This window comes from Babylonia areolata, chromosome 2, assembly GCF_041734735.1.
Source record: "Babylonia areolata isolate BAREFJ2019XMU chromosome 2, ASM4173473v1, whole genome shotgun sequence".
NCBI lineage: Eukaryota > Metazoa > Mollusca > Gastropoda > Neogastropoda > Buccinidae > Babylonia > Babylonia areolata.
In genome coordinates this window covers 63,882,708-63,954,796 of record NC_134877.1, presented here as the reverse complement: position 1 = coordinate 63,954,796, position 72,089 = coordinate 63,882,708, and the positions used below count along the sequence as shown (strand labels likewise).

The following is a 72,089-nucleotide window of genomic DNA, read 5'->3' as shown; positions in this document are numbered from 1 at the left end:
ATAATAAAGCAACGTCATATGTTTGTAAATGTGATTTTCTCTTTTTATCTATTTTATGAGGACCGGGTGGGCAGGCGTTGGTCTCACCAATACAGATATCTTATTGCCAATCATTGTCGTAATTATTACAAGATGTAAATTAGGTCTCTTTAAAAAACGATTTTCCATTCGGAAAACTTCATACTATAACTATTAATAAATCTTGCAAAAAGAAAGGTATAAATCATAGGCTTATTGAAACGTAGACCCCCTACGTACACAGAATCGCTTCGGTCACTGGATACGCAATGATGAATCTGCAAGAACTACAGTGTATTAGAAAAGAATTATCAACAGCTCTCCACTGTCAATGCCTGCACATGTTATGGGCGTTGTCCACAATTAATGAAAAACGACAATTTCATTTGCTTCATTTGACAAATCCAATTAAGTCTGGCGACGGACATTGGGAATCAATGAAAACGTCACACTTATTTTCTGTTATTTTCTCCAGTGTGGAAAAACAAATTAAAGGGGACACTTCTTTTGAGCACCAATATTACAAATGTAAGTCAGTATCAAAAAACTGTATTTTATGTGCGCGGAAAATGGTTTGAAAAGATACTGTATTGAACAACAACTGCGAAGCCAGCACCATCCACTGGTTCCGAAAGCTGAATACAATCTGTTTGCGGTTTGAACCAGGTCGGTGGGATTGAGAGGGGTGTGTGAGCCGAGTAACACAATAACCCCATACATAGATTATATGGATTCTGAAGGGAGGGGGTCACACACTGGCTTACCACGAGAGAGAGAGAGAGAGAGAGAGAGAGAGATGACAACATGGCCACTGCTCAAGCAGTTAGATATATTAAAAGGTGGGACAAAGGCGTTTCAAATATTTGTTGTTGTTGTTGATGTCGTTCTTGGTGGTGGTGGTGGTGCTGCTGGTGGCGGCGTTTTTATTTTTATTTTTTATTTTTTATTTTTTTTAGGGGGAACGTATAGTTTCAGTTTTTCAAGACAGCATCACTGCATTCGGGCAAATCCATATACCCTACACCACATCTTCCTCGACAGATGACAGCAGTATAACCCAACGCCTTGAGTACATGTACGTACAATTATGTACCTACCAGAGTGGACTTCTTCTGCAGATTTTTGCCAGAAATAACACTTATGTTGCAATGTTGTTGTTTTTTTCAGTGTGGCAAGTGCGTGCTGCGCACGGGACCTCTGTTTATCGTCTCACCCGAATGACCAAACACTCAGTTTGATTTTCCAGTCAAACTTCAGGAGAAAGGGCGAGAGATCGGGAATCGAACCCTGACCCTCACTGACACTGTATTGTCAGATAAGCGCCTTAACCATTCTGCCACCTTTCTTCTGTGAACGCACGCTGGAACTCTTGTGTCACGCGTGCACACTTTCAATACGATATAACTAGGTTGTTTGTTGTTGTTTTTTTCCAGGAGCAACAAGAAAGCTTCACGATACAACTTTTTTTCATGATTAGCAAGAAATCCTCACGATATAATTATAACAACTGCTTTTTCGGGAGTGACAAAAAAATCTTCATGATATAACTGTTTTTTTCCCAGGTGCAACAAAAAAATCTTCACGTTTTTAAAAAATGTTTTTCGCGTTGCAATAAAAATTATTCACGATATAACATCTTTTTCTTCCAGGAGTTGCAAGAAATCTTACGTTATAACTGTTTTTACATCAGTGACAAAAATCTTTACGATATAACTATTTTGTCTTTTCAGGAGCAAGAAATCCTCACGAAATAATTATTTTTGGGGGGCTAATAAAAAATAAAAATGAAAAAGAACCCACCAAACCCAATCCTCATGATATGATTGCTTTTCCATGGAAAAAGACAGGATATAGTACCACCTATATAAATGCCAGTATTCGTATTCCTTACAGACAAATCTGGAATGAACAGTTTATAAGAGAGATATATAAACTGCAATATATATGATTCAGCATTGAGCTCGTGTAGTAGAAAACAAATGAGCAACGTAGCTGATCTCATAACTGTATCTGGAAAAAAAAAAGTGTATGCAAATAAGGCATAATCAAGAACAAAACCTAGTGTGTAGGCGTTCCTTAAAGAATCAATGTTTAGATTTAAACTGAAAAATGTGCACATCTTCCCGAAATGGAGCGTAACGATTTTATCAATTTCCTTAGTCATCTGGTTTGATTTTATCTAGTTGTATAGATTCAAAGATTTCAAAGCTTCAAAGAAATTTAATCCTTTTCCCCTTTTCGGGTGTGGAGGATACAATCACAATGCATACTAGTGGAATGACAACTGCAGTCCAACCATGTCACCGAAACACGCAAAGCACACACACACACACACACACACACACACACACACACACGTGAAACTGATATCATATGATGGATTAATTTTGTTGTAATGTGCCTATTTCAAAGAAAGGAATATTCATTGCAAGGAGGGGAAAATATAAGGATTTTCAAAATAAATGGTATCACCGCTGCGAATCGTTGCAAAGCTGTCCCAAAAGTCGGAATGGGGATTACGAAGATCGGAAATACAGGAAATTTGACCTTGAATCAAAAAGTCAATGAAAGAATTTACCTTTGGAATGACAGAGGTAGGTTTACTGGGTCGTTTCTGTTGGTTTTTTTTAAATTTTTTTATTTTTTATTTTAAATGTTTGGAATTAAGCCAAGCTGTTTTTCCAGTGCTTTTGGCTTATTGTGACCTCTTGGAAGCTGAAAAGAACATCATACTGCTTGTCTTCAAGAGAAGATCGTTAGTCTACTGATGTCGTTTCCAACGTGAACTTAAGATTCTGCAACCCCCCGCCCCCTCCTTTTTTTTTTTTTCCCCTGAAAACGCCTGCTGATTGCAGTAGGCTAAAGATTAAGGCTAGATACAGCAAGCGCTCCAGTAATATTCCTTATCGCTGAATTCCGTGAACTGGGACGCCACACTGAAGAATTGTTCACCTGATTCGTTCAGGTCTGTCGGCTGTGGTGGACTCTGGTGAATAGTTCTTCACTAATACTTACCAGTAGGCTATTGTACTTGATAATTCATTGTTCTGTATCAGGGCAGGGATAAAGGTAAATATATGAAAGTTACTGCTGCAGTTATAGGCGTCTTCGTTCTGTGTGGTATCTATGGCAACATAGGTTTACCGCAAAGACTATTAATTATTAAAATTTAAAAAAAACACTGAATAAAATCTAATGAAAAATTTCCTTTTTGATTGCACCCATCGACTCGGATATCCTTCGTTTGATTCAAGGCGTGATTTAGAAATACATTTTATTTCACTGTGGTAATTGACAGACTGTGTTAGTGGTAGAGCTGGTGGCGGTAGTTACGGAGGAGGGTATGACAAAAAATAAAACAAAAACAAAAACAAAACTGAACTTAAGAAAAGAAAAAAGAAAAACAATCAATAGGCCTAAAGGAATTGAGATAAAGCGGCAAGAGTATTTTTTTGAAAATAGGAAATTGAAAATCCTTTCGATCCCCTTTTCTATTCTGAATGCTGTGAATGCAGACGTGCACGCCTCACTCCTAAACCCGTCTGCCGAGTTCTCGACCTGAGAAACGCTGTGTGGATGTCGGTAACCTCGAAGTAACAATTAGTTCAATGCGCCCGAAAGCGTTGAACAAACAGTGCTCTTTCAGATCACCTTCACTTCAGCTTTACCGCTAGAGGCCATGCCCACTTCACGTGGTTTTCACGTGGCGCTTTGTTGTCAATGACAACTGGTAATGCATTGATGAGGTGTAACACGCTTTGAATTTCCCACCCCCTCTTCTCATGCACCCCCTACATCACACTTACATGTGTGTGTGTTTTAGCCATGGTTTTAACATTGATTGCAGCATTGATTTTATGGCAAGGCAAGGAGAAGATTATATCATGTGCCTCTTGGGGGCAGTGGAAAACTATACAAAAGCAGCTGGTACATGCACCATATAAACAAAAAGAGTGATGTAAAAAATAATTTAAAATAAAGTAAACAAACACAAAAAGCAAATACACATGAACGAGTCATATTCCCTTAGCAATAGACAAGACTATTCCCCCTGCCAATATGCAATGTTCTGTTGAAAAGAAGTAAGCATACTTGAGCCAAAGGTTTTAAAGTTTTAACAATTTCTTTTTATGTTTTATCAGAAAGCAGTAAATAGGATTTCATGGAGTTAGGACCTTCAGTATCCCGATAAACTTTTTTTTTCCCGATGTTGTCAAAAAGGGACCATTATAAAATTACTTTATCGTTATCATTTGTCGTGTTTTTATCATCATCGTTACCATCATTCTTCTTCTTATCAGTAAATGAGGGAGTAGCATGCACCAAAGATACTAGTATCTCAATTCTAGTGTCTATGCATGCACCGCTTTTGTGTTCAGTTTGCGGGTTGGACATCCCAGAATGTGTACTTGATGTTTGAGGAGTTTACGCCGATTGGCGGAATTTTCACGCTGGTTTCATGGATGGCAGGTTAAATATTTTCACCTTTTGCTGATGTAATAGTTACATGGCACCTTCTTGCAAGGGCTGTAGACGTACGTGATCGTATATAGGCTGGTCAAACATAATTGTTATTTTGACTCTCGTTGGGTTTTTGCGAGGATCGGACTTATTAATATTTTGTGCTTAAAAAAAAAAAAAAAATTCAGGGAGATATGGTGTAGCGTATATGGATCAGTCCACACACTTTGATACATCATTGAAGCAGAAATAGAAACTAGGCCGCATGCATGCGCCATGATGAGTTTGCTTGGCGTTTGAACCTCGGGGAAGAAGTCCGATCAGAGTGACGGGGAAAGTGAGGGCGGGGTGACATGGGTTGAACCCGTGGCCAGTGCAGTGCCCAGTTCGTGGATCGTCAACTTTTGTGCTCACCAGTGGTTTTCGGGGTGTGCCTTTTGGTCACATGAAGAGTCCTGCAGTGCCCAGTTCGTGGATCGTCAACGTTTGTGCTCACCAGTGGTTTTTGGGGTGTGCCTTTTGGTTACACGGAGAGTGCCTGCTCTTTCCTGTCGTCTCGGCACTGGACTTGAACGCCGAACTGCCATGCATTTCTTGCTGTTCTGATCGCGCTGCGCCGGCGGAATGGTTTTAGAGACGACAGGCAGAATCTTCACTTGTTCGTTGATGTTGTTGTTGATATGATGCTGCTGTTAACATTATCATTATTGGTGGTGGTGGTGGTGGTAGTAGCGGTCGTTGTTATGGTTGTGGTGATGGTGATGCTGTTGTCGTTGATTTAGTTGTTTCAGTTCGAAATATTGTAATCCCAAAGTATAACGTGTTTGTTGTGGTGAAAGTGGTGTTGTCGTTGTCGTTGATATTGTTGTTGTCAGTTCCAAATATTGTAAATTGTAAAGTATAACTTGTTTTCAGAGCAGATGTAAATGTTGTTCATAAACAAATGGTAATGTTTCCTGTGCAGTGTCGTCGTGTGATGGAGAATTATCTGCTGGTCAGTTTTAACTTCATCTTTTTTTTTTTTCAAAGTGTTTCAGGAAAGGTAGGTCAGAGCTAAGAACAGGGGAACGGTCGGATTGATCGGTGTGGATACAGTGAAATTGAAGTGAAAAGTCTAAAAGTCGGTTTATAAAAAGTGAGAGAAGCTGATGGACTGTTCACATCAGCTCATGTCTTATGAGAACATACAGATAAATCCTAATCAGATTTTTTTTTATACTTCGCATTTGAAATAGAACTGATTGACTGGTTTCTTGTATCCTCTGGAAATTAACATGCTGTTTATCATGCATTTGAAATAGAACTGATTGACTGGTTTCTTTTATCCTCTGGAAATCAACATGCTGTTTATCAGGACTCAGCCCCTCCAGCAACGCAACCTTCACCGCATCATGACCCATGCGCGGAACGACTTGACCGACCTTAAGGGCGTCCGCCAACAGATAGTCAAACTCAGCTCTATCATTTTTTTCATTCAATAAAATTGCCATTGCCCCTGTGTCTGTTTCTGTCTCTGTCTGCCCGCCTGTCTGTTCCTCTCTCTCTCTCTCTCTCTTTCTCTGTGTCTCTCTCTCATCCACAGTGCCTGTCCTCACGTGATTTAGATCATGGAGTTCTCGCTGTGTGCTTGGGGTTGGATCAGAGCGGTATGTGCGCCTCACTGTGTCATGACAACATGCACCGGCTTGACCAGGTTATGGTGCAACCCCTACCCACCACCCCCACCCTGCACTGCTTCTCCGTTCCTTTTACCTTTTGCAAACACACACACACACACACACACACACACACAGAGGCACGTGCGAGCGTGAACGATCACACCCAATTTCGGTGGACGGAGGACGGATGAAGAGGAGGAGGAGGACAGTGATTTTCCACAGATTTGAAAGACCTGAAGGTCCCAAGGGACGTCGTTCAAGGTGACCTAGATGTGCCCGCTCACTGATTTATTGGCCCCAGTCGGAAACACCCGTTCTGTCCGCTTTACCGCTTTCACTAATTGTTGTAATGCAAGGGCGGGTGCGCGTGGAAATGCAAATCATCTTCGCCAACTAAAAGAGAAATAACGGCGCTGGGGATGATTTAGCCATTGATCTGAAACTGTTTTGACAGGTGTCATTGGAGTGTGTGGTGATGTGACAAACCGAAACGCTGTTTTCTTTATTGCCGGCTTCCCTGCGAAAAATCAGTTTATTTATTACTTTTTTCTGTATGCTCATTTCCTTTAAGCTCCTCTGTAGAGGGTGGAGACGTTCATAAATTCACCGAGTTTTGTCTGTGTGTATGTTTGTCTGTGAGAAAGAGAGACAGACAGACAGACAGACAGAGACAAACTGCAAAACACTGCTGTCGGGATAAAACAATTCCTTTCAGGCCTTGATAACAATCATCTAAACTTCTAATCACAGTATCGACTTCTTGTTGGTTCGTCACCCGACAGAATGTTGGGCAATAGGAACAAAAAAAACAAAACAAAAAAACAACAACACAACAACAACAAAAAACAAACAAAAAGAAAACCCACAATAACTATAAAGACTGGACATGTGAAGTAGATACTTGCTTTCTAGTCACTGCGGAGAACATATAAATTCTATCATTTTCACAAACCCCTGTGCAAAAAAGAAAGTTGACCCAGGATCGTGGTATGATGGCATGCATACATCCAGCATTCATTAACATGTTTAGTATCGAGAGGTTCATCTCAGGATACACACCATGGATCCTAACACCTTTCAAATGGTGGCTGGATGAGGAAGGAGTCACTGTTATACAGCCTGACATGTAGGTATACTATATTTCCCACTTTTCCTTTTGAAGAGAATTGGTTTTGACTGGGAAAGGTCTGGGAGAGTTTGCTGAGTGTTCCATTCTCATGCCAAAGGTCTTTTACCTACGAGAGACAGAGACAGAGACAGAGAGCCGGCGAAAATAGAATTAATGTTGTGCCCACAACAGGGTTCAGACTATCCATCTACATGGTTTGAAGTTCCAGATGACCCAATCGCAAACTGTGATGTCCATCGATAGGGGTGAATGAGAGGGTTAGTTCTGTAAGGTTAAAACGGATTCAAGGTCCCCTAACCTTTTACGCTCATCGGGGCAGTGAATTCATATTAACTGTGTCCAGGGCTCAGTATCGAAACGCGAGACCCAATCCTCTCCTTCCGCAATTTTTTTTTAACCTTCCCCGACCCAACCGAAGTAAGGTACCCAATCACATGTGGGTGAAGTGAGGTAAATCGGGGCAAACTGCCTTTTCCAAGGACAGAACACCATGCTGAAACGGGGTCTCAAACCCTGATCTTTTCCTGTGTCTGCACCCCTAAAGTACATAATCTTTTTGAAGTCCGATCAGTCGTCAGTCTCGGGTCATCTTGTTCACAGCCCACACAATCTCTGGGGATTTTTATGAACGTTCTGATCAGCGCGTTAAGTTCATGCGAAAATCAGGCATCTACTTTTTTCTTCTTTTTTTTTTTTTCTTCTTCTTCCTTTTTTTTCTCCCAACAAATGTGGCGTAGCATTATATGGATCAGTCCACACGCTTTGACACATCCTTGAAACTGAAAAATTGAATAACTTCAAAACAGTATCAGTATCAGTAGCTCAAGGAGGCGTCACTGCGTTCGGTCAAATCCATATACGCTACAACACATCTGCCAAGCAGATGCCTGACCAGCAGCCTAACCCAACGCGCTTAGTCAGGCCTTGAGAAAAAAATGTAAAAAAAAAAAATAATAATAATAATAATTAAAAAAAAAACAAATAAAAAAAAATCGTTTGATAAATCAAGTTAAAGAGAGCTGAAAACCATCCCCACATTGAACTGGAAATGAAAAACTAAATGATAATTTGAATGACAATTTGGAAAGCACTTCACCCCAGACAAAGCCATCAAATGAAATAAATCGTTTCTTTCAAGAACTGACAAGTTGTCTCTAGATGAAGATGACTGAAAAAGGTCTTCAGTAAGTGGGTAACACAGTGCTGTGCTCGGTATGTGGCCTTGCATGCTCCCAGCATTCAATTATGTTTAATATCGAGAGGTTCGTCTCACGGAACACACCATGGATCTTAAAACCTTTCAAATAGTGGCTGGTTGAGAAAGGAGTCACTCCCATACAGCCTGACAAGTAGGTATACTATATTTCCCACGTTTCCTTTTGAAAGGAATTGGTTTGGACTGGGAAGGGTCCGGGATAGTTTGCTGAGTGTTCATTCTCATGCCAAAGGCGTTTTGTTTTTTTGGGTTTTTTTTCTTTCCTTTTTTTTATTATTATTATTTTTTTTAACATATATACATTCGCTTGAATCTTGTGTGGGTATGAACATGACTTTTAAGAAGCGTGACGGTAGTTTTGCCACATCATCTTCCCCGTTTCAGTGGCATTCTTTGCGCCGCCGCTTTTCCCCCAGTCTCCCCCGCCTCCCCTCAACTGCTCAAACACACACACACACACACACACACACACACACAGAGCCACATGTAGGTTCGTCTGCTACAGTCCCAGCGCCACCAATTGATATTAGGTCGCCATGAGGTCACACATCAGATGAGATCCTGCACTGCTGATCTCATTTCGGTGGTTTTCAGTAGTGCCTGTTCTGACTTAATATACACGGACACCACTTACTTAGCTCCCCACTTACAAGAATAATCATTTATTCACGGAGATGACTGAGTGAGCACTCCCTCAGTTTTGGCAGTCAAGTCTCAAATTATCTTTCTCAACGCCACCGGGGATGTAGGCTAACAGGGTTCATACGGACTTTAATCACATACACACACGCGCGCGCGCGCACGCACGCACGCACACACACACAAATAATGAATAAGTAAATAAAAAAACAACAACGAAAGGTCCAAATTATTTTAACTGACATGTCTGGAACTCTGTACGGCATTTTCCGGTATAGCCGGATAGTCCCTTGAATGATTCGCCTGCTACACAGCTCAGTACTGTGATTTCGGTCAGAAAGATCCTAGAAAGATCCTTTTGATATTCTATTCTTATCGTTGTTTTCCTTTTTAATTTTGGTGGAACGATTTGTTGCTGTGACATATAAATCGCCAACAGAAAGACGTTTTTTTGTATTGAAAACCAAAAGTAAAAACTTTGTTTTACAAACTTGAATCGTTTTTCAAATGCTTTTCACTATTTAAAAAAAAAGAAAAAAAGAAAGAAAAAAAAAGGAAAAAGAAAAGAAAGGAAGGGGGGGGGGGGGGGGGGGGGGCATCATTCATTACAATAAAAAAAAAAGGGGGGGCGGGGGGCATGAACCCTAGCTACACGTGATTGTAACTGTTGATTCTCAGAGCAACTAACAGTTCATGAACCCCCCGGCATTCAAAGATTTACGTTCTGATCAGCAAAACCTCAGGAGCAGACAGTGAGTTAGAGAAAAAAAAAATTAAAAGGAATCTTTGATTGACAGACCTTTTTCAAGCCAGAGACTGAAAGCGATCGCCTACCCCCACCACCATTTTCAAAGTGATTTTTATTTCAGTTTCAGATTCTCAAGGAGGCGTCACTGCGTTCAGACAAATCCAAATGCACATCTACTCGGCAGATGCCTGACCAGCAGCATAACTCAACGCGCTTAGTCAGGCCTTTTTCAGTGCGCGAAGTGCGTGTTGCACACAGGACCTCGCTCTGTAATCTAATCCGAAGGACTGGACGCTCAGTTCGATTTTCCAGTTATACTTGAATTGGGAGAAAGGGCGAGAGCATACCCTCACGGACTCTGCATTGACAGACTAGCGTCTTAACCATTCTGCCACCTTCCTCCTTGCAGACCCTCACGGATTCTGCATTGACAGACTAGCGTCTTAACCATTCTGCCACCTTCCTCCTTGCAGAATCTATAGAACAATTTCCTTTTTCACCCCTCATTCACTGCCCTCCTTTCCCCTTCAACAGACAGGAATTGTGAATCAGGCACTGTTTAAAATGTACCTTGATGGAGCACTGGTGTGAAAACAAGGCATTGTCTTAAAAGATCTGAGGCTTGCAGTTTTTTCCATTACACGACCAACAAAAGCATGCTGATGACTCTGTCGTGGTTGGTACATGTTGGATGTTTTCGTGTCTCCGTAAACCACTGAACACTGACATGGATTGCAGGATCTTTAACGTGCGTATTTGATCTTCTGCGTTCATATACACACGAAGGGGGATTAGGTACTAGCATGTCTGAACAAAGGTTGACCTTGGAGACCGGAAAATCCCCACCCTTTACCCACCAGGCGCCGTTACCGGGATTCTCAGTTTTAAAGTCCAACGCTTTTACCACTCGGCTATTGCGCCCGCCAATGTCTTGTTTTGTTGTTGTTGTTCTGAGAACTTGACATTTTATTCCCCGATTATGTTGTAACAAGGCATGGAACTTTTTTCATGACTTGTCTGAATAGGTCTAAACCTTGCAGTTTTGTTGTTGTTTTGGGAACTTAACATTCTATTCCCTGATTATGCTGTAACGAAGCATGGGTTGATGTGTTTTCTTCTTGTTTTTTTTTTTGTGTGTGTGTGTGTGTGTGTGTGTGTGACTTGTCTTGAAAGGTCTAAAGCTTGCAGTTTTGTTTTGTTATTGTTGTTTTGGGAACTGGACCTTTTATTCCATGATTATGTTGTAACAAGGCATGGAACGTTTTTCATGATTTGTCTTAAAAGATCTTAAGCTTGCAATTTTGTTAAGTTATTGTTTTGGGAACTTGACATTTTATTCCCTGATTGTGTTGTTTGCAGGATAATTCACACACACACACAATATTTTCATACAAAAAAACAACAAAAAACAACAACAATAATAATACTAACCCCCATGTGTGTACAACTTAAGGAAGATTTTTGTTTCATATCAATTAAGTCATTGTCAACTATTTGTTGAAATTAATCCATGAAAACCGAATAATATAAATTTGAACACAATGTACCACAATTTTTCTGGAGTCAGTTGGTGGGTTGGTGAGTGACCGGGTGTATGTATGTCAGCTTGCTTGTGTGTGTATGTATATATGTACATGAATGTGTGTGCATGTATTTGTGTGTGTACATATGTGAATCTGGGGAGGGATGCAAGTATGTAAAAACGTATGTTTGAATGTATGTTTATATTTATGTGAGCATAGTGCTTACATGTGCATATAGTTTACCAGATACGTTTTTGTGTATGTATGTAACATTGGTGTAAAGTGTTTTGTGTGAAACCATGTGGTGTGCAAAGTACCTAAAGCAGATTTCCAGATAGTGTGCTATTACAGTATCCATCATTATCATCATTGTAATTGTAATTATCAGTAATCATCAAATATAGGGGGAAAAAAGTCCCAAAATATGCTTGCTTATAATGACGGAAGTATGTCAAACAGAAATGTCTCGATTCTACAGAGGTTCCCCATGCAGGTCTCATGCTGTGAAATAATCTAAGATATATCTGATCAGTCAAAAATGTTATTTCCTTTTTTTTTCTTGAGAACTTTGAGTGAGTTTGTCAAATTCAGTAACTGTGGTTACATTTTGTCACCATTCACGTTAGTTTAAAGCAAAGAATTTCAACAGGCCAATGATATGTACAGATAACTCCTACTCTTATGTACAGTTTACAGAGCTGCTCCAATCTCACCAACGCAATGATCAGATGTTATGTAATACTGAAGAAAAGAGGGCTAGCAAGGGAGGCTATTAGCAGCAGGTACTTTTGATTTCTCTGCACTGTGGACAAGCAGTTTGGAAAGGACAGGAATCCAGACCCCTGCCAGAGTCTGCACCAGTGGGTCACAGTAAAGTATGTGGTTTTTTGTTGTTGTTTTTTTTTTAAATGACTTCAAATTCATTTATTCAAGTTCAATGTAATATCTGTCAAAACTAAAGAGTTTTTCAGAAAATTCATGTTTATGGGAAAGTGTTAAAACTTTGCTGAAAATGCTTTAACAAATTTAGGCGGTCCCAATTATACAGCATTTTTACACAGATTATGACAGCAAAGGTCTTATGAATTCCATCTTTAGGCCGTCCCAATTAATCAACAATTTTACACAGATTAGGACAGCAAAGGTCGTATGAATTCCATCATGCTTGCTTTGGTTGCTCTGACGCTGAATGTTGTCAACATTACCATCTATTTCAACTGACAAACAGGCATGCTAATCAGGGTTAGACATTCTGATAAGAGGATATACCAAGATCCGGTGTGCAGCATGCACTTTGCTTATGTAAAAGAACCCATGGCAACACAGGGTTATCCCTGGCAAAAGCCTGTAGAAAAATCACATGCAGACAGAATATTTTCTTCTTTTTTTTTTCTTTTTAATAAGGATGTGTGGCGCTGAACTGTGGTTACACAGTATCACCAGGAAGAGCAGCGCAAGTTTCCACACAGAAATCTGTTGTGACAAAAAGTGGAACTTTTTAATACAATACAAACCAATGCATCACAATACAATGCAGTACAAAACAATGCACTTGCTTCTCACCTCAACTCTGGACATGTTCTAGTCAAACTTCAGAACTGCTAAGCTGTTCTGTGTTCTGTTAAATCTGTTCAGGTAACGAACAGTTTTAACAGTTTAATTCTGAACGTGCTTTCAACCAGTATTTTCTTTAAAAAAAGGCTGGGCAATGAACAAGAAAGAATGTGACTATATTTTGTAATGCAGCAACACAGAAATCATAAAAAAATAATAATAACTGCTGTGTAAATATCACTTTAATAATTACACATGCACATGAATATGAAAATCAGTTCGATTTTCTTTTCTTAATGCCATGGATTAAGACAAAAACACATCAATACCTACTGCCATACCCCCCCAACCCCCAACCTCTCTCTCCCCAAACAAATACCTACAGTCTGTTCAAGGCATGGGACACATCTTGGCACACACAGCCCTTCAGAATTCTCAATGCTTACACATTCCATTAGTTGACCAGCACACAATTCCTATGTCACTGAAACCTTTTTTTTTTTCTTTCTTTTTTTTTTTATACTTTAAAAAAAAAGTATATTTATACTTTGATGCAGTAACAAACAATTACTGTCATAAAATAAGAAAAAAACAAACCAACAAACGTCAACATAGCATGTCAAAGAACATTTCAAATGTCACCACTTTCAAATCTTAAAGGCCATGTAGTGTCTTCAGTTCACTAATTTACAGTCACTGCATAATCAAATGACATAATATAAACATGTGTGTGCTCAGAACCAAGATCTATTATTTACAAATGAAATGCATTCTTCTTTCAAAATACTCGCCTTCAAAGATTAATAATCTCTACTGAGTTAAAATGTATTAAAAAATACATTAAAACTTCAAAATCTCTCTTGGAGCCTCCTATTCAAGAGACACAATTTCTGAACAGAAATTAAGACATCAACAGTGATGACTGAAGTTATCCCCAACTCTCTCAGTTTTCTCCCTCACTTTGTTTACTACTTCACAACTATGGCTGTACTATTGTCATCATTATCATTGTTGTTATTATCATTATCAACATTAATATTATTATTATCATCATTGATTGTTTTAGCTGTTGGTGTTGTTGCACTACTTTGTTTTTTTTTTTGTTTTTTGGTTCTTTCTTTTTTTTTCTCTCTCCATTTCTTTCTGTTCCTTGACTTCTCTCTTTTTCCACTTGTACTTATTGTTCCATTCATACACCATTCAGTCTGTTTGCTTCTATATTAATGGACAGCCTCTTTGCACTTGTTAGTTTTTACTGGATATTTTCATTTCTCTGTTGTTGTTGGGGTTTTTTTTTTGGTTTTATTTTTGCTCTAATAGAAGTTCGGTCTGTGTGCCTGTCTTGTCTCTTCTTCCCCCATCTTCCCCACCCGCCCCCCAGCCCCTTCCCCCCCAATCTCGCTCACATCTTCCTCATCACACAGGCTGATCTAAGAATGCTCTCCTTTACACTTGATTATTTGTAAGAGATAGTTTGAACTGTCAAAAGGCTAAGTTGTTGCATTGCTAGTGTTGTTGTTATGTATTTATCTGAAGTGCATGTGATGTCCAAAATAAAAGGAGAGAGACAGAAAACTTGTTTGATAAACATGTGAAGCAATTACTGTATGATGAAAATGTGGTTTTTACCAAAGCTGCAAAGGATTTACAACCAACAGACATTTTTGTCAATTCCTGTGGATCATTTCATGATTGTGTTCTTTTATTTTTTCCCCCACTGAATGAACGGTCTGCATCATTTTCTTCATAAAAAATTCATTTTTCCATTTCCAATAAGATATCTATGATTTTGCCCCTTTTATTTTTCTCTTTCTTCATTCACCTAACTCTTTCTAAAATAGTGCCCACTTTCCGGTCTCTAGTTTCTCTAGCTTTCTGCTTAAATATATTTCTAAATTCAATCTTTCATCTCTCTGTATCAGAGCTTTGATTTGTCTCAAATTTCAATGCCATATAAATACTTTATCATTATTCTTAACTTTTTAACCTAATTCTTTGAGTATTCGTAGATCAAAGAACTGATTCCCCACTCTTGTCTTCCACTACTCTTCAGTTCCTCACTGGTTTTCATTTTCCTTTGCTAGTCTGCCTTCAGCAAACATACCACTCTGACAAACTGGATGTACAGCTTGGAACAATTTCATCTGAGGTCGTATGAATCTCTGAACAATGCGTTCACATCACTCATCCACACAAGTCGTCACCAGAGACACAAGAACAACCTGTACATAATTCAAAAGACGGAACTAAACTGACTGACTGAAAACCAAGCAGAATCTTGGCATATGGGAAGTCAAACATATTTTGCTGCTCCCAACCGACTTACTGTAACATTATTACAGAAAAAAAATTAGGAAAAAAACCATTAGCAACTCCACCTGCCCACCTCCATTTTTTTTATATATTTTTTTTTATCCCTTCTCCTGAGGCCATGACAGTAAAGATCACTTTGTGTTTCTCCCCCTCCCCCCACACCCCATCCCACCCCACCCCCCTTCCCAACCCGCCCTTATTTTTCTTTTCACTCCTGAAGCCATGAAAGAAAAACACCAAATTAGTTCAGCTGTCAGCCGCTCAATTGATGAACACTTTCTCATCTTTGCGTTTCTTCTGCGGGGCGCTTCCAGGTTTCTGCTGCGCATCCGGGTGGTTGGCCAGCTCAGGGGGGCACGTGGACACGGGGCTGGTCAGCATGAGCTGTTTGAGGTCGTAGAACACCATGCTGTCCTCCTTGGTCAGGAAAGTGATGGCTGTGCCCTCCTTGCCCGCACGACCAGTTCGCCCGATACGATGCGTGTAGTCTGAAACCAGGCAACAACAGTGTCTAAGGACGGGCACAATAGCTGAGTGGTTGAAGCACTGGACTTTCAGCATGAGGGTCCCGGGTTCAAATCTTGGTAACAGCACCTGTTGAGTAAAGGGCGGAGATTTTTCTGATCTCCCAGGTCCACGTGTGCAGACCTGCTACTGCCTGAACCCCCTCTGTGGGTACATGCAAGCAGAAGATCAAATATGCGCACCAAAGATCCTGAAATCAATGTCAGCGTTCGGTGGGTTATGGAAACAAGAACATACAAAGCATGCACACCCCTGAAAACTGAGTATGGCTGCCTACATGGCAGGTTAAAAACAGTCATACACATAAAAGCCTACTTGTGTACATACGAGTGAACGTGGGAGTTGCAGCCCAAGAACGAAGAAGAAGAAGAAGAGAAACCCAACACGCTGCTCAGGCCTTGAGAAGCAGGCTAGGTTTGCGTGAAACATTGACATTAAATGAAATGAAATAATCAAACAAAATAAAGCAAAAACTAAATACATGAAAACATATAATAAAATCAAAGATACTGAAGAATGACTGAAATAAAACAAGAACAAAAATTAACTCAAGAGCGCACTCATACATGCGTATACACAATGCATACACACAAACTTGTCTAAAATCACAACATGTGGATAGTCGTTAAACTGAAGAACACAATACACACAAGTATACACGCTAAAAAACACAATGCACAAATAACAATAAGCAGACCCACAGACACCAAAGCCCAACCCTTAACTGACAAACGAACACACCAAGGTCCCATCCTACACATATACACACACATCCCCACAAATACAAACACACACACACACAATAACATATATGTCAGGTGCAGCTCACAAACACATGAAGCATCACTTGGCCGAATCATGCATACACACAAAAATCATGTGCATCAACAAGGAAATGAAATAGAAAACTAAAATATACAAAAAATATCATAGACAACAAAAGAATATTAACAGAAAACAGAAATACAACAATCACATTTATATTAAATTTCTTTTTACTATTACAGCTGAAGGGACTCTTCTCCAGGGCAATTATAGCTGTGAAGCTTACGCATCACACTCTCAAACTGCGTGAATGCCAACCACCACCAAATGAGCCAAAACAGAACAGAACACATTTTTAAAAGTGCCCCCCCCCCCCCCACTCCCTCACTGTCCACCAACCTTCAATGGTGCGCGCCATGTCGTAGTTGATGACAAGGGAGACGTCCTTGATATCGATACCACGACCAGCCACGTCAGTGGCCACCATGATGTCTTTGGCTCCGCCCTTCAGGCTGGCCAGGGCATACTCTCTCTGTTCCTGCCCCTTGCCTCCGTGCAACGTTGTTGCATTGTACTGCACACACACACACACCACATCATTTAATAATGATAACGATACAAATAGTACATTTTTAAAGCTTTCGAGCCTCTCAAACCACTTTACAATAACACATCAGTCAGACATAAAGCACACAAGGACACAGACATACAAAGACACACACTGACTTTCATGGACAAACACCCATGGAATAGATGTGGATCTGTAGATTACACTTACTCTGTGAAACTCACTGTGATCAAATGCACAAGACAGCCACATTTGTCCCATCTTTGTAATGTTGTCAAGTTACAACACACATCATAAAAACCAGATGATGGACCATCCATGAAATGGAGGAAAAAAGACCAGGTGGGTTTCAGTTTCAAGGGCAAATCCATATCCAAATGCCCCCTGACAGGAAAAGGGAACATGATGTAAATCCTATGCAAAGGGAAATAATTTTGTACTGAACTCACACATGCTAAAAAACAAACAAACAAAAATCATAAAAATTAAGGCCTTATTTACTTTGTAGCAGAAAACAGCTTATAATATACAAAATGTTGTAGTTTCAGATACAAGTACATTGAGAACATTCTAGATATGAAAATGATCTTTTTTTTTTAGTCCAATGTGTTCTTGATAATGTCTCAAGCTGTGTGTGCACAGATTCTGAAAACTGAGCAATAAGTTGTGTGTGTGTGTGTGTGTGTATGTATGTGTGTGTGTGTGTGTGTGTATACGTTTTAATCCTCTAAACACTCAACTCTGCTCAAAATATAAATTCCTCATCATAACAGTTGCCCATGTCTCAAGGCAAGTCTAAAAAAATATTCTTGGCTATTTTCATCCCCTCCAAAAATATCAGTAAAAAAACTATTCAACCGATTCACATGCTTCAAACATCAACATTGTGGCAACGGAAGGAAGACACTCATGCACTTCCACTCCTAGTGCATTATGGGAAAGCTAAAAATGAAAGTGAAAGTAAATGACAGCTATGTTCAGCAGGCCATACTGGGCGGTTCACAGATTGAACAGGGTATTTCCAGTGGAACAAACTGGACCTTCAGGGAACATAGGGATATATATATATAGAGAGAGATATATATCTACACTACAGCACTGGACATGAACAGGAGACTGACCCCCATCTTCTCCAAGGATTTGGCCAGCACATCAGCCCCCTTCTTCTGGTTGACGAAGATGATAATGGGGGGCTCCACTCCGGCATTGAGCACCTCCACCAGCTTCTTCCTGCACACACAGCAACACACATTTGTCAGAACACAGCAGCAACACACAGCTGTCAGACCACAGCATGGAACAGCTTCATAACACACAGACAGCAACACACAGCTGTCAGACCACAGCATGGAACAGCTTCATAACACACAGACAGCAACACACGGCTGTCAGACCACAGCATGGAACAGCTTCACAACACACAGACAGCAACACACAGCTGTCAGACCACAGCAACACGGCATGGAACAGCTTCACAACACACAGCTGTCAGATCACAGCAACACAGCATGGAACAGCTTCACAACATACAGCTGTCAGACCACAGCAACACAGCATGGAACAGCTTCACAACACACAGCTGTCAGACCACAGCAACACAGCATGGAACAGCTTCACAACACACAGCTGTCAGACCACAGCAACACAGCATGGAACAGCTTCACAACACACAGCTGTCAGACCACAGCAACACAGCATGGAACAGCTTCACAACACACAGCTGTCAGACCACAGCAAAACAGCATGGAACAACAGCAGGGAACAGCTTCATAATACACAGCCGTCAGACCACAGCAACACAGCATGGAACAGCTTCACAACACAGAGACAGCAACACACAGCTATCAGACCACAGCAACACACAGCTGTCAGACCACAGCAACACAGCATGAAAAAGCTTCACAACACACAGAGACAGCAACACACAGCTGTCAGACCACAGTAACACAGCGCAGAACAGCTTCACAACACACACAGAGAACAAAACACAGCTGTCAGACCTCAGCAATACAGCATGGAACAGCTTCACAACACACACACAGACAGCAACACACAGCTGTCAGACCACATCAACATACAGCAGACAGACCACAGTGCTTTTAATGTCACTGCCTACACACATACACACAAACATACACACACACACGTCAGTGTCATGAATAGAGTGGTCAGACCACAGCTTGGTACAGCTTCACACCAAACACACACAGCAAGTGTCAAATGGAGCAGTCAGACCATATCGCCACAGGATGGCACAGCTTCACAGCACACACACACACACACACACACACACATACACACACACACATTCTCAACACCATGTACACAGCAGTCAGACCACAACACACACATACCACTGCCAGCAAATCTGCCCTTTCCTATCTCTGGGACTGCCTACACCTCTACACCAGCCTCAGACCCACTCCATTTTCCAAGATCTGAACACTCTACAGTCGGTGGCTTTTGTCTCTGGACCTTACACTTGGAATTAGGTCCCCATTTTAGGTCCCCATTTCAGTTAATCAAATCTCCCTTTGCTCTTCCCTGTCAACAGTTTCTCCAGCTCTCTCTTTTCTCTTCATCATAAGCCATAAACAAATCAATAACATCCACACAATTCCTGCAGCATTCACATTATCTGTAACAAAATCCTGCACCTTAACGTTGTGGAGCCTTGTTCTATTTTGAGGGGTGAAAAATGACTGCTGTTTACTGTTAACATTTCATGCTCCTACTACCATCATTTCGATCTGCTTTGGAAATTAAAAGAGACTTCAGTTTACTGTTTAACTTCTTGTTTGCTACAGACTAGTTCACTCATTAGTGAAGGGATGTCACCTCACTGAGACAGGACTGAATTTACAGGTCAGGATGTCAGACATCATTCTTTGTATGGACTTCTTCCTTTTGGGATTGCATACAAAACCAATGACACCAGTAACAGTTCACAATGTGAACTGACAGCACACCAATTTCATGCAAAAATGACCTCATTTAACTTCAACCACAGTTTAGCCGCGAAGAGGTTAATACCTAACATTCACATCACGGGCCTAACTACATCAGCTTCCAAAAATAAACAAACAACATTCAGCGACATGCCTCTTCTCTGTCTCAGTCAGCATGTAGACGATCTGTTCCACGCGTTCCACAGGCTTGCCGATGTTGCCGATGTACACCACAGTGGGGCGTCGCAGGAATGTTCTGGCCAGTCGCTCCACCTGAGGGGGCATAGTGGCTGTGAACATCACCGTCTGAAAAAAACAAAACAGAAAAAATATAATTAATCAATCAATTAATTACAATATTCCCAAATAAACCATAATAATCATATAATTAAAATATAGTATGCAACTGTTATCAGATCACCCCATTCTCTCTGTAACAATACGTCAAAAATATACATACACATGTAATAAATCGATCAATTCATAACAATATTCCCGAATAAATCATGATTATCATTTAACTCAAAGATATGTATGTGTAACTGTTATCAGATCACCCTAATCTCTATCTTTTACAATGTGATCAGATTTACAGTCTATGTACAAACTACTGACTATGAAAATGAAGCATGCAATTCTTTTTTTTTTAAAAAACTGATGTTACTTTGTAAAGTGTGTGCTTATATTGTATTCATGTGAATTGTGCACTAGAAAAAAGAAATTAAAGGAAAAAACAAAACAAAACAAAAAAACATTTGACTATGACTGGAAACTAACAGAACTGACAATCACTGGAAACAGAGAAAAGGCAATCTATGGAGACAGATGAAAATGACAATGTTTCAAGACTGGCAATCATTGGAGACTGACAGAACTATCTTTGGAGATTGAGAAAGCTGACAACGTCTGGACATTGACAGAACTTACACCCTCTGTGTACTGATGGAAATGACAATATCTGAAGAGTGAGGGTGACTGACATACCACCAATATCACTGCAGTGAAACATCAACTCTTACAGAACTAAGTGGTTACCCATACCTCACCCTCTCCAACCTTCAAGAAAAACAAAACAACTAAACACTGCGCTTTACTGCCAGTACTTGTGTGGACTGTGGAAAACAAAACAACAAAACACTGCCCTTTACCTGCAAGTACTTGTGTTTATTGCTGAAAATAAAAACAAACAAAACATTGCCCTTTACCTGCCAGTACTAATGTTTACTGCTGAAAACAAAACAACAAAACCTTGCTACTTTACCTGCCAGTATACTGTTGAAAACAAAACAACAAAACATTGCCGGTACTTGTGTTTACTGCTGAAAACAAAACACAAAACACTGTCCTTTACCTGCCAGTATTCTGTTGAAAACAAACCAAGAAAACATTGCTACTTTACCTGCCGGTACTTGTGTTTGCTGTTGAAGTTCTGCAACATTTTGATGTCGTCCTCAGCATCATCGTTGTCCGGCTTCTGGTTGGTGACAGGCAGGTGATCCAGGATCTTGCGCACCTCAGGTTCGAACCCCATGTTGATCATGCGATCAGCCTCGTCCATGACCACATAGGTGCACTGACTCAGCACCAGGTAGCGATTCTCCAGCACATCAATCAGACGACCCGGGGTGGCAATCACTATCTGAACAAGACACACGAGAACAGGGTTACATTGTTCTCAAAGGAAAATTTATGTTCCTAAAAGGAAATTTTCTTCCTAAAATTACGTTTAATCTAACATGCTTACTGTGACCCACTGGTGCAGTCTGGCAAGGGTCTAGATTCGTGTCCTGTCCCAACTACTAGTCTGCTTTGCAGAGATATCTGAAGTGGCTGCGGCTAGAAACCTTCCTTAAATGTATTACCTCTCTTCTGTTTACATATGCAGTATCTCTTTTCTGGCTCCCTTGTGTTACCAGATAGAGCAATTATATACTTACAGTGACCTACAAGTGTAGGTTCCGGCAGAGGTCTGATTCCTGTCCTGTGTAAAATACAACTCCACCCAAGCAGAGAAATCTAAAGTAGCTGTGGCTAATGAGTAAATTACCTCCCTTCTGTTCACATATGCAGCGTCCTCTTTTGTGGCTGCCATTTTCCATTCCTGCATTCTGTGTATCCAAGAGACTAAGTGGATACATATTCTAATGATATCGCATAGTCTTGCCATTAGAACCTTATATATCTGGTATAAAAATATGTACATCTGGTATAAAACACGTAAGGGCAGACTGAGATTTTCATAAACTATGACGATTTTCCTTTCTTATCAAATACAGTTCACAGATTATCCACACAGAACATTAGAAAAGAATTAAAGATCATGAGAGCTCTAAAAGCAAACAGTGACTGTCAAGAATCTGAAAAACAGCATAAAAAAATAAGGGAAGTCACACACATACACACACAGAGTCTCACACACACACATATACTCACACACACACACACACACACTCGCGCTCGTGCGCATACACAAAACACCAAATGCTGCTTACTTCACAGCCCTGTCGTAGCTTGAAGCCCTGCTCCTCACGTGAGATGCCACCGATGACAGACACCACGCGGATACCCAGGCACTCCCCAAATTTGCGGGTCTCCTCCTCAATCTGCTGGGCCAGCTCACGGGTCGGAGCCAGGATGATGGCGTAGGGACCCTGGTCTGCATCTTCCAATCTGACCCACACCAAAGGGAACTATCATTAATAATCATGACAATGGGTATTTTTTACATCTGCATCCTCCAGTCTGACTCAAACCAAAGGGAACTATCATTACGAATAGTGTGACAATGGGTGTTTATATCTGCATCCTCTAGTATGACCCATACCAATGGGAAAAATCATTAACCCTTTCGCTGCCAGAGAAATCTACTTGCCAGGTTTAAAAAAAAAAAAAAAGGGGTATATATTTTCAAAAAATTATCTGCTCTTTGTTATACCCATAAAAGTATATATTTTCTGAAAGGTAAATGAATAAAGAATACAAAACACGTGTTTTCCAATTTTATATATTTTCAGTGACATGCGTTTGTTTTGAAATCAGTGTTTTGTTTTTTGTCACATTTTCAACTTTGTAAATTTCAAACATTAGTCAGGTAATTCTTAACAAACGGATAATACCTGTACACACAAATTATACAAGAACAACCTCAATATAAAAAAAGAGACAGATACACAATGCAGTGTGACAGCCCCAAGTGATAACATGGATGTGAGGCCACGCCCCCTTGGTCTCCACCCCCTCCCTCTTCACCCCTCTCACATGGTCACTTTATCCAGTTCTCATCAGACCGCGTTGGCTGTCTGCCAAAAAATTTGCTCACACTGTGTCTGCTAATAATTTGGTCACTATCTGTCATCTGCTACAGCTGTACAGCCAGCATCACTCACTGACAGTCGTATCTTGGCCAGTCTCTTCATTGCTCCCTTCATTTTCTATCAAATCGTCCGATAAAAGTTCACCACTGTCTTCTTTGAATTTACGCTTCAATTCGTTCTGAGCATCAGCTAAAGAAAGCAATCTTGGCTGATTTAGTGCACCACGATCGCATGTCTTGAGCACGGTGCCTGACATTTTCTTGAGCGAGCAAGGAGAGGAGCCAGGCAAACACTGCGGCAGTAACCCAACCAAAACGTTAACGAACTCAATGCATACCACGGAAAAGACAGAATATTTCGATGACACGCTTGCGCTGACGAATGATCTCGTCATATAGGCAGTCTAGGGGTTAATAATAGTGACACTGGGTGTTTACAATATCTGCATCTTCAGTCTGGCCCACATCAAAGGAAACTGTCATTAATGACAGTGACAATGGGTGTTTATAATATCTGCATCCTCCAGTCTGACACACACCAAAGGGAACTATCATTACTTATCATTACTAATAGTGTGACAATGGGTGTTTATAATATCTGCATCCTCCAGTCTGACACACACCAAAAGGAACTGTCATTAATAATAGTGACAATGGGTGTTTACAGGACAAGAATGTCAGGCCTCTGCCGGAGCCTGCACCAGTGGGTCACGGTTAAGTATGTGTAATTAAATAGGTGTTTACAATATCTGCATCCTCCAGTCTAACCCACATCAAAAGGAACTGTCATTAATAATAGTGACAATGGGTGTTCATAATATCTGCATTCTCCAGTCTGACCCACATCAAAGGGAACCATTGTCAATAATCTTAACAATGGGTATTCATAACGCGCTCTTCCTCCATGGCACAAGGGGCCAGAGTGCTAACAGTTTAACATCAATATGGAGAGAAAAGGAAATTTTCTATCTAAAATCACATTTAAGTAACATACTTACTGTGACCCACTAGTGCAGACTCCGGCAGGGGTCTGACATTCCTGTCCTGTGCAAACTACTATCTGCCTATGTGGAGAAAACAAAAGTAGCTACGGCCGATAACCTCCCAGAAGTAGGCAACCTCCCCTTTGCCCCCCTGACTAGCGCCCTCTTTTTCCGGCAGCCATTATGACTCCTGTTCCTGTGCTCTTCATTCGGCTAAGTTTGTTCGTGGGAGAAAAAAAGATTACAAAATTTAACAACATAGGGCACTATCATCAAGGATACAAGCAAATCAAATGGAATATATCAATGACAGAGCACACACACCCCACACATACACACACACGCACACACACACACACAACATTGCAAGTCAACGCCTTATAAATCTACAAAAGCACACACCACAAACAGAAAAAACAAAACACACACACACACACAATAACAAAGGAATAAAAAAACAACTTAACTTGTATGCCTCAACAGCCTAAATTCAGTGAACCCCCCCCCCCCCCCCCCGCCACCACCTCTGCCTACTCCAGGGCCCCCACCTGACAATCTTGGGCAGAGACTGGATCCAGACGAGCAGAGGAATGAGGAAGGCGGCAGTTTTACCGCTGCCAGTTTCAGCCACACCGATGATGTCACGATTCTGTAAACCAATGGGGATGGCCTGCATCTGGATGGGAGTTGGTTCCTGCACGCCAAGGAAAAATTCAATGATTATAATGGTAACAATGAATACTTACTGAGCGCTTTTTCTCAAACAGAGCTCAAAGCATTGAACATGTACAAATGACTAAAAATTTAATCAATTTATACTAAATTCAAACAGAAATTGGGGAGAGAGAGGGGAGGGTGGGTGGAGAAAAACAAAAAAAAAACCGACCAGTCATTAAAAAAAATTGTGGAACATTCAGTTACACAACTGACAACACAGGTTTCTGAGATGCGTCAGTCTCATCTCTTACCTTGTAACCAACTCTGTCGATGACCTCAAGAATATCTGACCCCAGTGCTGATTCCTTCCAGTATCGTATGGGATTAGGAATACGTCCGCCCTTGCAGGAAATGTTGAAGTCCTCACGGAAAATACGCCAGTCCCTTTCTATCATTTCGTCGTTGGATTTCTCTGTCCAGTGCCGGTCGTCCCACTTCTGTTTGGCTTCTTTCTTGGCCATGTTTTTCAGACGCTTCCTGTACACACATCCAGTGAAAATGAGTAAATTTCCACTCTCATCTTTCGCAAAAGCATGTGCTGACTCAAACTTTAAGCCAAGTGGTTAAACTTGCAAAGCCATTACATTTCTAGTCTGAAGAAAATTATTTTATCTCCATTCACATACACATTCGCCACAACATGCTGGGCTTAAAAAGGACCTTGGTCAGATTAAGATATGGACCATTACAACCTGAATTTAAGTCCTCATTTATGCAAAGCACTGAACTCAAAGCTCTCTTTGGTTTACAAATAATGAGACAGCTACCAAAGTGACTGACTGACATATAAGGATTTGTTCAAATACACAGGCAAAGCATACAAACAGTGAAAGGCAGTGCCCCAACATCTTATCAAGTCAGCAGCAGATGAATGAACCAAATGGCAGTGAATCTGATGCCCTATGACCGTAAAAAATGCTTTCACTATGATATCCTTGGTCTGACATCAACACAAAGTGTATCTGAATCATGGTAAGCTTAAATACAGGTGCAGAAGCCAACATTTAGTGTTTTTCTGGACACCACATTTTTAAAAAAAAAATCATATTTCTTTTATCTGGCTACTTTCATAACCATGTTCCAAGCGCCAGAGAGGTTCAAAGGATCAAATGTGATGAAAATATTCCAGTTGTTGTTCCTCTGGGAACTTTTGTGCAACACACCCATAATGATCATATTGCATTTGATAAACAAAGTAAACACAACTGTAATGATAATGATTATGAAACAACAACATGGTATCTTTAATAACAAAATGGTTATATGATAATGACACTCTTTTCTTCAACAGAAGAACAAACTGAATCCCTCCAAACATGTAGTAAGTAAGGCAAGCAGCCAACACTCATCACTTTCTGTCACACAGGTAATTTGCATTCAGGCTCACTTTTCCTGTTCCTTCTCTGCATCTGTGCGACGTTTTTCCAACAGATCTCCATAGAACTTGGACTGATCCTTTTTCTGGGCCTGAAAAAATTGTAACAAAAAAAGAAAAAAAAAAGAAAAAAAGATCAGAGGAACAGTGATCTGAACTGACACACTTTTCATCAGTAAAACTCAATCATTTACTGCCCTCCCCACCCCCCTTTCCATTCTGTTGAAGTTTTGTCTGTCCTTCAGATTTGTTTTCTGTTTGGCTAATTTTACAACAGGTATACCTGTGAGGAAAAAAATCCCTGTGAACAGTGTAATTAACTACAAATGTGTAATAATAACCGTTTTATTCTGATGAGAAAGAGGTCCAAGGAAACTACTTATGCACATGGTGTCAGTCTGTTTCAATACACAATAAAGTAATAATAGTACATTAGTAGCTTTGGATGGATGCTGCAAGGTGAGGACTGTCAGATCACACTGCGCTGCAAGCAGCAAGCTGATGACAATTGAAGAATTTCTTGTTACACCTTTTGATACCTTTTCCCGCTGTTATAAGATATACATGTATACAACTCCTCCACACCATGACTGTGATGCTTTACTTCTCTCCCTCACCTTAATGTCAATGCCAGCAATGTTGCCTCGTCCGAAGAACTGCACCTGGTGTCTCTCTTTGTACAGAGAGTTGTAGTCATTTGATGTGTCATCACCAGCATCCCAGTCAAACACAAACTTGCGATCATTCAGTCGCCGCACACGCTTTCTCTTCTTGATAATTCCCAAGTAGCGCTCCTGAGCAAAGACATGAAATTTGAATTAACAATCTCTTGACATTGTTATCAATCATATATCAATGATGCATGTGTTATTTAACACTGAATAGTTAATTCTTTTTTTATCTTTTTTTATACTTCTGCTCAGTGAGATAACAAATAATGACATCTTGTGATTTTTTCCCCTATTCTAACAGTTCATTTGGATCAACTTGCAGCCATTTTATAAAATAGCTTTTCACTGACCATGGTTACATATCCAATATACACCTTGAGCAATAAAAAAAATAATGAAGAAAACCTTGTAAGAAATTAAAAATTACACACATAGAGGAAACCACCAGCAGAAACCCAGGCTTTAACATACATACTGACAGACCTGAAGGAATCTGGTGTACAGTTCTTGTGTGCAGCGCACCAACGACTCTTAAAAGAGTTGAGGGCAAAGATAAGACATACATAAATGATACACAAAAACCTATGTAGAAACAAACCAAAGACACACGCACATACATACACAATAAAACAAAACAAAGAAAACTTAAAATATGTTGAAATATCCAACTGCAAAATACCTACATAAACAATTAAAAAGCATATGTATAAACAACACACAGATACAAACACACACACATCTAAATGACTAAGTGGAAAGACTTTAGAAATAAGAAAAGGAGAAAAAAACATGCATACATGAAGCAAAAACAAATTATATACACACACACACTCACACAGAGAAAAACCTGGAACAGAATTCATCACAAACCTTGATTGCTTCAGCTTCTTTTTCATTGTCTTTTTCCGTACGCTTCTCATTTTTGTCATCTTCTTTTGCCATCTCTCTTTCTCGTCGCTCCCGTCGATCACGCCTCTCTCGCTCATAATCATCCACTGTGAGGGAAATTATAATGATGATATAATTCTTCATGCTATGAATATAAGCATGATACCTTTTATCTTACTATTTGATTTGCTGCAATAAAATTTGGTCAGTACCAAAATATACAAAAATGCTGTATATACAAATAGCACATACCTAAAAGTAGCATGCACACGTATATCTATAGGTGTGCAAATGAGTTGTACAAATGACTGTGTTTATAAAATGCTTAGAGCTTGGTCTCTGACCAATGACAGGTACTATATATATAAGTATCCAAATAATTCAATAATAAAAAATTAAAAAATATCCACACACTTCCTATTTTTATGCAGATATAGAATTCTTTTTTGTTATAACTTAGTGCTGCAGTGCAGAAGATACATTCCCTTTTCTTTCAGACACGACCTTGGGCTTATCCCTGTGCCAATTTACAAACCAAGCTAGTTTGTAAAGTCTACTATCTTCAGCAAAATTACAGGTTGTATATATGCATAGATGATGGACTGAAAAAGAAAGGCGAGGTACATGTACATGTATATGTGTACAGTGTGTGTGTGTGTGTGCATGTCTGCATGCGTGTGTGTGAGAGATAATTGTGGAAAAGTCTTGATTTACTGAGCTTGCTTTGTCTTTGTTGTACATTCATATCCGCTATATTTCACTATTCATTTGTAATCTGACTCTACACCAAAGACTTTGCCTCTCCTAATTCCTTTAATTGAAATTATAATCAGAAGTGATCCTGATAAACAAGAAATAAAACTGTCTTACTCATAAAGTCTTTGCCAGCTTTCAAGAATTCATGCTGCTTCTTGCGTTCCTCTTCCATCTTCTGTCTCTGGAGATCTGCCAATTCCTGCCTCTTTTTCAGTGCTTCAGCGACCCGTTCCTCCTTTGTCAAGAATTTGGGCTGGAGGGATAAAAAAAAACAAAAAAGAAAAAACACACAGATTAGCAAGTCAAAATCAAGACATGGGATAAAAATAATACAGATGTGTAGTCAGCTATACACGGTGTTATGTTTGAAATCTTTCAAACGCTCAAGTTGCACTGATGCTTATGAGCAAGCACAACAAACAGCAGCATATACTTGCTCTTTAAACCTTAGTATCAACCTGAAAAACAAGCTGATATTAAAAGAATGTTTGCTGGTATGTGTACTTGTTGCACTTATTCAAGATAATCCAGCACAAGTGTGAACACATCTGAAGCACCACACACAAGCAAATGCTATGAACTATCTTGTAAATGCCCATCATCTAGTAAATGCTCATCTTCAATTTTGGCTTAAAAACTGTGCATAGGGTTAAAAAAAACAAAAAGCAAAAACAAAAACAAAAACAAAACATAAATACCCATCCCCCACTTTGAAAAAAAAAAGAAAAAAGAAAAGAAAATTGTCATGAACTAATAATTCAGTTACAAAGCAGCACAGATTTAGATCTACAGCTAAGATTAGATTATGTCCATGAGATGTTGATGAGTCATGAAAAAAACAAGTGAACATGACGTTATTCCATGACACAGTGTCTTGTTTCATAGCTGTTTTGTTCTCACCACCAATCCAGCCAGAACTGTATGATAAAACTAAGGAATGGATTGGGCTCTTGCAAAAGGTAAAGTATCCAGTAAACATTCATCCCTAAATTAATGCTGAAATCTGTAAAAGAAGGGCTGAGCACTTATACAGTAGTTTACAATATCTGGCAACAAAAGGGGATAGAGGCTACCCTTCCATGAGCAATGTCAATGCCCACAGCTACAGTTTCAAAGGGTGTTGAAGCTATGCAGACCAGTCCACATACACAACAATTTATCTGCTTAAAAAATATATTTAAAAAATAAAATGAAAAAAGGAGCAGACACCTGATCTATGCATAAAATCAACATGCTGATCAGGCCTTGAGAATCTACAAAATGTTAACATAACCTGAAATACAATATATAAGGAAAACATTAAATTAAACAAAACAAACAAATAAACATGCAACAACTGCAAGATGCAAGTATACAGAAGGCAAACAGTCACAGACAATGCACACCCCAGGTTCCCCTAACAATCCATGATGTTGTTGGTGCTCACCTTGCTCTGTGCCGCCTCCTCCGCTTTCTTCTTGGCCAGCAGTTCTTCCAGCGACAGAGGCACTTTCTTCTCCTCCTTCACTCTGAAACAGGGGGATGTGCCTTATAACATATGTGCTGCAGCGCCTTGCAGGCCAAAAAAAGTATGGTACTTTAACACAAATTCATCATACTCTACACACACATACACACACACACAAATGTATTTACAAGCAAACGCACATATGCACTATGCAAACACAAACAGAATATCAAACATATTAAAGAGCAAACAACTGATAAAAAAAACCCAACACACACAAACAAATAAACAAAAACTATGCACAGAAAAAAACAAAACATAAAAACCCAAGACAATAAATTCAAATGAAATGAAATCAAATCAAAAACATTTTATTAATTCACATGGAAATTCTTTTGTGTAATCACAGACTTGTTATTAATACATACATAATATGATCAGGCACACCATAAAAAATATCCCTGCCAGAGTCTGCACCAGTGGGTCATGGTTAAGTATATATGGAATTAAAAAATAGTAAATGATTGACAGTAACTGTCGATAGGCAAAAACCAGCCCACCCGCACCCCAACCACACACACACACACAAAACAATAAAAATTTGCACATCAAGATATATATATATATATATATATATATATATATATATATACAGAGATCAGGTTGGGTTCAATAGACAATAGGTCATATGACCGGAAGAACATAAAATCAATAGGTCATTTTGAAAATCAATAGGTCAAATATCACCCGTCCCGGGCTTTTTCAAACTTTAATAATGCACAAATGAAAGGAAAATGTAATACATTGGCCATTCTGGTCATTCATTGACTAGAAAAAAAAAGAAGTTAAGAATGTCATTGATTTCTGACAAGAAAATGCAATGTTCTGGTCTTCTGCGTTGACTAGAAAACATATACGACTGGCTCATTTACTGCTGTCAGGCGATTATGCCTTGCGGGAAGATGACGCAAGGACAACCCTTGGTTTTGCAGCCTTCCATGCACCGAGGGCATCTTCGGGTGCCACCTTGCCCAGCTTGACAGAGAGCAGCTTGTTTTGTGTGAGGGGGTTCAGCCTGTTTCTGAGGGCTGTCAGAATTCGATTCTGTGCGCTGAACCCCCTCTCACAATCTGCTGTCCCGGAACTGCACTCGGTTAATGCAAAAGTGGGAACGCCAATTCTTCTCGCCGAAGCTCGCGAAAGGCAGTGATAAAGATTCGTTTCGGATTTCATTTCGTCACGGATCCGTATTTTAATAAACCAGTTTATAGTCATTTCCTGTAGGAGCAGACGACAAAGCGATCGCGATCGTTAAAGAGAGAGAGAGAGAGAGAGAGAGAGAGATGGTTACTTTGGTTGACCGACTGGTCATAAAAACAATAAGTCATGTGACCTGGCAACTTGAAAAACAATAGGTCATTTCAAAATTAAATGCGTCAATGACCGATGACCGATGTCGAACCTGATCCCTGTATATATATATATATATATATATATATATATATATATATATATATATATCTGTATAAACACATCCAGCAATTAAATATATAATCATTATTAATATAAAAGATACAAACACACACACAAACATATACACTGACAGTAACACATGCCACATATCAAGCCAACAGAAAATCTAGGTAATCTAAAACAGTAAAAGTCACTCACTTTCACACTCAGTGGCACACACACCTGATCCAACCTCCTCCCACACCATCTACCTAACACTCAAGAACACGTACACATTCACAACCACATACACTCCCACATGCACACACAATAACTACACAAGTCCTGTCAGTGAGATTGTTGCATATTTTGATTGCATGCGATAATAGTTGTGGGATCAAATTCATGTAACAGGACGTTCTTACATGTGTAGCTCTAAACCTGTCACTTCTGCCTAACTTTCCACTACTAATGTCACTGCTGACACACAAACATAAAAAAAGTCTTACTGCATTTCGTTTTCATCTTTGTCCTTGGATCTGGATCTGTGCTTGCGCTTCTCCTTGCCATCACCATGCTTTGATCTGTCTGGGCTGCGGCGCCGCTCCTTACTACGGCTCCTCTTCCTGTAGTGTAAGCATCAGACTTTAATAAAACTATAATCATCTCAATGGGGAAATTACATACTTCTTCTTTAAACTAAAGTAACAATTATATATTATATACATTACAATGTTGTTGTTTTTCATCAAAATATTATCACATTGAAAAGCCATTTGATTGCAACCACACAACTGAGGCTGAAAGTAAAAATTCACTGAAAACAATTAAGTACACTCACACTGTTTCCAAGTCCTAAAAGATTTCTCTACATTCAGGATTGTTTGTATTATTATTATTATTTCTATTTTTGTTAATGTAACTTTGTAAGCATGTCACAATGTTATAAATATTAGACATATTTTTAGCCCAACTCCAGGTCAAACTTGTGTTATATTACTATGTTAGTATTACACTTATGGGCAGAGTCTTGCACTTAAAGGCAGGGAATACTTTTTCTACACACACACACACACACATAGAGAGAGAGAGAGAGAGAGCTGAGAGAGAAAGAGAGAGAGCTGAGAGAGAGAAAGAGAGAGAGCTGAGAGAGAAAGAGAGAGAGTCGAGAGAGAGAGAGAGAGAGAGAGAGAGAGACAGACAGACAGACACACAGAGAGAGACAGACAGGCACAGAGAGAGAGACATAAACAGACAGACAGACAGAGAGAGAATATTCCATTATAATCATTAATTGTAATGCATCCAGTCTGACCTTAACAAAAACTTAAAATCCAATTGCTGTTTCAATGCAATCACTTTTTTTCTTAGTCGGTGTACATTTGATTTATTCATGTATAATGTAATATTATCTAATAGATTGTTCATTCTTCATATATATGATTGTCGAATGACCTGAATCAGACACTAGGATGGACAGACTGGTTTGTATTGTACCTGTCTCCCCTGTCTCTGCTCCTTGATCTATGTTTCTTGTGTTTACTTCGTTCATCCCTACGATCATCCCTTCCGTCTCGCTCTCTCCGTTCTCTGGATCTCGATCTGTCTCTTCGGTCTCCTCTCTCCCTGGAACGTGATCGTTCTCTTCTTGAATCTTTTCGCCGAAAATCATCCACACGAATTTCACTTTTCATTACTGGACTTCTCGACCGAGATCTGTTGACTGGCCCCATACCGCCCCAATAAATTTGGACTAAAAACTTGCAAGAATCAACTTTCCCCCCTTTCTGTTGATATTTTCGTATCGTCGAACGTCGAAGCAGCGGAGTTCCTGGCTGAAGTTAGCTTTTTTGTTCTAACTGCACCCATATAGGAAAAGGAACAAATAAAGATTTGTTTTTTTTAAGAATTAAGAGTTATTTATTATTATTTTCTTCTTGCAAGCGCGCGTGTGTACCAAGTGATTTGAAGTGATGTGGAAAGATGAAGATGGCAGAATGGTTAAGACGCTCATCTGCCCGAATCCGTACGTGAGGGTCTGAATTCGAATCTGGCTCTTGCCCTTTCTCCCAAGTTCAAGACGGCCGTCCGGCAAAAGACCCCTGCCAGCGACTGTTTCCCATCAATAACAGAAGCAGTAGTCGCGTTGTTTTTCGTTTTCCATTATTATTATTTTTGTTGTTGTTGTTGTTGTTGTTTGTTTGTTTTCTTGTTTGTTGTTGTTGTTGTTGTTTTTTGGTTGTTTTTTTGTTTTTTTGGGTTGTTTTTGTTTTTTTTGTTTGTTTTGTTTTGTTTTGCATGCGCTCTCCCGGCAAGTTCCGTTGCTGGCGATGGCCATATTGGCCTCTGCGACGACGTGCATATCCTGATCCTGATCCTGACTGAAAGTAGCTGGGCGTCGATCCTCGATCGATACGAAGCTAGGTGCTTTGCGGAGATCCAGACGAAAAGTTCATCAGTGCCGCCCAGTGTACAGTGTGTCGAGTCAGTGTGTGTGTGTGTGTGTGTGTGTGTGTCCCGGTGTGTGTGTGTGTGTGTGTGTGTGTGTGTGTGCCGTGCGTTTGTGTGTGTGTGTGTGTGTGTGTGTGGATCAGTGCATCAGTACGTGCATGTATATCAGTGTCTGTCAGTGACACGAAGTGTGTGGACAGTGCCAGTGCGTCACGAGTCAAGTTTTATAGTCAGGTATGTGCGTGTCAGTATTACCTCTCCCTCGATCAGTGACACAGGCTCTGTGTGTGTGTGTGTGTGTGTGTGTGTGTGTGTGTGTGTGTGTGTTTCACTGTGTGTGTGTGTGTGTGTGTGTGTGTGTAGTAATTGCATCTGTGGACTATGTATGGCGGAAGTTTTCGTTGACCGGAAGACTTTCATCGTCTGCCACATTGCAAGATGGCGACAGAAGCTATAAGAGTGGAAGAGGCGTTTCTCGTGCATGTTTAGGAATTTGTTCCTACGTGCATTAGCTCTTCAACACAGTGCGACTGTGGATCAAACGGGATTCTGATTGGTTTAAGTGAGGTGAGGTTTTTATTTTGTGTTTTTGCAGATGTAGGAATATGCCACCTTGCAAGTGAACTTGCGAGACCCCTTTGGGCCATAGTAACATTGAATTTATTTGGAAACTTAATGATGCAAAGAGAGAAAACAACAACAATAAAAACAACATCAATCACTTAATGTTAGTGAGAGAAAGGCACATAAGTTGTAAGGTGTGCTTTTTTTGTCTCAGAAAGAGCAACAGTACTTTTTTTGTTTTGTTCAACATTTTGAAAGTGAAAGCATTTTTTTTCTGTCTGACCGTGAGCTCTTTATCTTCTTTCACCCGTTGCGCTTGATCTGTGCATTAATCAGTCGTTGTTATGTAACACATATAGACTTCCGGAGACATGCTGCCTAGCAAGATAGGCAAACTGAAGTATGTTTTTACTTGGGGCCGGCCTTGTACTTTTTGCACAAACCATTATAAGATAAAAGTAGTAAAACACATCATATAATTAAACAAGACTAAAAGCAATACCAAAACAGAGGGCTCTTCAACATAAAATAACTAAGTAAACAACACTTATTGTTCAAACATTGACACAATCTGTGTTTGAACTGTTTCTCTTAAGATAATAATACTATTAGGCAGTGTTGAAATGAAGGTGCTGTCTATTTCATATATCAACAAGAGCCCTTGTACTGGAGCACCAACATCTGTTACACAAACCCATATGGGGTTGTTCAAAGTAACCATGATTGGGCCTCCTTATGTACTATAATTAAAACAGGGGCTGGTTGTTGTTTTTTCTTATTTACAATATTTATTCTAGGGGTGTGCCATTGGCACAGTGTTTGAAAATCATCTGTAAATCTGATTAAGTTTAATTCAAAGACAGGTGTCACTGGGTAACACTTTTTCTGCTTTCACTTTATACTAAATTAAGGTGTCTGCACCATTGCTTGAGAGTGACTGAAAAAAGGAAGCTTTTTAATGTTTTGTTTGAGTTTCAGTAATTAGTTTCTCAAGAAGGTATTACTATGTTCGGATAAATAAATATATGCCACACCACATCTGCTAAGCAGATGTCTGACCAGCAGCACAACCAAACGTGCTTATTCAGGCCATGGTTGTATGCATATAATATATATTTGTGTACCTATCAGAGTGGATTTCTTCCAGATAATTTTGCCAGCGGACAACTCTTATGTTGCCATGGGTTCTTTTTCAGTTTGCCAAGTGCGCGCTGCATGTGGGACCTTAATTTATCATCTCATCCGAACAACTAGATGCTCAGTTTAATTTTCCTGTCAAACTTAGGAGAAAGAGCAAGACTGGGATTCAAACTCAGACCGTCATAGGAGTCATCATGGCACATGAGCATTTTAACCATTCTGCCACATTCCTCCTCCTTATTTCTGCTCAGACAATCTGATTGTTTTGTATCTTGTCATTATTTATACTATATGATGTCATATGTCTCATAAAGCACCCGGTACAAATTTTTGGATACAGAGTTGCATCATAAAATTAAGTATGATATTGATAACATATATTGTTATTTTATTGTTGTTGTTGTTGTAGCTGATATATTGAAATATGTTAATTTTTAACCCCATTAACCATTTCTCTGTTACTGAGTCGAACTGACACACATAACTCATAAGAAAACCTTTCAAGCATGTCTGTTAAGTTGTAGATGAACATTTTATCCAGAATTAAGCAGTGCTTAACATAATGGGTAAAGGGAACATGTCCAGGTTTTGTTTGGAAATTCTTAAACTTAGGACATTTGTCCCAGTTCATGGAAAATCAGTAGTACATTTGCTAGTGAGTGCCACTGGCAAAAAAATCATTGGGATGCTAAGATACTAATTTGATTGAAAAACATTTTGGTTATTTTCAAGAGATATCTGTCTAGTTTTCAAGTGTCCAATGTTCATATGAATCCCTGCATGTTACAAAAGAAAGTTTAAAACTAGTGCCTGAGTTGTGCTGAAATTACCACCCACTGAGTGTGAAAGGCGACAGTTTATATATATATATATATATATATAATATAATATATATATATATTATATATATATGTATATAAAAAAAATTGCACATATATATATATATATCCAATTTTACTTCCAAACTGGCTAACTGGTGATAAATATATATTTTTTTAATTTGTGTCATTTCACCTCAGTTTGTTTCCTGAAATTGAAATTGAGAGTTTGGTCAAGCAACTCTGTATTGAAGTTTGAATTATTGAATGAGTATGCAGAGAAATGCATATATTGGGAAGGAAACAGAAGCCTGTTTGTTCTGTGTCATTACGTTATTTCCCAGCTAGTCCTGGCTTTTACTGGGGGTTGTCAAATGTTAAATTCTGGTTGATTAACATGATTGTGGCACTAATGGCAGTGATATGAGTAATGGCAGCACAATTAATGTACAACTTGGTCAACAACACAGATGATAGCCCAATTACAGCTTGCAGTATTGCGTTAATAAGAATGCAAATGACTTGCTACAAAAACAAATTATTATATAACACCACATGGTGTATAAACTATTAGTATTAAGTGCATTATTAAGAGCATGCATTGGAATCGCTTGTTTGTCTGTTGTAGACCACCATCAGGCGCATTGCAGCTGTATGATCTGCTTAGCCAATCATGCTCAAGTATCGCCCACTGTCTTATTTAACTTTTTTTTAGTTATTTATTTTTGACCATACAAATGAATGAACCTTTATTTACATTAATCCACAAACAAGGGTGAGGATGTAAAAGATATTGAATATAAAGCATAAAATCAGTAATCATGATGTGAAATACAGAAAATTTCTTGATCCATAATGGTAAATAGTATTAATTTTTCCATTACATTCATTTCAGGAATAGCATATTTCGTTATTTGTATGCACACATGCATGCACGCATGCATACAGTTCATATCATGTATCATTAACTACATGAATCAGTCTAGTCCTCCATGGGCTTGATCAACTACTGCACTGTTCTACAGGTAAACTGGCATTCATGTATTATTATCTGTTAGACCTCAGCCTAAGAGCAACTGACAGTTTTTCTTTTCTTAATTCAAAAAAGGGTTTTCTTCTGAGCATAGGCCTATGTCACAGTCAAAACATTGATCTGTATACAATGTTGTGCTGTGGTGAGAGAGAGAGAGAGAGAGAGAGAGAGAACTCTGAAATCGTTCAGGTCCCAACCCTGATGACATTGGGGTACAACAATACAGAACAACAATAATAATAATCATTATGAAAACAAAATTCAAAACCAAAACAGTCTTTGAAAATCAATTGTTAAATTAACTTCAACTTGACCAACCGTTTAAGTAGTGTGCTTTGAAGAAATCACAATGCATCTGTGAAAGAATAATAATCTAATTTTCTCTATGAACAATAATGGACACTTTTTTCTTTTTCGCTTAAGGTTATTTGCTGTAGCAATATACTTTGCAAGTTTGTGTACTGATGTTTTCTGATTAATGTAAAATTATCTTTTAAAGGTAACATTTTTTTCACAAATATTATACAACAAAACAAAAATTGCAACTCGTTCTCCATAAAACACAGACACACACACATTGGACAAGCAGAGAGTGTGAAGGACCAGTTTGATTTTGAAACCACATTTTATTCATAAGCATTTAATCCGAGTGTTCTCAACCTAAATCTGGCAAGATCTATTCTGTGCCTGTGTTGGTCACAGCTGTAATCTATTTTTTCTGTTTCGAAGATACTTTATACACTAAAAAGTAAAATCAACCATATTTCTCATTGCTTTCCATTTTACAGTGCAAAATTTGTTTATATATGAAGCAGTAGGTCTGTCTCTAAGAGAGAGAGAAGAGAGAGAGACGGAGACAGAGACACAGAAATGAGAGAGACAGACAGACAGTCAGAGAGAAAATAAGAAAGGAGAAATATATATGGGAGAGAGAGACAGACAGACAGTCAGAGAAACATGAGAGAAACAGAGACAGACAAACAGAGACAGACACTGAGACAGAGAGAAAATGATAAGTCAGGAGAGATGAAAAGGATCATAATCATGGACCTACCCAGTGATTTATGACAACTCAGAAGGTTTGATATCCACCAGTATATAGTGAGTGCTACAGCTGTCAGGCTTTAATTTTGCGCATCAGAACCTCTCTATAGTCCTGTCATGTATTTCATCACCCAAACTATAAACATCACATTCCCCATCATGACTGGTAACAGGTTGTTCCTGAAGATAACACATTCAAGCACACCAAATCAATACAGAGTCTGAACATAGATCATATCAATGCAAGTGCAGATCATATCAATGCAAGTGCTGTGGCCAAAGCAATACAGTGGTTTCGGACTCTTTTCCATTTCACTTAGTCGAAATATGCTCATAACAAATGGCATAATAATCAGAATTCTCTCTCAAAATCTTCAGTCAAAATCTGCTTAAACTTCAATTGTCAAAAAGAAAGAAAAAACAAACAAACACAGATCACACAGCACAACCTCACTCCTCTTCCTTTGATTTTCCTGTGTTTCATGAAATTTGTTTCCCAATCATTGAAGCAGGCTTTTCATAAAGTAAAATAAAAATATAGGGATATCTTGTTTATCGTCTCATCCCCCAAAACAACAACAAAAATAAAATAAAAAATAAATAAAAGCACCCACTCCACCATTCAAGGTCTGAAATAGATGGGTAAATGCCAGTTCTTACATTCAAAGATATGACCTCCTGGCTTTGGACTTTCACTTCTTTGTCTGGAGCCATATACACCTGGCCATGACAACCCAATATTCCCTGACTCTACCAAATGCAAAAATTAGCAGAAATGAGACTCCTCAATTGTCATAATGTCCAAAAGAGAACCAAAACAACAATGAAAAGTCAAGCTCTGAATGATCATGGTCAGCACCAGCTTTCCCCCTCCACTTTTCTCACACGCACACACATGCGCACACACGCACGCACACACACACACACACACACACACACACACACACACATACACACACACACACATTCATTCTCTCTGTCTCTGTCTCTCTCTCTCTCTCTCTTTAGTTTAACTCTAAGCCACTTCTCTTCTAAACTTTCCACAAATATTCAGACAAAAAACCACCCTGAGAATTCTGCACAATCTGAAACAAATCCATATTGATCATGCTGAAAAAATGACAAGTGAGTCTTAACTAATCACCATCAAGCTCAGTCTGACTTGTAAATTATTCTCTGGTTTCTTTTCCCCCCTCTGAAATTGAGCCTTGGAAAAGATTTGCAAAGAAAACAAATTTATTCCTTCATCCAGATAGGATCTGGCTGCTCCATATTAAACTGAACTTTAAAGTTTAACACTGAGATTTGAACTCCTTGCCAACACAGGCAATGGCTGTTTCAGTGCTTACTCAGGTCTGCTTTATAATATATAAATCATTATGGTCCTTGAACAGGCTTAGTTTATTTCTGAAGCTTTAAAAGTCTGTGAATAATGATTGTTACTTAACATACTGTGCTTATTTTTGAGAACTGTGTCAGTATTTTCTGATTCAATAATGTACGCAGAAAATCATCTCTTGCAGAGGCTGTAGTCTGTAGTAAATTTATTCATATGTTTACTGTCTCAGTGTCTGTCATCTTTAATGTATGCAGAAAATGATCTCTTGCAGAGGCTGTAGACTGTAGTAAATATGTTCAGTGTCAATGTCTGTCAACTTTATCACTGTCTTTTCCTCAAGCTTGACTCCTAGATTCGAGTAAGCTGAAAAGACAGGTGAAGTTGATAGCCAGTGACTGTATCTGTTATGCTTCAGATTGTTTTCTTTTCATCACACACACACCAAAAAGCACATGAATCATTTTTATGTTGGACATTATTTACTTTTTATTACACACACACACACACTCACACTCACACACATGCATGCATGCATGCTCTGCATGTATGATTCATTTTCTTCTTCTCATTCTTCGTTTGTGGGCTGCAGCTCCCATGTTCACTTGTATGTATAGGAGTGGGCTTTTTCATGTATAACCGTTTTTACCCCACCATGTAGGCAACCATACTCAGTTTTTAGGGGTGTGCATGCTGGGTATGTTCTTGTTTCCACAACCCTCAGAACGCTGACATGGATTACAGGATCTTTAACATGTGTATTTGATTTTCTGCTTGAATATATACACACAAAGGGGGTTCAGGTACACGTAGGTCTGCACATACATTGACCTGGGAGACAAAAAAAAGTCTCCACCCATTACCCACCAGGAACTGTTACTGAGAGTCGAACTGGGGACCCTCAGATTGAAAGTTCAGCACTTTAATCACTCGGTTATTGTGCTGAATAATTTTGAAATAGTGACAAAATGTGTTGTATGAAACATTTGTTTAAATGCTTCATACTGTTTGTATAACTCTGCAGGTATTGGATGTTTAGTCTTTACATGTGTTCATATATGTATATTTAGCAGTTTACATTGAACAGCATTTTATTTATAAGCATCCATTGTTGTTACAGATGCGTGGGAGAGTGTGTGCGCGTTGGGAAGAATACAGCAGTGGGCCATGGTGATGATGAGGAGGCTGAAACTGAAACGAACACATCTGTTGTTGCTTGGTGTTTTTCTCTTTCTGACATGGAATCTGCTAACACATCGCACTCTGGTCAATCGTAATGCTGAAAAGGTGTGTATGGATATGAATGTCATACTATATTATATGAGATTGAGAGAGAGAGAGAGAGAGAGAGAGAGAGTAAAATTTTGTTATCTTGGATTTGGACAGTTTAGAAATGTTTAGATAGCTCATGCCTTGGGAATAGATCATTTCATCCCAAATATTGATATTCACAGGCAAAGCCACTGTCTCAGCTAAAAGAGAAAGAAGACTTCAGATGCATCAAGGGTTAATGGGTAGTGTATCTGGACTGTCTGACCCCACCTCTGAGGCCCCAACTTACTTATCCTGTCACCTATGAAGAAAGCTTTGATGTTGTTTTGACAGTCTTCTAAAAGAAAATTGACATACCAGTTTGTATCTAAGATGATGTGTATTTTTGTTAGTGTTTTTTTGTTTTTTTTTTATCTCTCTTTTTGAATTTTCTGCATGCATGTTTACAGAGAGAGAGTGTGTGTGTGTGTGTGTGTGTGTGTGTATGTGTGTGATGTTGTGATCATGTGGATGATATTTGGATGTTCGCTATGTGGTTGGGATGTTACTGTGTGCAATTTGCACATTAGAGTGGAGGTGGGGAGAGAGTTGTTTATGAAATCTCACTTGGGATTACGATTTTAATGGATTGTTTTCTTTTTATTATATCATACTCGGGTGACATGCCTTGAGCATTGTTGAATTTTAATGAAAAGGTGTAATGGAAATAAACATTATTATTACTGTTATTATTGTTATGCCTCAGGAGCTTGAAGCAGAGAGGGAGGTAGAAGCGCGAATCAGCCAGCTTCAGTCCCAGATCTCGCAGCAAATGAGAGAAAATCAACAACTGCTGAACCAGTTGCAGGAGCTCAAACAGGTGGCAGGTAGTGTTGACAGTTTAAGCACTTAATGGTTTAGTTGTTAGTTTTTGTTGTTGTTGTTTTTCTGTTCTGACGATTCAACAAATGTGGAGTAGTAATATCGCTATATAGTAAAAGGCTTGCCTGTAATGCAATACAAGCATTTCAGCAGTAATGACAAACTGCTGCTGCCTTCACATCTGCTTCTGCTTACAGTACTACCACTGTAAGTCTTGAATTAATGTTCTTAATGCCTAGCTACAGAGCTTGTTGATTTTTCTTACTAAACCTTCACTGTTTGTGGTTGTGTGTGTTACCAAGTTCATGCATCTTGAGTTGCGATCTTTCTTTTATATTGATTAGAAGAAAAAAACACCTCTTGCAAAAAACATTTATGATAATAATAATGTACATTTATATAGCGCCCTTTCTCTCTAAGAGCTCAGGGTGCTTTACATGAAAGAAAAATATTACAAGTTACATAAAACATTCATGACCACTCTTTCTCAAAACCCCTCCCCCCTCCCGCCTCCACACACTCTCCCCCTCCCACTCTACATAATCCAAAGTGAGCTGACATGGATGGTGTTGGAGAACAAGGAAGCTGAGAGTGCTTATAGATAGGTTTTAAAAAGATGAGTTTTTAGTGATGAGCAAAAAGCAGAAATCAGATGCACGGAGATGAGGAGGTTGTTCCAGATGTGAGGAGCAGCAAAGAAGAAAGAACGTTCACCATAGGTTCTTGTATTGACACGAAGTTTCAAAAGGTAACAGTCAGAGGAAGAGTGGAGATTTCTTGCTGGAGTGTAAACACTGATAAGGTCAGAAAGATATGTAGGTCCTGCGGAGTGGAACGCAGAATAGCAGAGACACGCAACTTTGTATTTAATTCTTGCTTCAGTGGGGAGCCAATGTAGAGTGCGGAGGTGAGGAGAAATGTGATCAGCATGTGGGACTCTGAGGGTCAGACGGGCAGCATTGTTTTGAAGTTTTTGAATTCGCTAAGAATAATATGTGGACAGCCTATGAGAAGAGAATTACAGTAGTCAATTCGTGACAGCACAAAAGCAGAAATAAGAGTTTTAAGTAGTTTCAACAGAAAGGTACTGACGGATAGAGTTGATGCGACGAAGTTCACAATTGACTATGCATATCAGATTTACTACCTGAGCATGCATGCTGAACTTTGAGTCAAGAATGACTCCAAGGTTCCTCACTGATTTAGATAACTGAACTGTGGCATGACCAACCACAATAGAGGCAGAAAAAGAAGTAGATGTAGACATTCTTGCAGAGGAAATAATCATATCTTCAGTTTTGTCATCATTTACATATTATCTTCTTCTTTTTTCGTGACATTTGAGGAATTTTTTGATGGAGACAACCAAGAGGGAAAACAAAACAAAAAAAACAACAACAAAAAACACACAGACACATATAATAAAAAGAATAAAGAAAAAAAAGAAAAGAAAAGAAAGCAACATCAGTATCCTTGAAAAATACAAACAAGCAAACAAACATACAAGACCAATAGACAATTAGAGGACAAGCATGTGTCGATGGAACTAACCAGTCAACATAAAAAAAGAAAACAACAAACAAACAAAACAAAACAACCTGGCAAGACAAGCAGACTCGCAGAAAAGGCACCTTTTCTAGAGAAAAAAGATCTATCAGCTTAAAAATGAAATAATATAATATGTGTGTGTGTGTGTGTGTGTATGTAAAGTGGTATACAGATTTTCTATATATATTATTTCTCTTTTAAGAATTTTTTTTTAAATTCCAATTTTCAGTTTGTTTAATTTTATTTTATTTGCCGAGTTGATAAACGTCACCATGATTACAATCACAGCATTCTTGCTTGTGATTATTACCACATGTCGTTACAGTTGCAGTTTTCCAGATGAAGACTACTGTCTGTGGCTGTCTTCTGTCCACAGATGCTGAAGGAGGAAAGGAGGGAGGGGGTGAAGGAGTGAAGTCACAGAAGGAAGACCGGAGGACGACCTCAGCTCCCAAAGATGTCGTGTTGCCCATCCTCATGATTGCCTGTGATCGGACCACTGTCAGTCGCAGTCTTGACATTCTCCTCAAGTATGTGTCCATGTCTCCTTTTCTCTCCCTTTGTTTCTCTTTTTCCCCACTTTGTCTTTTCTGCCTTTGTTTTATGTTGGTCTGACTTTCTATCTCACTCTTGACATCCAGAAGCTGGCCATGGAGGTGAAAAATTCACATAATGGTTTCATATTGTAGTGGTATTTTGCCAGATGATTTTGAATTATCAGTTCAGGACAGACATTGAAGTATAGGTTTTCTGTGTGCAGTTCTTATTTCAATCATTTGCCTTTTATGTATCATTCTCTTTACTATTTTTTCTTTTTCTTTTTTGGGGGGCGGTGGTGGTGGGGGAGTCTAATTATTTTATTTCATTTTTATGTTAATGTCTTAAACAGACATAAGCCAAGCTCTCAAGGCCTGATCAATGTTTTGGGTAAATGGTCAGGCATCATGTCTTTTTTTTTGTTTTTTTGTTTTTGTTTTTACAGCAGATTTGGTGTAGTGTATATATGGATCTGCCAACATGCGCTGACACATCCTTGAAACTGAATCTGTTTGTTGCTTTGTGTTTGTCAACAAATTGTTCATACACTGTGGTGTTGTGATAATATGTGCAGGTACCGGCCGTCAGCCAAGCAGTTCCCCATCATTGTCAGTCAGGACTGTGGGCATGAACCCACTTCTGCTGTCATTCAGTCCTACATCACTACCAAGAATGTCTCCCACCTCTCACATATCAAGGTACTTGTTGGCTTGTGTTTGCTTTTCTCTATGTGTGTGTGTGTGTGTATGCGTGCGCGTGCGCATGTTACTTTCTGTCACAGCAGATTTCTTTTTGTGAAATTGAGGCTTCTTTACCCAGGAGAGTGTGTTGCTGCAGTGCAGCACCTTTTGTATGTGTGTGTGTTGTGTTAATTTTTTGTTGTGACAGATTTCTCTGCCTTTCTCTCTTTACCCAGGAGACTGTGTGCCAGAGAGCAGCACTTTATTTTTTTCTTTCTTGTACCTGCAAGTGTGTGTGTGTGTGTGTGTGTGTGTGTGTGTGTATGTGTGTGTGGTGTGTGTGTGTGTGTGGTGTATTAATTTTTGTCATGATAGATTTCTCTGCATGAAACTGACATCCTTTCACAGGAAATTGTGTTGTCACAGTGCAGCACCACCTTTGAAAGAGTGTGTTTTTACTTTTTTACCTGTTTTAATCTATTATGTGTGCTTATCATGCTTTTGGTTTCAGGTGATTCTTTGCTTGATTTGTGTTTGTGCAGTACTTTGCTATGAATTTGTATCTTACAATCTAAAGTAAATTATGTAAGGATGAAACAACTTTATCTTCTTTTTCTTAATCTTCCTCTTCTTTCAATTCTGACTGATTTAACTTTGATGGTTTTGCTCAGCACCCAGATCTGAGTGATATCAAACTGCCATGGCCACAAAAGAAATTCATGGGTTACTACAAAATCGCTCGTCACTACAAGTGGGCCCTCAACCAAATTTTTCATGTCTTCAATTACTCCACTGTTATCATCGTGGAAGGTGAGCAGGAAATGTTTCAGTGAAAAGGAAGTGCGTAAAATGTGTGTGAGTAAGTTGGTGAGTGAGCAAGCATGCAAGAGAGGAAGCCAATACATACATACATTTTGTTTTATTTGTGGGGGTGGGGGTGGGGGATAGGAAATCAAAAAATGATTACAATATGGAATCTGTGACATGTTTGTACTGACTTCTTGCAGTTGACTGGGCTATAGACAACATCATTTATCTGTTTGTGTATTTTATTACTGCTGCAGCTTAAAGGAGTAGATGAACAGTTTGAATATATAGTTAAGACTTCAGAACTGGGGCCAGGTTATGTGCCATGAATCACGAAAAATCAAACTGTTTGAATCTTATCATTTATTGTGGATGATAGTATGTGAAAAACAAATGTTACACAGAAAAAAAAGGTAGTTCATTGGGGTTAAAGATGTGAAAATGGGGTTGAAAGAGATGAAAATGTTAGCATTTCATATTCAACATTGAAACAAATAATACTACAATAAGCATCTTATCTTTATTGATAAGCGTCATTTTTCAAGGATTATAATTAATAACACTGTTTAAAAGTATTATTGAAAAAAATTAAGAGAAAAAATGAGAAACAGACTCATCAGGGCAAAATGAAATGTGAGAAATAGATGTGTGATTTTTAAAAATAAGATACTGCAAAAAGAAAAGTTCTCTGTAGCATGTTAATATCAGAAGATCAGGAGGTGATAAACTTGAAGCAGAAGCTTTAAAGATAAGGCAAAAAACATTAATCATAGTTTCAAGCTGCATGTGTAGATAGATTTGACATTTTCCTCTGTAACCAAACTGTTTCATTGGTGGATGAATGAATTGAATTATTATAATGTGTTGGGTGGCCTGTTGTTTACTGCTATTTTTCTTCAAAGAAAGAACTTTCTTTTTGTTTTGTTTCAGCATTTACTTTCACCATATTCAACAATAATATGTAGACACATTCACCCATGTCATAAGGACCTCATGACCAATGATATTTTAAGTGTCAGAGTGTCAAGATTTTCATCCTTGTCTATCCCCTTGGATATCATCACGTGACCAAAAAACATAGCACATGATACGAGCTTTTTTGTGTGTGTGTTTGTGTGTGTGTGTGTGTGTGTCCTCTCTGTGTGGACATTTCACTATCGCCATTGTCTGTGGTGTCTGTATTGAGAGACGTCACTTGGGCTATCCACCATCTGTCTGTGTGTGTATGTGTGTCCACATGCCTGCACACAGACGCATGTGCTTAATCATGAGTTTAAGGAATGGAAGTGGGTGGGGGGTGAGGAGGGGGGAGTGGGGGGGGGGGCTGCAGGGGTGTGATGTCAAAATGATAACTAAATCAGTGTGTTGAGTGTTCAGATCAATGTCCCTGACTCTCTAAAAAAAAAAGATAACTAAATCAGTGTGAGTGTTCAGATCAGTGTCCCTGACTCTCTAAAATGAGAGGACACACTACAGTTTTGGCTAGGGAGTCCACGGGACGCACTATAAAATCGGCATCAATCAAAATGTGATCATGGTCAAATAACAGCGATCGCTTCTTCACGTTTCACTAGTTTTCAGTTGGCATATAATCTTCGCGAAATCTGCAACTGCTGCAGAGTTCATTACTTTCATCTTATCTTCCTGTACAGAAAATTGTTGCCCATTTCCAGTACGCTCACAGTGAGGCTTGTCGAGTATTCTGTGACACAGTTCGAAATCAGAATGCCTCCGCTATCATGGCTTGAGGCTCCAAAATGCAAACAAGACAAAACACACTGAAACAGCTGGCATCGATCAGCCAGCTTCAGAAGGGGGGATGGATCACGGAAAAAGAAAAGCCACACTTGTCAATGTTCATGGGAGTAAGAATTGAAATGGCTGCAGTACGACGAAGACGCACATGTAATGAAGTGCAGAACTTTTGTGAAATTCACAACCAGGTGATGAGCAACTCCCGGGAAATAAATGTGTTTGTGACAGGATCGACAAACTTTCAAAAATCATCCTTGTACGACTTTTCGTTTTGAATGGTTCACTGCTCTCGACTTTCTCTCTAACTCACTATGTGCATGTCCATCTGTTTGTCTGTCTGTGTATAAGGGGGGTGAGTGGTGTGTGTGTCTGTATGTGCATGTGTATATATATATATGTATGTATATATATATCTCTCTCTCATTCTCTCTCTCCCTCTTGTGTGTGTGATTGTGTGTGTGCGTGTGTATCTCTTTTTCTCTCTGTGTGTGCATGTGTATCTCTCTTTTTCTGAGTTCAGAGAGTGTTTGTGAGTGTGTGTGAGTGTGTATCTCTTTCACTCATTCAGTGTGTGTTTGTGTGTGATGTGAACTGGTTGAAAGGCAGTGCGTGGTGTGTTTGGATGAAAGAATGGTTTCTTGACCAATCGGACTCTCTAGAACCATGAGGACTCCCTAGAACACCTGAGTGGGAGTCCCGTGGACTCTCTAAGCAAACCATCTGTAGGAAACCCTGATATACAATGCACTGTTTTCCTACATGATACACCACCTGTGACAAACATGAGATGTCTAAAACAGCTGTTGCAATAATGGATAGGTATGGGCTTTTTAGTGTTAATACACTAACCCTTTTTCTTTGGAGGGGCAGGGTGGGGATGGGAGAGGAGGAGGGATGGATCCTTGACTGTGTAGAACTCTCAAGGATCAGCTAGTTTCTGGGCAAACAGTAGAAAGAAATAGTCTTGTGAGAAATCCTACCCAGAGTAGCCTGGGACTTCGTGGAAGGCATTCTTAGTGGTTCTCAGTTACCTTGATCTTTCTCTCTATTGTGGGTTTGTTTCCTTTATATATCCTTCTTCATGGCAAAGTAATCAGCAATCTGATTTTGGTTGTGTATGGATGATGATGATAATGAAGTGATCTGTTACAGTGATTTGGTTGTTGTTCAGGTAACAAGATTGCTAGCATGTTTCTTTATTTGTGCATTTTTTGAAAGAAAGAAAAACACAACAAAACAAACAACACTTGGCTGACAAATGAATGACTTTAATGAAATGAGATAGACAAGACACTATAACAAAAACAACCCAAAGTTCATTTGTTCCCAACTTACCAAGTGACTGTGACTCAAAGCCAAGGTTGTAATAAGGTTATTTTTGCATGGACAGTAATTTCTTATGAATTTTTATTTATTTTGGACCACATTTTATGTTGTTTCACTAAAAGTTTATCCAAATGACGGACACTGATTGAGTTGTTTGACCATGACCTAGGTACAAGGTTAAACCATTTAAACTACAAACTGCAAAATGTTTACAAATTGGACATAAATTTATTGCTGCAGTTCTCAGTATTCTGTCTGAGAGCTTCCGGTGTGGCCTGTATTCAAGGTTAAGTCACATTGTCTGATTTTTATCTTCTTTCAAAAAATTCATATTTTTAATACTCATATTCATTCCTTCTTCTTTCATCCATCTCTTTCACAGTTCCTGCATTCATCCATCAACATGGGTTTCTTTGTTTCCTTTCAGGTCATTAAATAGAATTACCACCTATAAATGGGGGGGAAAAAAGAAAACTGTCTTGGAGATGTTAAGAAAATGTGGGCTACAACATTATTTCCTGCGAAGTAATCCAGAACAATTTATGTTGTCATGTCTTGGGATAAAGGATAATAACATGCAAGTCATGTGATGGAACATGTGAGTCATGTGACGGATGTCTTTACAGTGTCAGATTTGTATGATGGTTCGACTAGGACCAGTCTGTGACACATATAACCCAGGACAGTATGATACTGTCCACGGTCAGTGCCGTCGCATCTGTAGCCAGGGGAAGTGTGCTGATGCAGAAGGGATACAGCTCTGGAGTGGCACAGTTACTTCAGTCCCTTGACACTTAATGCATGTATCAGTATCACAGTCACATGGGCTGGATGTATCATTGTCATAGTCACATGCAATGCGTGTATCAGCATGTCACATGCGCTGCGTGTATCAGTATCACAGACGCATTCTGGCCCAGTCAGGGGTAATATGGACCAATCAAACAGGATGGATTGGGCAACTGTACGGTCATTTTGAAACACCTGACGTGTGAGCCAGGGCTAGAAATTCCCAGGTGATGTTTAGTTGTCCTGGAGACAAGTAGACCAAACAATTTCCTCGTTCCCCATACTTTTCTACTTGCCCTCTTTAAGTGAAGGGACGGATAATGAAGTAACTATTGTGCAACAAGTCAGTAGACATAATTCATCATAGAAGTATGTATTTCAGAAAAAGATAAACCAGGGTGGGATGGGGGTGCATAAATGAAAAGGGGAGGAGGGAAGTATGATTGATCTGCACTGAAGCTGACTGCTCTGTCACCATTACACTGACTCAGTCAAACATTAGTCGCACAGGGGACAGGTGGAGAGAGCATTTCCAATCCATGCACATCATCGAGATTGACTTGCACTGTCTCACTGCACTTCTCAGTTTGGATACAGTCCATCGGCTTTGGAGATTGATTGTGTATATGTGTATGGCAGTGCATGCATATTTTGCTTCACTGGCAGTGTGAATATCTGTTCAACTGGTATTGAGTGCCTGATCGCTATTTTGTGCTTGTCCTTCTGAACGCATTTACTGGAAATCATTTGTATGGCTTGACCATATTTTGTTTTGTTTATGAATATGATATGAATGCTGCTAATGCAATACTGATTTGGCAATTGCAGATGACCTTGACATTGCCCCAGATTTCTTTGAGTATTTTCTGGCCACTTACCCCCTGCTGCACAATGACCCATGGTTGTGGTGCGTGTCAGCTTGGAATGATAATGGGAAATCGAATCTTATTGCAGATGAACCAGGTAATGCATTGGGAACATTTTGCATGGTGTATTTTGTGTGTGTGTGTGAGTGTGTTGATGTGTGTTTTTTTGTCTGCGTTACTGTGCTTCTGTCTGTATGAATATGTGTTTTATTGACTTCAAGTATGTCTTGTTACAGCATATATATACATGTATGTGATGCACACACACACACACACACACACACACACACACACACATGCACACACACATGCACGCATGCACTCACACTTAGTGACTCACTCACACTCTGAATTCATATGTGAAAAGATGTTGAAGAAAGAACTTACACACACACACACTTTAACACACTTTGACATCAGTGAAGGAGCAATGGAGGCAGGGATATTGTGTAAAATGTCATAACGCAAACCATCCTGACTGAAAAAGCCAATACTTTCAGAAGAAAATTAAGAAGGGCTTTGGAAATGAACAAAAACATACAAGAGCATTGTTCTTGAATACAGATATAACCAATAAAACCCACAGGTCTTTCTTCTTCTTATGGTGATGAAAGTGCTGTTGTCATTGATGATGTTTATATTTCAACAAATACAACGGAAATGATAATATTGATGATTATGGAATTCATTATGAAGGTCATGACAAATGATGAAATTTGGTATCGATGTAAATGATATTTGAAGATGGGTGTGAGTTGGCTGCATCCACATGTGACAGTGTGATTACCCTCTCACCCCCCCCCCTTCCCCAGACACACACACACAAACATACACACACATCCACATGTGACAGTGTGATTACCCTCTCACCCCCCCCTTCCCCAGACACACACACACAAACATACACACACATCCAAATGTGACAGTGTGATTACCCTCTCACCCCCCCCCCCCCCCCCCCCCTGCCCCAGACACACACACACACACACACACACACACAAACATACACACACATCCAAATGTGACAGTGTGATTACCCTCTCACCCCCCCCCCCCCTGCCCCAGACACACACACACACACACACACACACACACAAACATACACACACATCCAAATGTGACAGTGTGATTGCCCCTCCCCCCAACCCCCTCCACACACACATATGAATTACCAACAGTGTGTCACATGATTGGTGTGTGTGTCTGTTACAGAGAAGTTGTATAGAACAGATTTTTTCCCGGGCCTGGGCTGGATGATGGAGAGAGATCTGTGGAAGGAGCTGGGACCCAAGTGGCCTGACAGGTCAGTTCACAGAGCAGCTTGATCTGCCCATGGTAATCACAAACACTGTTTTAGGAGGGAAGCAGGCTTTACTAATTCATGTGCTGAACCGAACATTCTGGGATATATTTGGTTGGCGTAGGTTTTCTTCAAACTCAACCGTGATGGTGCTCTTTGAGTGTTTGTACATCGTGTCAATGTTACCATTTCTACTGTACTGATGTTTGAGATGTATGATGAGAGTTGTTTATGATGTTTTTGTGTGTAAATATATGTACATAACTTAGTGTTTGACTTTGAGTGCTTGGTTGGATGTCTGTACAGTGAAAGTTGTTTTAGTGTGTAAATGTTTATTACACTCGTCTGGTTTCTCATTGTACTGCGCAGCTAAGCATGTTTTACATTGTAAGGTGCAATATAAATTAGATTATAACTTAATAGTTATTATAACTATGTCAGCCTGTAATAATGATTTTTTTTGTCCACATGCAAGTTTCAGGTTTTGGGACAGTTGGATGGGTGACACAGAACCGCTTCTGAAAAAAAAAAATCATGGTATTGTGCATTGTGCGGTGTGTTGCAGTTTTTGGGATGACTGGATGCGTCACCCAGACCAGCGGAAAGAACGGCAGTGCATCCGCCCAGAGATCTGTCGCACCAGCACCTTTGGGAAAAAGGGTGTCAGCAAGTGAGTGCAGCAGAATGAAGGACAGTGCATCGACATTGCAGTGTACCATGCAGTGGGAATTCATTTACAGCTTAGTCTATTGAGAAGGACTTGACTCTCAAGCTGGGAGGCAACATTGCACTGGTGCTTAGTGCTGCAATCTTGGGGGCATGTTGGCCTTCGGGAACCATCCCAACACCAACTGGCCTGAGCCCTCTTGGCTGAGAGAGTGAAGGTGTAACTCGGGCAAGAAACTCTGCATCGTAATCAAATTCTTGCCTCAGATAGTTGGGGCAGGAGTTGTCTCCACTGCTATTATGATGGTCATAATCTGACACAACTATGTACCCTGTAGCATACAACAGAATTCAGTACATTACTGTTCAGTTTAGAGGTACAGCAGAATCTAGGCTGGTCAGTGTATATAACAACACAGGGATTGTACACTCATGGAAGTTTGGAAAAGTCTTGGGATGATGAGAGAACCATTTTTGAGGGCTGGAAAAGATCTTGGAAAAATATGTTCTGCCCTTCATGATCCAGAAAACTGAATTGTAATAAAATATCTTTTACCGGTATTATTGAACAAAGAGCTTAACTCACTCAGTACGGCCAGTCCTCTCTTCTCCTCTACACAGACCTCTCGGATGTCCAGTGGGTGTCTGAATGACCCAACCTTTAGCTTCCGTCGTCAGAATTGTGGTATTCTTTGTCAACATTCACCTCTTCAAGCCTTCCGCTTGCAATATTTTGATGATGGTAATTGGGGTGAAACGCTGTTAACGTCGTCTCTTTTGCTGTTCGTATTGAGAGAGTTAATGAAAAAAAAAATCAAAGAAAAAAACAACAAATATACATACAGTTGAAAAAGAAAAAAAATGATGAAAACTGAACAATTGATACTGGGATATCTGTCAGTTTATTTTTGCCGGTTGTGTAGCAGACTTTTTTTTCTTATTTTTCTTGTCAGTCTGATGTGGAAAAGGCATGTAATTTTGTTTTGTTACAGCTGTGGGAACCCAGTACAGCATGGTATAGAACAGGACAGCAGAGCACTGTATCATCTCTTGAAGAAACACCACTCATGTGGTCATTGTTTATGGTTACCTTTTCAACTTATTAAATGATATTGTGTCAAAATATTTGTTTCTTACGTTTTGGTTTTCTGGCAGAAAGATTTTTTTTTTTTTCAAATTTCATTTCTTCATTTCACTAAATGTTCGATGTTGTTACAGTATGTGAAAACCCCTGAACTTGAAGCAGATTCATTTAAGACATTGCAAGAAGAGGCCTGGTGAGTTTGGAGAAATGGCTGACCATACAGACAGATATAAGACTCCAGTTGACCTTGTTCATGGGTTATGGTCACTGTGGAAGCTTTCCTCTTGTAGCCTGGTTTGTCAGTGAGTACTGAGAATCAAGGGCAGATGTTGGTACCAAGCACACCACCTGAGTCTTTTTTTGTTATGATATTTTGGAGAATATAGGGTTCTTGTTTGAAATATTGTGCTGTATATGGTGCCGTTCTTGTCGTCCACCCCTCAGCCATTGATTGGTTTGTTTGCTCACTTGTTTTTTGTATTTTTATATAAAACTTATTCGCTTCTTTGCAGGGGACTGTTCTTTGACAAGCATCTTAAGTTTATCCAGCTCAACACTAAGTTTGTTCCCTTCACAAGGATGGACCTTTCCAATCTGAACAAGGTAAAGGCTCTGTGTACATGTCTGTAGTGACAGATACCATTCAAATCTGTACTGTGCTTTTGCACTCTGTTTTGTTTCAGTAGCTGATGTCTAAACTGTTCTATAGTTGTGTGTGCATGTTTGTGTGTGTGTGTGTGTGTGTGTGTGTGTGTGTGCCTGACTGAATGACAGAACTGAGAATTCAGTGACACAGGAAACAAATAATGAGCATATAAAGGCAGCTCATGGTTGTTTCTGCCCAGCAAGGCAACCTGTTGTACAAACGACTCTGTGTTAGTAAAACGCTTAGAAATTTGCCTCTGACCCAGGTTAGGCACTAAATAAGTATCCATATCAATGAATATTGCATCAGTCAGTCAATCAATTAATAACAGTCTGCTTCATTTGTTCATCAGCAGCTTTGGTGAGAGATCATGTAACAATTAGTCTTTAACTCATTCAGGGCCAATAGACGATTTTTACAGTTATGTGACGCAGAAATGCCAGAAGTATATATGGTTGATGCAATTTGAAATCTCTTCCAAATCCACCTGTTTGCCGGTAAAATATTCACTTCACTTGGACTTGAACGGCATCATTACATGTTTACATTAACCCTGTGAGCCCTGACCACTGCTTTACCAGTGGTGGGGAGGGGTGGCATAATGCCTGGCCACCGGTTGAGCGGTGCGTAAACACTTGTGTCGTGCTTTGCTATTGGTTGACTTATATTGAAGAGCCAATCAGAAAAACCGTAATATTCTGACGTCAGCAAACGTAGTACCAACATTGCCGCGCCTTTTCACTGTGCATGTGCTTTGGATAAAAAAGATCAATTTCTACCATGAAGTGTGCAGAGTCTCAGCCTGACATGCCTCCTTTGATCAACTGATTCTGCATGCTTAGATTCATTTTCAACATCACTATCTGTAGCAAAATCCTCCAATTCGAATTCAACCTCACTATCAAAGTAATCATTGTCATACTCTACTTCCGATAAATCATCAAGCATATCCGTTACTTGCTGTGTTGTGTACAGTTGTTTTCTCGCACGTTTTGTCCCTGATTTCTGCCCTGACGGGCCAGGTTGAGACTCTGCACACAAGTGTTTACACACCACTCAACCGGTGGCTGGGCATTATATCATTTTTCTCTGCCACCGGTAAAGCGGTGGTCAGGGCTCCAAGGGTTTAATACCAATTATTTGCAAATTTGGCTCAGGAGCTCAGGCAGAAGGGTTAAAATTGCTTAGGAACTCAGGGCTCAAAGGGTTAAGGAAGCATTGAAGTTTCACTTGTAAAAGATTAAAAGACACTACCTATTTTGACTAGAGGTATCTGTTAAGAGACCAGGAAAGGAACTATGTGTATATAGGGCTGATGTAATAGAGGATGGTTCAGCTGTCAAAATTGCAAGAGGACACTCCTGGAAAAGAGCAAGTTATTGTTGTCATAGGCTTCTTCTGCAGGATTCATACAGGTTGTAAGAAGTTTTTAAGAAGTTGTGAAAAAAAAAATCCCTTTCATCATCCTTATAAGTCAGGTTTGTAAATGATTTGATATTTGCTCTATGTAATTTTTTTTCAAAATCATTTTTTGATTCTGTCAGTTACTAAAGCACAGAGTGAAATGTACCACCTTAACTTGAATTTAGAAAGTGAATGACAATTTAAAAATCATTATCCCCAAAGCATATTCTTTTCATCTGAAATATCCCATATAACAGCTATCCTATGTAACAGATGATGATTCATGCAAGAGATGTGAACTCACACTCAAAATGACATACTTTTCACCAGGGCACCCTGACAGGATAGATTTAAAATTTGGGTCCTTTGGTGATTTGCAAATTTTTAACAAGTTTTTAAAATTTGTGATTCAAATCCTGCATGATGCCTTTTTCTGTGCCAAGGCAGCTGTATTTCTTCCTTTTTATTGAAACTGCTTCTCAGTGAGGCATTGGAGACTGGAGCTTGACAGGACTCATACAGGGCATGATAGAGTGCTCAGAAGTACAGCCACAAACAACAAAAACGACAAAGACTGATTTAACATGTCAGCTCTTTCAATATGCTGCTTAGGTAAGTCACTGGCTGAGACACGATTGAGAGCTGCATTGCTTGCTTTCTTCACCGTTGTGATTCTCAAGACCCAGGCTTTGACACACAAAATGAAGTAAAGGGAAGAGAAGAAGTTGGATCTCATGAATGCTTGTTTGGGTCCTGCCAGGGAGAGGAATGTTTTGCAGTTTCATGTGTCCCTTCGTACATCACAGACAAGGTTGGGTGGTGGCCTAGTGGGGTAATGCGTCCCCATAGGATGCGAGAATATCTGAGTGTTAGGGATGGAATCCCATGCTCGCTAGTATTTTCTCCTCCTCTGCTTCACCATGAGTTGTGATCTGGCCGCTGGTTGGTTGGTTGGTCCCGAGGTCCTGTGTGCAGCATGTTCTCAGTGCACATAGAAGAATCCACAGCAACAAATGGGTTGTTCCTGGCAAAATTCTGTAGAAAATCTACTTTGATTGGAAAACAAATACACTTGCAGACAGAGAAAAAAAACAAAAAGGGTGGGGGTGGCGCTGCACTACTGTTCTCCCCAGGGAGAGCAGTCCAAATTTTACACACGGAAATCTTTGGTGACAAAAAAAGAACAAAAATAACGTACGTACAATACAATACAGTACAATACATATACAATACAGTGCAATTTAATCCGCTCCAACACAGTACAATACAATACAATACAATCCAATCCAGTCCAATACAAAATGCAGTACAGTCCATTTCAGTGCAATCCAATCCAACGCAGTCCAGTGCAATCCAATCCAATGCAATACAGTACACTACAATACAGTACAGTACAGTACAGTACAGTACAGAACAATACAATACATACCCTGTGTTTCAGGAGCAGTATGACCAGCAGTTTGTGAAGGAAGTGTACAGTGCAGCAGTGCTCAGTGCCACTGAAGCACTGAATGGACTGAAGCCAGAAGAGACCAAGGTTCGAGTCCAGTACGCCACTAAAGATGAGTTCAAAAGATTCGCCAAATTGCTCGGCATCATGGATGATTTGAAGGTATGGCTCTTTGAGAGAGAGAGAGATGGGGATAGTGTGTACTAGTGAGTGTGTGCATGTGCGCGCACACAATGTCTTGGTGGTTGGAGGTGGCATCATATGATTTGTTTGATTTGTATATGTTCTGAAAATGTACTTGTGTGAGTGAATGTGTGTTTGCATGCATTCTGACTGTCAAGTGAAAACAGTCATTCTTCAAGTGTGTGTGAGTGTGTGCGTGCATAAGTGTATGTGTGCATGTGCATGCATTCTGACTGTATGAGTCAAATGAAACCAGTCATTCTACAAGTGTGTGTGTGTGTGTGTGCGGGTGTGCATTCTGACTGAATGAGTCAAGTGAAGCCAGTTGTTCTACAAGTGTGTGTGCGTGCGTGCGCATGGTTTCTGACTGTATGAGTCAAGTGGAGCCAGTCATTCTACATGGGATTTTGATGCGCTTGCCACTGTGTCACCAGGCAGGTGTACCCCGTGCAGCCTACAGAGGTGTGGTCAGCTTCATGCTGAAAGGTCGCCGAGTCTTTCTGGCCCCGCCCCCTGACTGGAGCGGCTACGACGTCAAATGGACTTGACGCTGCTTGTCATTCACCATGGAGTCCCTGTCTCATGAATGTGACTGACATAAGGGTTCGCTGTCCCCTTCCTACCATCCCCCTGTCCCCTCCCCCCTGTCCTCTCCCCCATCCCCATGTCCCCTCCCCCTCTCATCCATCACCACATTCTCGTCTTTGCCATCCTCTCATCTCCTCATTCTGTGTGCTGTGTTACATTGTCTGTTTCAAAACGTGATGATTTCCGCCCATGAATATGGGATGTTTTAATGTTTCAACAGTTCTGTCTGTCTGTCCAATCTCCTTGTTTCTTATGGATGCTGGATGCTAAACACATTTCTGTATTTAAAAAAAATCCATTTTGTAGTGGATATAGATTTTCAGAATTTATTTCCTTTGAAAAAATGAAGAAAAAAAAGAAACTCCAGTTTTCCTTCATCGTCATAATATAATAGCAATATTGAGAACTAAGTGTGCCATGCTGTATTTGAATCTCTGGATGTGAGAAATTAGTTACTTGTGGTTGTGCAAAGCGTACAGTACTGAACTAAAATTTTCATGCTGAAAAGTGATTAGTTTCTTTTGATGAAAGATTTGGAGAACTGAGTGCAATGAGATGGACTTCTGAAAGTGATGAATGACACACACTGTTAATTGAATCTGTATGGATAGAGCCAAATCATTCATTTTTTACTCTGAAATATTGAACAGATGGGAAACTGATACTTTTTGTCAGTGTGTGCATACTTAATGCCTGTACTTTGACTAATGAAGGATTACCAGTAAGTATTTTTTCAGTTTGATGGAGTTTATCTTGTGCTTGTTGATTCATCCAAGAGAGAACATCATCAGTGTGTAACTAAATACTGGATTGAATGTTACAAAATATGATGGTGCACTAATTGACAACTTCGTGCCATCTGTGTACTTAATGAAAATTGTATTCATGTAGTGCACTGAGAAATAACATCACACAATGGTTGGTACCAGAGCATGAATTACATAGCTTCTGTATTTTTACCAATAGCTTTTTTTGTTATTAGTCTGCATTGCTTTATGATGATTTTAGTGTCAATCCCAAATGCTTAGATGATGAGTTGAGTCAGCTTGCTCTTTTCTGGTCAATATTAGCTTTCAGTTTACTGACTGATTTGCTTGTCATGTACTGCTTGAACATTCTGTTTCCATTCAGTCGTCATTCATTTGTCACCTGTCCAGGTGACTGGTCCAAAGTATCATCCTTTTCCTTATTGTCATGAACATTATCGTTGATACCGTTTAGCCTTTTTATATGCTCCTAATATCCTAATATAAGGGGGAATGCGTAGCATTCACTATGTCTGTCTTGTCTTGTGTGTCTGTCTGCCTGTCTGTCATCAAACACTATGCATGACCACATGGTTAAACAAGTCCTTGTCTAAATTGATACTCTGGTAAGTTCTGTTTTATTGGTTCGAGGCCAACTGGGAGTTGATATGTTGCATAGGTAAGAAATCACAGCCAATGGATTTTTGCAGCAGTGCTTTGTCATTTGTTCAGAGGACACTTTCATTATTGTTGGGGTGAACTGTTTGAAAATTCAAAAGTTATGGGTATTAATAGATTGGATATGATATGGTTTTGTTATCTCATGTTCGAGGTAGTGTATTCAGAATGTTAATCTTTTGAAGCTGATTCAAGTATAGACAGAACAGTTACCTTGGCACTTGACAAAGGAGACAGCAGTGCACTGCAGAGCACCTGGCCTTGTAAGCCGTGTTCTGCTGGCACTAGCTTGGTGACCAGACATCCACCTGTCCCAGGGTAACAGTCCAAAAACACCCTCCGGTTTTACCCCGGGTCATTCAGGGCTAGACTCCACCCCTCCTACCCAGTTAGAAAGTACCTTCTACCAACGTGTTAAATCGGTTTACTGAAAGAGAAAGGGGGTCGTTTTGGGCTAGCTTTTACTGCTATGACAGCCTGTATTGATTATAGCAGGGCCAAATTTATCGACAGGGGTCATTTCAAGGTAGACAGATTTTACCCCTGGGGTAAAAAAACAACTGGGGTACAAACAGGCTGCTACACTAGTATTGTTTTGTATATGTGGCTGGTGAAGAGGGTTGGGGAAGGTGGGTACTGTAGATCAGCATGCTGACAGTTGACACTCCCATTTCTGCATATCTAGTTATCTAGTGTTGGTAAATCATGTATTATGTGTGTGTTCAGGTCAGCATCAGCATAGGATCTGTACATTCCTGAATTGTATGTAAGCCCTCACTCATGTATGCATTCATGCACTCCCTGTGTGTGTGTGTGTGTGTGTGTGTGTATAAAGGTCAAATGTAGGTGATAACCACAATAAGGTCAGCTTATGTCTGTATTTTGTTTTGATTTTTGTTTGTTTTTGCACTTAACGGTATCCATCTGAACAAATACCAATCTGATATACAAAAACTTTAGTCATACTGGAGACATAAAACACATTCAAAGGAAGTAAATCTTCTTTTAACACTCTTTGTTTCTCCATTGTTTGTTTATGCTGCAGATCATCAGAATGATTCCTTGACTTTCCAGTGTTTGTTCTGAGTGGTTAAAAAAGAAAAAAAAAAGAAGACAATTACTGTAAATTGGAAAAAAACAAAAAACGGATTCTTGTCATGTGGCTGTATGGGAGTGCTAAAAAGGCAGGAATTCTTAATTTTCTTGACAAAATTTGTTTGCTTTGACTGTTGTTTTTTTGTGTTCTGTTTTTTTTAGTTGTTTTTTTTTAGCAGTTCTAGTGAGTGTGATCTGTGTCGTATTTGCTAATTTAGAATGTTCTTTGGGTTTTTTAGGTGTTTTTTTTTGTGTGTGTGAATATTTGACAGTCATGTGTAAAACTACAGTTCATATTGACATCTGGATTTGCCAGACTCTTTTTGACAGGAATGCACAGTGGGATTTACTGTTCCTTCCCACCTGTGCTGATGGCTGTTGTGAAAAAGACACAACATTTCTACACATATATTTCATGGAAAGAATAGCTAAAAGGATCACCTTTCAAGTGTGAAGCTTGCTGCTTTTCTGAAGAGATGCATAACTCAAACTAGATAACCACACACACATACACAGACACATACATACACGCTACGTCAGTGATCATTGCAAAGAACTGGGTTAGCAGCACATACATACATACAGACACATGTGCATGCTGTGCCAGTGACCAATGCGCAAAGAACTAGGTAACAACACATGCATAACACACAGATGAAAACACATACACACAGTATCATGACCATTGTTAGTAAAACAACAACAGTGTAAGGCAGCAGCAGGTCGTATCATCTTCACAGTAATTATAGCATGAGGGCAGTAGAGGGTGAAGGGTGGGGGATGTGGTTGGGTGGTGGGGGGGGCCTGGGGGGGGCACAAGCCACAAGCCACGGTCTTGCTGTTTGATTGCATCATTGCCAGCCATGCTCTTGCTCTTTATGAGGATCGTCAGTTAGGATACCTTACCTTTGTTGACAACAACAAAGTAGCAATGAAAAAACATGTCAAAGATTCTTACTTTCCGATGCTGTTTTCATTTGTGATAATTTTGTGTACTGTCTGAAAAAAAAAGTCCTGTTATCTTATTGGTGCACTGACAATGAATGAGATAGAGAGATTTTTTTTATATTTGTTTCTCATTAATTGTGTGTGGCATAGCACTGGTGCCATTGTGACTTGAGATTAAAAAAATGGTGTGTTTTTTTTTAAGCCACAAAAGCGACTCCATTTCTCATAGACAGCGTCATATTGAGCACTTAGAAATAGAGGGAAAAAAGAAAAGAATTCAAGAAAAGAAAAAATTATGTGCTCCACAGACTTGCATGTAGTTGAGGTCAACAACAACAAAAACAACAAAAACAAAAAAAAGAGAGGAAAATAACAGCAGCAACAACAAAATCATATCTCTTGCCATCTTGAGTAGTTTTCACTCTGTATTTTGCAAACCGATTGAGAGGGAATATATTCATTGTGCATAAGTTTATTGTTTTTCCCCAAAGAGAAAATATATCCAATCTAAACTTGGTTGTTGTTTTTTTTATGCCTGGATAACAGTTGATTCAGACAATAGATACATTCAGAATGTTCCTTCTTTTTGTCCTCCTGGTATGTATGTATATGAATCAGATTTTCTTCTTGATTTAAAAAATATTTTTTAATATATTGTTATTCAACTTCTATTGTACATAGAAATGTTATCACACAGTATACCATCGGGGGATAAACAACAATAAATTTTAATTAGATGGAGAAAAAGATACAGAGACAGACATGGAGGGCAGCAAATAAAAGAAAGAAGCAGATCAGGAGAATCAGCATTATAAGGTATACCTTTGAATGATATTTAAAGACTCGTGCACAAGAAAAAAACTTCTGTTCGAACAACTGTAGTAAGTTGTGTGCTAAGCAATATGATAAAGAAGTGAAAACAGTCATTAAGTCATTAAAAGAACTAGTCTGTGTGGAATTTTGTATTGTGCCATTGATTCTTGCGATGAGTTTTTCTATTTTAGGTCAGTAAGTGGCTCCCTTCATATTAGATGGACAGTTATGTAGGATAGAAACTGTGTATTGTTTGACTCGTAAGCTATTTTCGCTTGAAATCTTTTATTTTATCCACATTTAAAAAGACTTCTTTTCAAGCAATTCTTGATACAACTTTAAAAAAAAAAATTCATTTCAAGTAGTATTTAGTATAAGTATTTCATGCCTTTCTGCACAGAAAGCAGGGTCTTTAAAGCAGTAGTTGTTTCCAGTGAGTTGTCATCTTTTATTTATATGCTGAAAGAATTTACATGTATCCCGGATAAGTGACAAAATTAACATTCATATATGCTGTTAAACTCTGCTTCAAATTTCTCCCGTTGTCTGTCATGAAATGCTCAATGAACACCATTGTAATCAGTTCTGTGCATCCTATAGTTTGCCAATGACCGAAATGTTCTTGCAAAATAGAACAGGTTTGGCTGGCAAATTAGGACCCCTTTGGTCGTGATATGAAATTGCTGAATTGCTTGTGAGTTGTTAAAGTATGTACTAAAACTTATTTGGATTCTCTAATTACACCTTGATATTTGGAATCACTGGAAAAAAAGGAAATCTGCTGATGTAAATGTTTTTCCACTTTCGTTGCCCACTTTCCTTTCCCTGATTTTTTTGTTTGTTTTATTATTGCTTTAAGCAGATGTGTTGCATATATATGTATCAGTGTGCACGCTTTGATGCTTGACCTAAACTGAAACAAGCCCTCCATCTTTTATGTTATAGGTGATTTACCTTTGGATTTGATTGGATTACATGTTCAAAAATAAATCTGTGTGTGTGTGTGTGTGTTCCATGTTAGAATTTTGAGTTTATCTGTCATGGGGGTGAAAAAAAAGAAGAAAATTCCCTCCTTTCCTCTCAGAAAGGAATGAAAACTGGTCCTGAATTGATAAGTATGGGCACTTTTTTCAACTTGATGTATTTTATGGTCGGTCTTGTCACTGTTATGTGCATGCGCATTTGAATGTGTGCATGCATGCATGTGTGCGTGTGTGTTGTGATTGATGATCTGGTTGGAATCACAAAAGTGAAGACAGAACTGAATGGATGTCTATCTCTTTTTTTTAGCTTGTGTGAATGTCGTTACATTTTCTTTCGGTCCCATTTTCCTTTCTCTTTTTCCACCTTGCTGACCCATTCATCTGCACATGTTCTTTAACATCTTTCTTTTTTTTTTTGTCTATTTCTTTGAATTGATAACTGAGCACATAAATTGTTTTGGATTTTTTTCTACTGTATATTCCTTTTTGTGTGTGAATTCAAAGTTAACGTTGTTTTCGTGATTGTGTTGATTTTTGTTGTTGTTTTTTATCCTCTGCTTATATATATTGACCAGGATGGCTTGATGTGCCTGATTTTCTTTCCCACATTTGGTGTGTTGGTGTGTTTGGGGAGTTTTAGTCTTGTTCACAAAATGCTTCAGCTAGGATAATTATGATCCTGTGTGTTCGGCTGGGCTAAAAAACATAACAATAAAAATGTTTGGTTGTGTTACTGCTCAAGTTGGTGTTCCCTCCCTTCTTCTTCCCTCCCCCCCTCCCCCTGACTCCCACCTCCCTTCCTGTACCACCCCATCCTACCCTGTGAACTTTCTTTGACTTGTAACATGCGGGGGTGAGGGGATATTAATGCTTCTTTTTCTTGTGGAATAGGGAAACAAGCAAAGAGGGCAAGTTGGTTGGTGTGCGTCAAAGTCGCCCTCTTTTCGTAGCTGCTTGGTCCTTTTGCCTCCCCTCTTCTTCCTAATCTTACCTCCCCTTTGTGGGAGAACACTGCGAACAGTGCAGTCAACAGGGCTGTGATACATTGCTGGAATTTGTGTGTGTGTGTGTGTATTTCCCTTTGAATCAGAGGATAGTTGGTGTCATCTGAGAAAATGATGTGGGCAGGAAATTCCACTGTGTTTGTGGGCCTGCATTCCAGAGTGGTTTTTGTTTCATTTTTATTTTGTTTGTTTTTGTTTAAAACATATCTGTGAATGCATATTTTTACATGTGTTGACTTTGTATGCATGCATCTGTGTGTGTGAAAGTGTGAGTATGTGCAGGTCTAGTAGTAATTGCGCGTGTGGGGTGGTGTCAGGGAGGCGTGGGGGACTTGGCACGAATACACCAATATAATGGCATTCCTGTATAAATCAATCTGTGTCTACCTAGCAGAATGATTTTTTTCTGATTCTGTGTGCTTCACTTCCCCACTTTAGTGAGAATTTTGAAAGAAAAGAAATCATAATGTGGGAGCCTTGTCATACATGCATGTACGTGTATTTGTTTCTATCCATCTTTCCATGTGTGGTTGTTTCCATTCATCTGTCTGTCTATTTGTCTGTGTGACTGCCTACCATTACATTGCGATTTGGGGGAAATAGCTGGACTGATTTCAGAGTGGTTTGGCGCAGTGGACACATAGTTGATTTTTTCAATCTTAAACTTCATTCATGTCACAAAGTCAAAAACATGTTCTGAGCTAGTGTCTCATATTTTCAGAGTTTTTTGACTGACTTTAAAGAATTAGAAACTCTGAGAGCTCAGATCTTTCCAAATAATCAAGGTCAAAGTTATAGCATGGATATTTTGGTCCTTGTGCTGACAGAAATTTCTGTAGCATTTTTGGACCAGTTCAACAAATAGGTAGGTAGTTAGCCAGGTAGTTTGCACTGCCAAATGTGGAAATTGAAATATGTTTGCATTTGTTCTCCACTTTGGCCATGATCTTGGTTCAAGGTCACAGGGTCAAAAAAAAAAAAGAAGAAAAAAAGGTGATTGATTACTTTAAAGTGGTTTGACTTTAAGGTATCAAAATTTGAATGCGCAGGGACAGTGTCAGAGTTGAATGATTCAGTGTCCCTCTTAAGTGGCCTTGACCTGAAATCAAGGTCAGTATGGGGATAATGTGTGTGTAGGATGCAGTTGGATTTGACCAGAGCTTTGCACTTTCTGCCATTATTGATTCTGCTTGAGTTCCTGAAATGCAAGAAAAGACATTGCTTCAGACTTTGCCGACTTGATTGCAGTGCTTTGACGAGCTAGAGGATGTGTGTTGTGAATCTACATTTTGAAACGAAAGATTGCTTCATTCTTGAACAAGTTAAGTGTGTTGACATTACATTTTACATTTTACAAGTCATAAAAAGAGCTGCTGCATTACTGATTATTTTGTCAAGTAAAAAATGATTGATTGAAAAGATAAGAGAGAGACGAATGGATAGATACAGAAAGAGAGAAATGAAGTCTTGTAATTGTCATAGATTCATTTCTGTTGTAACATTCCAATAAAGGTTTCTCTCCATTTACTGTTTTTTTCATATTGAAAGCTCGTTTCATATAAAGAAACAAACTTGGAGTTCCTCAGAATTGATGATGAATGTGCGGGGCAAAGTACAAGGTCACCAACATTCAAATTGAAATGTAGATCATGTTGTGTCAAAAGTGCATTACTACTTATGTGTTGTATGAGGGTGATATTCTTCTTGTTTTTAAACAAATTTGTTTCATTGTGAAAGTGGTGTTTGGCTCAGTGGTACCACCACTCCATACAGAAGGGGAGGCACAAGTTTGAATTCTAATTTTTCTTTTCCACTCTCTTCTTCTTGGTTTCCTTGAAATTTCTCTGCTACAGAAACATTTGAGATGCATGATGTTTACTTCTGACTTTTGACAAACACATGGAAATGAACAGTTCAGACGTCGTCACCAGCTGTCAACTTATCTTTTCAGCCAGTTCAGCCATCAGTATCCTTTCAAATCAGACATTTTCTTCAGATCAAACCTTTTTATTCTCTCTCACAGCACATTTTCATTGTCACTCCTTGATTTCATCTGGCTGAAAAAAAACAACAACTTGAGATGTAGTCGACAGATGGTGACAGTTTCTGGAACAGATTCTGCAGGATATTAGTTTAGTTCAGATCAGTAAGTGGTTATTAGAACGAAACCAGACTTCATTCAGTTTCAGACATCAGGAGGTTGAGTGAAAAGGTGCATACATTTGTGTTTCTCTGTTAGATTTCAGGGTGATGTGTTGTATCTCTTCTCATTTTTGTTAACAAATGTTTTTTCGTTTTTTTGTTGTTTTTCATTTTTGGGCTTTTCATGGTTCAATTGTTAAGTTTTAAAAATTTTCATTTTTATTATTATTTTTTTTAAAAAGTGGGGGGGATGGGATGTGGTTTTATTAAGATAGATTACATCATTGACTTGAGTTGTGCTTCCACAAAATATATGTTCATGTATACACACATATTTTAAGTAAGTCACTGGTTTATGTCTCAGTCGTGCACATTTTATGCCTCATTTTTGCAATTACTGTTATATGTATTTACAAAATGTGTTGACAGAATTTCATCTGTACATTTTTTTTCGGTTTTTTTTTTTTTTTTTTTTTTTTTTTTTTTGGATTCAGTTTGTGACCATCCATCAGTTGAGTCGTGTTTTGTTTCATTTCATCTTGTTTTTATTTTATTTTTTTTACATATGTGGATGCTGTTGACAGCAGTGAAAACCACTAGTGCACTCTCTGATCAGAATGCTTGATCATTTTGTTGAAGAATGTGCCTGCACTTAAATCTTTGTGAGAATTTCTGTGAACAGATGTCACAGAAAGCTTCTCTTGCATATGTCAAAGCTTTTGTGTGTGTGTGTGTATGTGTGTGTGTGCATGTGTGTGTGTGTGTGTGTGTGTGTGTGTTGGGAAGTTTCTATGTACTTTACATTAGATTTTGATTAAATAGATTACTATTAGTAACTGTTCGTAGTGTAAGAATTGAAATGTACCAAAAATAGATCTAATGATTTTTTTCATCTCTTGATAACTGTTGAATCAAAGTACTCGATGGTAACAGATTCAATATTTTACATCATGTAAGCAGTATACAGCCAGACTGCACTTCAGTTCCAAATAAATCTTTTTATGTTAATTCTTATTAAACCAGAATGTATCAAAGTCTTGAAATTCAGTACCCGGTAGTTTACTCACATATAACTCTTGTTTATATGTATTATTCATGTATTTGTAGACTGATAGATTTTATAAGAAAAGTGAAGAAGCCATAGAGTGAAAGGGGTATGGGAGGGGAAATAGGCAGCAGTTAAGATAAAGTTTGTTCTGTCAGTTGAGTTTGTGTGATGCTGATTTCATTCTGTATCATCTCACTTTCATTTTGATTATGGAGCAAGATAAACTAATCATCTTTTTTTTATCAATACAAACTGGGAAAAAAATCAACATGCAGATTTTTGAGAATTGATCGCCGTTTCTTTTCTTGGCAGTTTAAATGCAGAGAGGGTACGTTTCAAGGAGAAAAAGTGGTGCAACAGCAGAGCTGAACATGAGTGGCTAGGGTGAGAGGGTGAGAGAGGGTTTTTTTGACTCACTTGTGTAAACAAAGTGAGTCTATGTTTTAACCCGGTGTTCGGTTGTCTGTGTGTGTGTGTGTGTGTGTCTGTGGTAAACTTTAACATTGACATTTTCTCTGCAAATACTTTGTCAGTTGACACCAAATTAAGCATAAAAATAGGAAAAATTCGGTTCTTTCCAGTCATCTTGTTTAAAACAATATTGCACCTCTGGGATGGGCAGAAAAAAAAAATAATGAAGCCTAATTATATGCAAACTGCATTTACTGTTATATTTATATTTTTTGTATTCTCTAAACTTGGCACTTTGATCTGATATTCTGACCCAACAACAAGAGCAGCCATTATTATCATTTTTTGTTCAAACAGGAACTTTTGCTAAGCATGGAAGTTTTATTTATTTTGCAAACGTTTTGGTGCAGATAGTAAAGAAGGGAAATTACTCTGTAATTAATGCTAGGGGACTTAATTTGCTTTAAACTGATCTTTCTCATCTTAAACATTACATTTTGAAATTATACTCAATACATAAAAAGCTTGGATTTTTTAAAAAGTGTATCACAAGTGAGTCTTGAAGGCCTTGCCTCTCTTGTTTTTTTATGTGTTCAAACTGACAATGTTACACAGGCTAGATATTTAGGTTAATCACGGTTTAGTAGATTGGCCATAATATGGTGACATATCAAGCTTTTTGAATGTTTTTGTTCGTTTTTTGTTTGTTTTTTTCAGAAATTTTGTTCTGTCTCTTTCTGTCTGCCTTTGCTTTTGTCTCCTTGTTGATTATTCATTTTATGTGCTTTTTGCTTTATATCAAAGAAAAATTGATAACTTAATACTTTTAGGGGTGGAGGTAAAGGATGAAATGGGAAAGGGTCAGGTGGGGTGTTGGGGGTACTTGTTTTTTTTAATGTTTTCTTCTTCTCCTTCTTTTTCTTTTTTTAAATGGGTTGGGTGGGGTAGAGGTGCGAGACAGAAGTGATTGTTCCAGGTGGTATTTACATGTATGTGTGTGTGAATTGGAGTATATGTCTACTTTTCTACCTTCTCCTTTTTCTTCCTCTTTCTCAGAATATTCTTAGGAGAGATGACTATTCTGATTTTTCTTTCCTTCTGGTGTTGGTGTTTGAACTTGTCACATCATGGTACTTGGGGTATCTGGCGTATGCTTTAAAAAAAAATATATATATATATATATATAGCCCTCATTTGTGATGATTTTTTTCTCCTGTTCCTCATGGACAGATAATGTTGGTGGTGCACATAGATGAGCATTAGGGTGAAGGGCTGACAAGACCATGTTTTAGTCTGTGAGAAAGAGTTTGAAACATGTGCCTAGATGTCACAGGAATGGGGTTAGGAGAGATGATACATGTTTAAATGACAGAGAAGTTGAGACTTTGAGGAGAGTGGGTGAGGGTAGTCTGTGAAGAGAGAATGGAAGGGTTGGAATGATATCAGCCCATATGTGTGTGTATTTGGGTATTTGAGAGAGAGAGCGAGAGAGAAATAGAGAGAGAGTGTGTGTGTGTATGTATGTGTGTGTGTGTGTGCATTTATCTTGTGTATGTATTTATATATGTGGATACATGTGTGTTTTGAATGTGAGAGAAAACATTTAATTCATAAAATGTTTGTGCATGAATGGGGATTCAGATGGTCTTATCAATGTATGAGTCAATGAGAGAGAGAGAGAGAGAGAAGTTTTGGCATGACACCATTACTGGATGACTTTGTGTTGAGTAGAATTGTGAAATTGATCAATAAATGGGCTGGATTTCACCAGAATTTGGTTAATGTACTTTTTCACAATGTGAAGCAACTGTCAGTGTGTGTGTGTGTGTGTGTGTGTGTGTGTGTGTGTGCAGAATACCTGTGAAAGATTTTCTGTGTCAACTGAGAAAGTTTGGAGGGGAAAAAAGCTTTGAAACAAAATCATGAAATCACAAATGAAACTAAAGAAATCCCTGTTCCAATTGATAATTTTACATTTGCTTCTATCTCATTATCCACATTAACAATTTTTCTGTTTGTCAAGCAATATGTTTAAAATATATAAGGCTGATGGCTGGGGCATGGACAACAGTTGAATAAACAAAAAACTAAGTGCATTAAAATAATGGTTCTTTCAAACTATTTTTGATAATAACTTTTAAAAGGTACTTTTAAAGTTGTGAAGAATGTGGTTAATTGGGGAAAGAAAAGCACACACGCACACACACACACACACACACACACACACACAGAAAGAAAAGTGACAGAGATGGGATTTTTCCTGTCAAAAGGAAATTTTTCTTAATACTCAACTGTCCAGACTTACGCCCCTTCTCTATAGCTCCCTTTGTCACTCCTGCTTTGCAGATTGTGTGTGTAATAGCCGATGCCTAGATGTCTCACTTGATTATCCATGGTTCAAACCTTATTTGTTCTTGAGGGGTTAAGACTTGATCCCAGGAAACGAGGCGAAGGGAACCAACCAAACACAAAAATGAGAATTACAACACGATTTGTTATTTCAGAATGCCCGTTTTATACTTGTATCTGTAAAGGTCTGGGTTTGAATCCTGGTCTTGCTTTTTCTCCTTATGTTTGAAAAATCAAACCAGTGTCTGATCATTTGGACAAGACAATAAACCAAGGTCCTGTGTGCCGCATGCACTTGGTACACTGGAAAAGAACCCATGGCAACAAGAGTTAGTCCTCTCGCAAAATTGTTTGAAGAAATACTCTGATAGGTACAAAAATATCTATGCTTGTACTCAAGGCCTGATGTGTTGGATTATGCTGCTGGTCAGACTTTGCCTAGCAGATATGGTGCAGCATATGTGGAATTGTCTGAATGCAGTGATAACTCCTTGAGAAACTGAAACTGTGACCAAACTGGGAAAAAAAAAAGAGTACAAGTTCAGTGACACTTTCTTGAGAAATTGAATTAAGACAAAGAAAAAAGGGGGGGGGGGAAGAAAGAAAAGGGGGGGGGGAAGAAAGAAAAAAGACTGACTACGATGTCAGAGCTCAAACCAGTTGAGTTAACCACGTACCCACCCAACAGCTAATCTAAACCTTGTTTTGTACTGGAAAGTAGAAATACAGGAAACTGATCAAGATTTGAGTACTTAACACATGCCCAAGTTCGGACTGTGAAAAACAAGCTCACTGAGGCAGGCAGTGTACATTATCATTGACAGCAGGCTAAAATTTATGTAAATGAGAACCATGAGTGTTCTGTCGCTCAGGTGCATGAGTTCTTCTCACAAACAACGTCTTGTCTCTCCAGAATGAGTGACAGAGAGACCATACTGCTCGAGGGAAACTGGACAGGCTCTACATCCTGCCTCATCTTCTTCGTTCCTGAGAATTCCGTTTGCATTAAGCATGGCACAGGTGTCATGCTGCTGTGATATCTATTGATGACTTTGCCTATACAATGGGCCTGAAAGTTCAATGACTGGTGGGAAACTTGAAGACTCTTACCCCCACCTCTTCCTTCTCCCCTCTATTCCTAGAGCAGTTTCAATGGACCGTCTGTGAAGGACTGTGTCAAAGAATCCTCACTCAGATTGCTGTCCAGGACTGGAAGAGTGAAGGCCGCAAGTCTTGCTTTTGAATGGTTTCTCTGTCTTGTTCCATTACGTGCTGAGGCCTCTCATCCAGATCTCAAAAGGTGAAGGACTTGAGTGTCAGGTTGTGAGTGAGGACCTATATATGGCTGCTAATATCTCAGTTCTTTCATGCGACAGTTGTTGCTTTTGATCTGTTTCGGTTTAGCAAAATTGATTGTTTACTAGTTTCTCTGGTAGGGTATGTTTGTGCACAAATGTATTGTATCATTGGCTATCAGTGGCTGTGATGATTTTTTTTCGTGTCTTCATCACTTTTTTCTCTCTCGAAATTTGCGTTTGACTTGAATTTGAAAATTGTGTTCTCATGAGGATGGCCTAATTTGAGATGTTCAGATATGTTAACAGTTGACAAGTTGGGATTTTAAGCCTGTTTTGATGTGGAAGCAGCATTGCTTATAATGTTTTTGTACCCCTCCTTCAAGTTAATGTATATAGTTGCATGGGGAGAGGAACAATATAATTTGCACATCGTTTCACACGATATGATGCAATGTCGCCGTAGACTAAATCGCAGATCGACTAGCTACATCTCTCACGCAGAACTTGACGGCGCACAAGCCATTAGATCTCGATCGTAAAGTTCTCTCCCCTGACATTCCAAATGACACCACTGGCGGGAACATCAAACCACATATCAACAATCATGCAAACTCTCTCCGAATCTTTTATCGCTTTGGACTGGGAAGACGTGACATTATGGTCCGCAGTGGCTGCTATAATTACACATGCAATTTTCTGGAGATATCTCGTGATGTGGGAATGTGAAAATCGCAAACTGACAGGGGTTTCAAAACGGGC

The 72,089-nt window shown here is 39.1% G+C and overlaps 2 protein-coding genes across 4 annotated transcripts; one reads left to right on the top strand and one right to left on the bottom strand.

The window, feature by feature from the left end:
* Positions 1-12,868: 12,868 nt before the first annotated feature.
* Positions 12,869-33,497, bottom strand: LOC143276076 (putative ATP-dependent RNA helicase DDX23). The gene is made up of 15 exons (XM_076580467.1): positions 33,165-33,497; positions 32,177-32,293; positions 30,195-30,276; positions 28,883-29,021; positions 27,995-28,119; positions 27,071-27,247; positions 26,466-26,545; positions 25,330-25,555; positions 24,910-25,055; positions 22,558-22,735; positions 21,465-21,704; positions 20,216-20,371; positions 18,239-18,343; positions 16,949-17,123; positions 12,869-15,747 (listed from the first exon to the last, which is right to left on the bottom strand). The coding sequence occupies exons 1-15, from the start codon at positions 33,398-33,400 to the stop codon at positions 15,521-15,523; spliced, it is 2,409 nt and encodes an 802-aa protein (XP_076436582.1). The 5' UTR covers positions 33,401-33,497; the 3' UTR covers positions 12,869-15,520.
* A 556-nt stretch (positions 33,498-34,053) lies between these two features.
* On the top strand, positions 34,054-66,709 carry LOC143276052 (alpha-1,3-mannosyl-glycoprotein 2-beta-N-acetylglucosaminyltransferase-like). 3 transcript variants are annotated; one of them, XM_076580455.1, is made up of 12 exons: positions 34,054-34,151; positions 41,174-41,340; positions 42,071-42,191; positions 44,111-44,264; positions 44,846-44,969; positions 45,623-45,761; positions 50,457-50,591; positions 51,707-51,797; positions 52,360-52,464; positions 54,057-54,147; positions 57,036-57,206; positions 57,662-66,709. In XM_076580455.1, exons 2-12 carry the CDS (start codon positions 41,221-41,223, stop codon positions 57,773-57,775), a joined length of 1,365 nt encoding a protein of 454 aa, XP_076436570.1. In that variant the 5' UTR covers positions 34,054-34,151; positions 41,174-41,220; the 3' UTR covers positions 57,776-66,709. The 3 variants fall into 3 exon arrangements, with proteins under 3 accessions (XP_076436570.1, XP_076436563.1, XP_076436557.1); XM_076580448.1 differs by lacking the exon at positions 34,054-34,151 and adding an exon at positions 34,182-34,352; XM_076580442.1 differs by lacking the exon at positions 34,054-34,151 and adding an exon at positions 34,551-34,685.
* The last annotated feature ends 5,380 nt before the right edge of the window (positions 66,710-72,089 follow it).

Bases quoted from the DNA above. Each gene is read 5' to 3' on its own strand.
- LOC143276052 (XM_076580455.1), top strand. From the start codon at position 41,221: ATGGTGATGATGAGGAGGCTGAAACTGAAACGAACACATCTGTTGTTG. The intron at 44,265-44,845 runs GTATGTGTCCAT...TAATATGTGCAG, and splicing joins AGTCTTGACATTCTCCTCAA to GTACCGGCCGTCAGCCAAGC. The intron at 51,798-52,359 runs GTCAGTTCACAG...GGTGTGTTGCAG, and splicing joins GGACCCAAGTGGCCTGACAG to TTTTTGGGATGACTGGATGC.
- LOC143276076 (XM_076580467.1), bottom strand. From the start codon at position 33,400: ATGGGGCCAGTCAACAGATCTCGGTCGAGAAGTCCAGTAATGAAAAGT. The intron at 20,372-21,464 runs GTAAAGTAGCAA...TGTTTTTTTCAG, and splicing joins GCAAACACAAGTACCGGCAG to ACGGTGATGTTCACAGCCAC. The intron at 17,124-18,238 runs GTCAGTCTCCTG...GTGTGTGTGCAG, and splicing joins AATCCTTGGAGAAGATGGGG to TACAATGCAACAACGTTGCA.